This window comes from Quercus lobata, chromosome 8 (assembly GCF_001633185.2).
Source record: "Quercus lobata isolate SW786 chromosome 8, ValleyOak3.0 Primary Assembly, whole genome shotgun sequence".
Taxonomy (NCBI): Eukaryota; Viridiplantae; Streptophyta; class Magnoliopsida; order Fagales; family Fagaceae; genus Quercus; species Quercus lobata.
The window spans coordinates 53,267,037-53,333,042 of record NC_044911.1 but is presented as its reverse complement, the minus strand read 5'-3'; the positions used below and the strand labels follow the sequence as shown (position 1 = coordinate 53,333,042).

Genomic DNA, 66,006 nt, shown 5'->3' with positions numbered 1-66,006 from the left:
TAGGCCCGTCTGGTGAACGAATAGTCAACAAACAAATAGCTAGGCTCATTAGTTGGTTCATTCGAGCATGTTCCACAGCCTAGACAAGTTACATATATGGACTATGGAGGCACACACCCAAGCTTATTAGCTCGTTAAGGTTTATATAAAACAGCTTATTTTGGTTCTGTGCTCTTGTGCCAGTTCATGGCAAAATCTATCATCAATGAATTTGAAAAAGTAAACGTGTAATGTAAGCTGGCGTGAAATACAAAAAATGAGGGATGGATAAGTGAAAATACAATGAAAGATTTGATTTGAAAAAGTAGGAATTTGCTTAAAGATATGGATGCCCTATTGATATATGGATGAGAGAGATTCACACAACCAAGTTATTAGCTCGTTAACGGTTTATATATATAATAAAACAGCTTATTTTGGCTTTGACTTGAATTAGTACGTAGCAAAATCTCATCATGAACTTAAAAAAGGAAACGTGAAGATGGCCTGAAGCACATGAGATGGTTAGATAGGTGGAAATAAAACAAAAGATATTAATTAGAAATTAGAAAAGTGAAAAGTCGCCTATTGATGAAAGGAAAGGATGAAAAACAGTCAATTGAAAGTTTTTAATCATTTGCAAAGGAGGGGATAAGTTGATTCAATTGGAGGAACAAAAACATGTTGAGGAATACTTAAAATGACACTAGTAGAAGAAATGAAAAAAAATGACATGTCAATTAATGGGGGAGTAAAAAGATTAAAATTGACATGTCAATTAGAGATGCAAAACAAAATAGGGTTCAATATGACCCTAAAATTCGGAACTAAGACTTGATTGTTATTATTGTTAAAAAACTAAATATTTTAATCATTACAAAAGCCTTATAGGCTTGTAGCTCAATTAACACATTTTAGTATTTCAAATGGAGACATCTAGGTTCAAATCCCCCACCTCCCAAGTATAGATATATAAAAAAAAGTTTAAGCTATTTGAAAAATATAATTGCCCTTCGATCAAAAAAAAAAAAAAGACTGCTCTAATATATATATATATATATATATATATGTGGGGCCCAATAATCTGTGGGCCAAGCCCATTTACTTGTTGGGGTCCAAAGGCCCAAACCGAGGAAGGTGATGGCCCAGGTTCGGTAATACAAATACGAAGTAGCCTTGGGACACAGTCGAGGACGATTTAGTCCTCGGCATAACCGAGATCTCACAAGAAGAAAGGGTAAAAATGGTATAGAAACAACTTTGGAAAAAATCTAAAATATCGGTGCCAATAGAAAGGGGTATGCTGGAAAGTGTAATGACCAGGGAAAGCTGCCCTTACTGCCATTCAATATTCTACACCTGACAGAGCCATACTCTCCAACTTTTACAACCACCCCCAACCACTCTGAGTATGGGCTGATGGGACAAGTATCAGTCTTGGAATGTCGATCCTATACGTGGACGAAGTATAAAAAATACAGGCTAGTATAAAAGGAAAAGTAAGCAATTCATAGCAGAGGCTGGGAAAAATAGCCAAAAACGAGAGCCTCCCAGCTCGCCTCCAGGAGAAAGACTCTAGGGGCGAAGACGACTTAATCATGTATGGATATCACGAAAAACCCACCGTCTGGTGACTAAGGTCTAGCCTTTCAAACCCATGCTCTACAAATGATATTGTTTGGGCCTTTTACGTGCGAACCCAATACTGTTACGGTTCGTTACAAAATCGTGTCCTTACAGATAGGTATGGACTATATGCTTTCCTCTTTTTCTTTGTATTTGAGATTATAACTTAGCTTTATATGGTTATTTTCATCTATTTTTCAACAAATTACGATGTAAAGGTCTGTATAGGATTTTCTTTCCGGGGTTGTAAATACCATGTTTCTTTTTTTCAATTTTCAATTGTTAGTCTATTTCTTTGTATTCATGTTTTCAATTTTTCTTTACATAATTGCATTTTACCCATTAAAATTTTTTGTGTCTAAAGAATTAGAATGTGTTTTATTGATTTAGTACATGATCATTTGCCTCCCACTTGTTTATTTTATTTTCTGAATGGCTTTGTAATTTTTAAAATTAAATATAGCATAAATTCTTGCTAATTTTCTTTTATCTCATCTAAATCTATGCTAATTTCTAACATCTTAGGATAACTTGGAAGAGGAAACAAAATATTTTGATCGATAGGTATGGACTGTATGATGTTCATCTTTTTCTTTGTATTTGGGATTATAACTTAGCTTTATATGGTTAGTTTCATTAATTTTTCGATAAATTATGATGTAAATTACATTATGGTAAGTTAGACATACTAACGTTTTTTTATTAAAAAAAAAAAAAAATAGATCTAATCTATAATTCTTACCATATGTCTTCTCACCAAAAAAAAAAAAAAAAAAAAAATTCTTACAATTTATAATTTTTAAGGAAATAACTTTGGGATGCTTACAATGTTGCACTATTGCATCCATTTTATGCCTATGGACATGCATATAGTATTGCTTTATGTTTTCCATGGTAATATTAATGTCCATTACTTTGGAATTAAAAAATTCCCTCAATTGAAGCATATACCTCAATGTGATCTCATTCTTAGGAAATTTTGCAACTTAATTCAAATCATGCTAACCAATATATATATATATATATATATATATCCAACATGAATAGAATGATTTTGTATAGTCCAACACAAATTAAATCATATTGCCTTAGTTAGGTTAAATAAACTTATCTAATTCTCAAGAGAGAGAAAGAAAAAAAAAGACCTTGAACTTATATCTTATATCTTATTCTGAGTTCAATTTGGCTATGATATGTTGCGCTTCAATTCATCATACTCTTTAAATATACAAAAATGTGATAGAAATAAAATGAGAAATATAATAGATAAATACAATAGGAAATCAACTAGGCATTTCTTTTGTACTTAAAAAAAATTCTTAATTGCATACTATAAATTCCACTATTAGAATAATTCTTAAATAATATGTACTTAAATATTCATTATTAGCTTTTTTAGATACGCAATCAATTTTTTTTTTAGGGAAGCGTGGGGGGGGGGGGGACGAGAGTAACCTAAAAGGCAAATGTTAAAATAATTAGGGGTTGTTTGGATTTGCTGTTTTCATAACTCATAACTCAAAAATGGTGAGACCCATGATGGAAACAAGTTATGAAGCTTGTTTGGATTTTGTTTCCAGTTATTGTTTCCATCACTCAATTCTCTGATTTTTGAGTGATGAGTTATGGAAACAAAAAAACACATTTTAGCTGTTTTCAGTTTCCATAACTCTGTTTTCAATGGCATTTTTGTAATTAAACACACACTAAGGACCCACCAGCCGCAACTTTTGACTCACTTTTTTTTTTTTTGTTCTTTCTTCTTTCTCTGTTCTTCGGTTTGTTCTTTTTTTCTTTTCTTTTTTTTTTCTCCCTTTTCGCCTTTCTCATCTCAGTTCGTTCTTTTTTTTTTTTTTTTTCTTCTTTTCTTTTCTTTCCACATTGGGTTTCTGGGTTTGGTTGCAAACAATCAGCCACACTTCATCAGTTACAACCACACTTCTCAATCATAAAAAAAAGCATCACCAAACCCAAATTTCTCCAAAAAAAAAAAACCCACACTTCTCAACCAATCTCCCAAAAGAAAAACCCAAATTTCTCAATCATAAAAAAAAAAAAAAAAAAAAAAAAAAGCAAACTCAAATCCATCAGCCACACTTTGTCAGTTACTGCCACACTTCAGCAGCAACACCACAAACCCATCGCACCACCAAACCCACCAATCAACGGCCACCGTGGAAAGCCATCCACCACTGTCAATGAACAAGTCGTCTTGAACCTAGTCCACCGATCTATGCATGAGAGAGAACAAACAGGTGGGGTGTAGGGAGTTAGGGTATTTTAAGTGATGAGTGATGAGTGATGAAACAAAAAATCCAAACAGGGCCTTAATTTGTACAAACAATTTCCCTTTTGGTATAATGAGGGGTGAGAAGTCATTCCCTACCTATATATTTCTTCTATTTAATTGAAAAAAAAAACTATAAAATTCTAATTTATGAAGGAAATTATTTTCTCTGATAAAAAGTTTTGGGGAAAAAAAATAATAATATGGAAAGTCTCAAATTTCTCATAAACCTATATGGTACCCAAAAGTCCTTTATTCATACTTTCTACTTATGTTACCACATTGGATTTGGTGAGTTTTTTTTTTTTTTTTTTAGAATATATATATTTATATATATATATATATATATTAACTATGCAACTTACTAGTTATAAATATATTTTTCAATTACCAAAACATACAAGGTCTCTTCCTCTTCCCCAATACGTGTTTATTTTTTATATCTACTATCAAAGGTACCTCTCTCTCTCTCTTGTTTTGATTTCTATATAATCTTGATCTTCCATTTGTTAAAATTTAGAAATTGTGTTTGGCTTCATCTTGCTAGGTTCTTTTTTCATGATCATTGGTTTATATGTTGTGAGTTGGGCTAAAACTGAAGACCTGGGTGAGATCAAACAAGATATAGTTGCTATATGAATATTTTAGAAAACAAGAGTATTAACATATACAAAAACAAATATGGACATAAATAAACAATTATACCATGAATACATTTGCTTTCCCCTACCCCTTTTATGTTATTTATTGATTGACTAAGATCAACTACACATTTAGCTTCCTTAGTTTTTCACATTTTTTAAATTGTATGGAAAGGAAAAATAGAAATCAGTATATGTTTTGAGAGAAATTTTTTTGTAATAGTTGATTCTCATATATGAGTTTAGTGATTATCAAAATAAAAATTGTTATAACTTTGTTTAATAGTTCTTATGTGATAAAATGGAAACAAAGTTTAGATAAATTGCCCACTAACTTCTCCAAAAATGCAAAGTAATGTTAGCTTTCGTATGAAACCATCAAGATTCATTTTCATGTTCTAATAAAAATGATACATTTTCCATTTTCCAATTCTATTTGCGTTTTGATGTATATCTCACTCTATTATAACGCATGTTATATATAATAATTGAAAGTAAAGTGCAATAAGATTTTTTTTTTTTTTTTTAAAGTGCAGTATGTTTCCTAATATTGAAAGTAAAGTGCAATAAGATTTAAAAAAAAAAAAAAAAGTGCAGTATATGGCGAGTTTTGACCAAAGTTGTGTACAACTATGTGGTTTTAGCATTGCTCATAAGGACCGGGGAAAAACAAAAGATGGGCTTATGACTAAAGTATTATATACACCTTTGCTATATGAAAATGTATTAAGCCTTATTTAACATCTGGGGATTAATTAAATGATAATTTTTTGAGAAAAGGTTAGAATCAAATAATTAATAACTTGATGACTCCATTATTGCATTATTTTAGTATAACTGTGATAACTAATATCAATTATTCAAGTTAGCAGCCTTCTCTATCCCAAAAAAAATCGGTTGCATTATTGAGGGTGTAGTAAATTTGTATTTCTTAATCGGGTTGGGTTCAAGTTACACATAGTGTAACTCTAAGTAATATTACATCACCCAATAACTTATTATAGAATTCATATTTTGAAAATCCCACCATTGAATTACATATTTTATATGTTCTTAACATTCATGCCAATTTTCATGTCAATTGGTTGTTATTTACTATTTAATCCATAAACTCATCTTTTATACATTATGTTAAACTACAAAAACTTGAATTTAAACAATTGATTGATGATATGACTATTAATCTTTGACCACCTTGAAATTTTGCAAATATGAAGAATATACAAAGATAATATAATTTAATGGTGGATTTATCAAAATTCACATCCAGTTAAAAAATATTGAGTGATGTAACATTGCTTAGAATCCAATGTCACTTAATTATATCCAAGCTTAAAAATAATGCATAAGCTCCAAAATGTCAGTGAAAAGTTCTCTTCCAAGGGGTCATGAAAAAATGACACAACAAATGTCGACAATGTTTCTTTGCATTTAATACTATATTATATCATATAAACAGTTTTATCTTATTTGATTTATTTATATTATATAGAGCCTTGGCATAGTCACAAAATTGACTTATATTTTATAGTGATAGTTTTATCCGAAAATCCACATTACATGTCAAATAATGCATCAATCGATCGTTTTCATTCAACAAGCACCAAAAAGAAAAATTGAGGATGAATCTTTTATTGCATAAGATTTAGAAAAAGAAAATATTGAATGCTAAATATTGGAAGATAGATATTTTATCGAGAAATATAACAATAGATAACCTTATCAAGTATATGTTGTCCCTCCAACTTCTATCTAAACAATATTTATTTAGTAAGGTTGGGTATACAAATTTTTCACTTAAAAATAAATAAATTATTAAGATTATAAATAGTTATTAGAAGCTTAGAGCATTCCCACCAGGTGTGTCAAATGCCAAATATTTGGCATTAATGAACAATGCAATCTCAAATTTGAGAATGCATTGTTCACAAATTATAAAACTTATATTATTTTTTCATTCAGGTGGGCCTCGCTTTCTTTTCTTCTTATTTTTTTTTATCTTTCTCATTTCCGTCTTTCTTCCTTGTCTCTCATTCTTGCTCTGAGCCTCCAACCATTTCTCTGCTCTCTCTCTCTCTCCCTTTTCTTGACGTCTTTGCCTCCCTTTCTGACGAAACTCAGGCTGGAGCATCAAGCCAAGTCGATCTCTATCGCAGTGGTTTTTTTTTTTTTTTTTTTTTTTTTTTTTTTTTTATTTTTTATTTTTTTATTCGATGGTAAATTTGGTAGTGGTTGTGTGGGTTATGGATTCGGCATTTTGGATCGGCATTCAATGACATTGTGTGGGTTGTGGGTCGAGGTTTTGGGTCATTGATTGATCAGTTAGGTTAGGCTTTCAGACCACTCTCTAATTTTTTTTTTTAAAAAAAAAAAATTGTGAGAGGATTCCGACAGTGGTGGTTGTGAGTTTGTGGCGTTGGTGGCTATGGGTCTATGCCAGTGGTGGTTATGGGTTTGTGGTGTTAGTGGATGTGGGCTTGTGCCGATGGTGGCTGTGGATTTGTTATGGGTATGAGTTTGGTAATGGGTTTGTGCTGATGGTGGCTGTTGGTGTTGTTGTTGCGATAGTGGTTGTTGTTGATGGCTGTTGTTGTTGGTGGCCGTTGTTGCAGCAGTGTTGGTTGTGTCGTTGTTGTTGTTGAGGAGTTAATATATTATTTTAATGTGTTGTAAATATTATTTTAATGTATAGAATTGAAGAATAAAACATATGATGTAGGGGATATTGTAAAATGATGTGTTAAAATGATAAAGTAAACTTTTGGTGTGTCAAAATGGCATTTTTTATAGAATAGCTAATGGGAATGCTCAATATCATTTGCATAAAGGTCCTTAACAATGCTTTTTCTAAATCAATCACAATAGATTTGTCAAGAGTCTTATAACTCAATTAACACCAATTTTGATATTTTTAATAAAGAAATTTAAGATTTAAATTCCTTCTAACTATTGAAATATTAAAAAAAAAAATCACAACAGATTATTATTATTTTTTGATTAAAAAATATTCACAAGAGAAAGAATTTTTGTATTTTCCATATCCAATATTGGCCCAAACAAAAACTGATCTAGAGAAGCATTCTTACCTCAATTGGGCTTAAATTGGAACACATTTGATGCTCGTATAAGGGCCTGAAGTTGAAAGTGGTTGGAGGGTTGTTTGGGCCTCATATCTATGGTGACTATCAAGCGGAGGGCTTTTTTGATTGAATAACTGAAACAACGAGACAAATCTGTCTCAGAACCCAAACAGTGGGCTTGGTTGTTGCCCGTTGGTGTGATTGGCTTATTCTTAAGGATCTATCACCAAGCAAGCCCATTTAATAGAGTTTTTATTTATTTATTTTTATAGACAATTCAATAGAGTTATTCAGCGCCCACACCCCCCCCCCCCCCTCAACAAAAAAAAAGGGGAATTCAATAGATTTTTTTTAGCTTGGTAAATTTAATAGAGTTGATCACTTCCAATGAGTATGGTTTTTTCTCAAAAAAAAAAATAATAATAATAGAGCTGATCACTAAAAACTATGAATTTCCTATTATGAAGTCTAACAAATAAATATTAATATGATGAAACATAACTATGATATATTAAATTTTATAACTTTGTTTCGTGTCCATATATAAATATATGATGTATTTTATTTAGTATAGGTTGAGAATTTTTTTTTTTTTTATCATCATAAAAATCTGGGCCAGCTCTACCTTTAATAAGAGCCCATCTTTGGGACTCAACATCGCACAACAGCTAAAATCTGATGGGTTAACATGCCAACTTGTGCCTGAATCTCAATGGTATATTAAAGCTCATGAATTTTGTTGGAAAAAAAATTGCAACGGAAAAGGTTTACACTCACCTCTATTAAATCTTTTTTCTCATAAAAAAAAAAGAATAAAGTTGATTACTAAAAACTATGAATTTCCTATCATGGAATCTATACAGATAAATATAACAAATAAATATTAATATGATGAAACATAACTATGAGATATTAAATTTTATAACTTTATTTCGGGTCCATATATAAATATATGATGTATTTTATTTAGTATAGCTTGAGAGTTTTTTTTTTATGGGTGGATTGAGATTATGGTAAAACGATGAGCCTAAAACTTTTTTTTTTTATCATCATAAAAATTTGGTCCAGCTCTAGCTTTAGTAAGAGCCCATCTTTGGGACTCGACATCGCACAACAGCTAAAATATGATGGTTAACATGTCAACTTGTGCCTGAATCTCAATGGTATATTAAAGCTCATGAATTTTGTTGGAAAAAAATTGCAATGGAATCTATTTGTCTTTTATCATTTAATTTGCAACACTAAATGCTTTTAATGAATGGTATTTGATGTTGATCTGAATTGGGGAAAATTCATATTATAATATGTCATATTTTGTGTTGTTGTCAGATTTTAGTTTATTTGAAAAACAACAGGATAATCTGGACAAACTAATGAAGAACAGTTAGTGTAGTTGAAGATAATGGTCTTTGTGCAATTTCTTTTCACTGTTTGTAAATATTATATTTAATATATTAGCGGCAAATTGTTATATCTTTATTATATAATGTTCTTAGATGCGTAAGTAATTGTTTTAAGTGTTTACGAATATTTTATATTGTTTTTCATCTTCTTTATTTCAATAGTGTATTAGTTGAGATTTTTAAGAAAACAAATTCTACTTTGTGTTTAAAATTATTTATTTATCTACTCATTTTTCATATATTGGATTAGATGTTAGATTAGATAATGACAACATTAACACAATATTTCTTTTTTCAAAAAACTTCTCTACTTTTCCCCTTTGGAATTGTACTCTTGGTTTTTATTTTTTTTATGGAAAAAGAGTTGCAATCTTTTATTTTATATATATATTTTAAATTTTATTTTTGTTGAATTTTATTAATTTTTTAGATAAGTTTCTTGGTGTTTTTGATTTTATGGTAGAAAATTTCTGGTTTGAGAAAGGGTTTTTTTATTTTATTTTTTTATTTTTTATTTTTTTATAAATTAAAAGAAAAATTTTCAAATTTTATATAATTTTTAATGATACACAAAATATTATAAATAAATTTTATTAAAAAATTAATATTTTTGCTAACTTACTTTTTGAATTATTGAGAAAAAATGTATTGTTTTTGTGGGCCCGAGAGGTCTGCAACCCAGCCCAAACTCTACCTGGGCCCAGAACCCGTGCCGAGGGGGTATCTTGCCGAGGACAAATGGTCAGTGGCCGACGTGGCGAAGGGAACGGCTGAGGACTTACCCTGTCCTCGGCATTCCGGAGCTGTAATAGAAAGGCCCACACTGCGGTGTAGGCAATCCCCAAACAGCCCCCTCCAGGGGATGTGAACGAAATGGGGCCCATAGGGAAGCAGGGTGTGAAAGTTGGACTAAAGAAAACGCGTCCTTTCTTCAGTAAATGCACCTGCCAATACCCAGAGATGGTTGAAAAGAAAAGACGTTTGGACAGTGTGAACCTTGATCCATGCAACTAATAGAAAGTTAGATGGGACGACTGACGGGACGGATACAGAGATAAGCTCCCGCCTGACCTACAAGTGGAGGGTCAGGATCAACCAGGCCGGACTATATAATAAAAAGGAAGGTGCACCAAAAAAAGAGGGGGCTGGGACAAAGGGCCAAAAACGAGAGCCTCCCAGCCCACCTCCAGGAGAAGTACTCTAGGGGTGACGATCGTTTAACCTTGTATGAACGCCATGAAAAACCCATCGCCTATCGATCAAGGCCTAGCCTTTCAAACCCACGCTCTACAAATGATATTGTTAGGGCCGTTTTACGTGCGAACCCGACACTGTTACGGTCCGCCACGAATCGTGACCCTACAATTGGCGCCGTCTGTGGGAAGGCTTGCGTGTTGGCGCAGGTGGTAGGTTGAAACACTTCCTCTGTTATTTCTAACCGTTGGTTATAGAGTTCAAGTATAAAATCTCACTAGGGGCTACGTTTCTTGACGAGGGGCTTAGCTGAAGAGCTAACTCCCCTAAAAGCTAAAGCTCCTCGTACAGAACAAACTAGGCGCTTGGTAACGTTAACCGTATAGATAAATTCAAGGGGCTTGGCTGAAGAGCTAGCTCCCCTAGAGCTAAAGGCAAGCCAAGGCCCCATACAAAGAGAAAACTAGGTTTTGGACAGAACCAAGGCATTGCATAGTCCTCGGACTCAAGCCTGTGGGAAAACCAACTACCTGGATGTGGAACCAACTATGGCACGTAAACCTCAAAATCCATCCGAGGAGGACTCCTAGTTCACAAATGTGTTAATACCTTGAATGCATAGATTCCACAATCTGCCCTCGGTACGACGCAATTCATTACCCAAAAACACAATCAAAGTCCCTCGCTACTTAGCTACCCTTTCAGACGAATTATTTAGAGATTATCGTTCTCGGACATTGGTCTAGCATGCATCGCGTAGTACTCAGCGCTTATCCCGGTTAGTTCCAAGAATTTAATTTATTGAAAGTTACCATTGTTATACTTGATAATATTTGTGAGTTTAAATTAGTAGGAACCTGTGTTAAAGCATTTTTTCTGCCTGGAATATCCTTAAGGGCAAGCTTGCATTTAATATTCATGCATAAAGTAGTTGTTACAGAGAAGAAAGATATGTATAGAGAAATAGACACATATTTTATTAAGACAAAGGAACAGTACAGTGTACAATGAAAAGCTGAAACAAGCTTACACTAAAGCTGACTACATAAGTAAAGGAAAATACAAGCGAGTGGAGATAAGGCCGTGGGGACAGCTCAGAGGAGAGGTTGGCTACTGCGCCAAGTTGTTGTCTAAGGAAACTATTCCTCGACACTTCTGCATGCCCATAACTCAGGCAGCCAAAGAACCTGACCTCAGGCTAACACCATCTACAGAAAAGGTGCTAGGAGCTTGAGGTTGGGAAGCCCCCACAAAAATTTGTCTGCTACAAGGCAGACGGCGCTGATAGCGGAAACTCCTTCTTCGGACATACCAAAAGTCTGGCATGACCAGAATCTGCTTCGGATTTTGACTAAAAGAGGGAAAAAGATCCTCTCCCCTATGACGAAACGGAATGCTCCCTTGAATTTGCGCCTCCTTGGCCCGTACCTCACTACTCTGAGTGTCAGAGGGACACGGCGCCTCTGTGGCGGAGAGAGTTCTTTTTTCCCAACCCCCGCCTCAAGCATGATGTACTAAGGGAGGAAACTGAAGGATTTGTGTGTGGATAGAGCAACTTTCTCGCCTATTTATGTTAAAAGATAAAGTGGTGGCATTTAATTCACGCAGCGTCCCAAGGAACGCTATGGACAAAATGTCTCTGGCTCGATTTCCAACGTCGTCTGCAACTCTGAGGACAAAGGAGTCTCGAGAAGGCGCGCCTTGAACACTGGGACGCCCAGAAAGTACCGCGTGACCTAAGACTACGGAAATACCCTCTAGTTTTTGGGCCCAATAAATTCGCAGCCCAGGCCCGATTCAGCACAAGGGCCCAGGGACAGAGCCAAGGCATTGCATAGTCCTCGGACTCAAGCCTATGGGAAAACCAAGGACGGCGGGCACTGATCACGTGCTTTGCGTCCCCAAACGACTTCTGAACTGGAGGGTACCCTAGTATTTTGTGAGCTGCACGGACTTGGCCATCACTATCATTCACAAAAACTGCCGATTGTAAAACGGTCTCCAAATCCGCCCGATTGACTAAATGAAAATGCCGTGTATAGGCACGTACATCTACAAAAACAACAAACATATATGTATGGTTAGTTATCGAAAGACATTAGATTAGAATGGATTAAAGGGTTATCCCTCTTCCATTCCTGAAACCCCACCTGGTTCTCCTTCTACTACGGGGCATGGGTCGCCATCATGCCACTCCCCAGAGACAATAAGGAAATCCTTGTTCAGTCCCTTGTTGGAATCAGGAAGGCACTGGATCAACCGAACCCTATCGTCCCTTGACCTCATGTAATAGGTTTTTCCTTTCAATTTCTGGAGGTTATAGCACCAATTTACATCATGGTGGGTCAGTCTTAAACCCATCTTCTCATTTAAAGCGTCCACGCAACCCAAAATCCTAAGAACGTTGCCGGCACACTGGGTAGGGGCTAAACAGAAATGCCTGAGGTAACCCCTTGTCATTGGCCCCATAGGGATTCTCATACCTCCCTCTACAAAGGCAAGGACGGGAATTACAACCGCGCCCGTTCCCCTCTTAATGTGTCATTCCCCCATCTTACAGTGCTCTAGACTTACATTGGGGGGAATATTATAATCAACGATGAACTTATTCATCGCCTCATCAGTGTCGACCAACTTCCTCAACCTCAATTTAGTTGCCTTTGTCATCTACTAGCACAAACCTAACCCGCGACGGAAAAGAAAGGGAGCCAGAGAGAAATAAACCCAGACAAAGAAAAAATGCGAGTTAATGAAGGTAGGAAACTTACATAAGGGGAGAGTTACGCTTCGGATGGGCTATATGTGCTTGAGATAAACTTGAAATTAGGCGGAAGTTCAGATGAACCCTGGATACACGCGCTAAAGCTCTTAAGTATATAACTGGAGAGACGAATCCATCTCCAGAATATCTTTTATACTTTCTAGGGTAAACTGCACGCCCATTTTCCCGCCTGAAGAGGCCAGGAAATCATCACCGTTCGATTTTCATCACACCGTTGAACGTGGGAAGCACCAAGCCGCCCGCATTTAATGAGGCCACGTTTCACCTTCCGAACGGCTCTGGGGACGTGCCTAGGGCAGGTGAAAAACCTCGGGAATCGATATATGACGAGGATTGTTAGGCATTAGCTGATCCCTGGTGTCATCAAAACCCACCTATCCGTCCGAGGGAACGGATAGCAGGATTTTGAGGGGCTATTGTGGGCCCGAGAGGTCTGCAACCCAGCCCAAACTCTACCTGGGCCCAGAACCCGTGCCGAAGGGGTATCCTGCCGAGGACGAATGGTCAATGGCCGACGTGGCGAAGGGAATGGCTGAGGACTTACCCTGTCCTCGGTATTCCGGAGCTGTAATAGAAGGACCCACACTGCGGTGTAGGCAACCCCCAAACAGCCCCCCTCCAGGGGATGTGAACGAAATGGGGCCCATAGGGAAGCAGGGTGTGAAAGTTGGACTAAAGAAAACGCGTCCTTTCTTCAGTAAATGCACCTGCCAATACCCAGAGATGGTTGAAAAGAAAAGACGTTTGGACAGTGTGAACCTTGATCCATGCAACTAATAGAAAGTTAGATGGGACGGCTGACGGGACGGATACAGAGATAAGCTCCCGCCTGACCTACAAGTGGAGGGTCAGGATCAACCAGGCCGGACTATATAATAAAAAGGAAGGTGCACCAAAAAAAGAGGGGGCTGGGACAAAGGGCAAAAAACGAGAGCCTCCCAGCCCACCTCCAGGAGAAGTACTCTAGGGGTGACGATCGTTTAACCTTGTATGAACGCCATGAAAAACCCATCGCCTATCGATCAAGGCCTAGCCTTTCAAACCCACGCTCTACAAATGATATTGTTAGGGCCGTTTTATGTGCGAACCCGACACTGTTACGGTCCGCCACGAATCGTGACCCTACAGTTTTGATTTGGTACAACAAAAATTTATATATATATTACATTTGTGATTGTCCATATAATAAATTAAAATATGATTATAAATTACATTACTATTTATTAAATTAGTCCAAAAAAATGATTTTCCTTAAAAAAAAAAATCTAAAATGAAATAATAAATGAATTTAATGAGACCACTTTAAAAAAAATTATCGCGTGAAACGTGCAGGGTCCACAACTAGTTACTATAATTTGTCACTAGTTTCCTAAGTTATAATCCCTCTGTCCCAATTTGTTTGTTCTGTTTGAAAAGTAAAACTTTTTAAGGGAATATCATTTATTGTCTTGTTTGCTTTATAAAAATGTATAAGTTTACAAAACTATTCTTAAATAAATTTATCAGTTTTTTTTTTTTTAAAGAGTTATTCTTAATAAGGCAACTAAAAAGATGCCCCAAATAGATTATTTTTTAAATATTTGTTAGTTTTCTTTTCAAATAGTTTTGAAAATAAAGTAGGGGTATAATAAGAACATTAGTAAATTAATGACTTTTATTTTTAAAAACATGACAATATTTTGGGATATCTCGAAATAGAATAGAGGACAAACAAAGTGGGATGGAGGAAGTAATAAATTGATGGCAAGCTTGTGCATAATTCTAATTTGAGCAATAAGTCATATTTTCTCTGTATTGAGAAAAATTCTATTGTTTTGATTTGGTACAACAAAAATTTATATATATATATATATATATATATATATTACATTTGTGATTGTCTATATAATAAATTAAAATATGATTATAAATTACATTACTATTTATTAAATTAGTCCAAAATGAAATAATAAATGAATTTAATGAGGTGGGTTCCAACTAGCTCAGCTGATAAAATCTCTGATGGTTGAATAAGAGATCTGGGGTTCAATCCCTGTCTACACCAAAAACTGATTGGTGTCTTGGTCTAATGATAAAGAGCTATCATCAGGAATGAACGCTATAGGTTGAAACTCTCTCTCAAAAAAAAAAAAAAAAAAAAGAATTTAATGAGACCGCCTTAAAAAAAATTATCGCGCGAAATGCGCAGGGTCCATGACTAGTTACTATAATTTGTCACTAGTTTCCTAAGTTATAATAAATTGATGGCAAGCTTGTGCATAATTCTAATTTGAGCAATAAGTCATCTTTTCTCTGTATTGGTCTAGGTTTTACCTTGAGCCTAATTGTATGCGTAAAGTGCTTGTGATGAGTATAGTTGGTTTATAAATTTTTTTTTCTTTTCTAAATTAGTCACTAAACTATATTTCTAATTAGGCAATAAAATATCATGACACGGATAAAAGACTAGTATATATAACTATTAGAATAAGAGAAATGATATGTCTACAATATTTTTACAACAAATCCTAAGTGGCAAGTTGTTACTAGTTGTTATTGTTGGGGCAAAAAAGTAATTTTAGTATTAGTTTGAAATTTGAACCAATAACAACTAACCATTTATGATTTGTTGTAAAAATATTGTAAACGTAGCATCTCTCTTAGAATACATATCGATCAGCTCCTTCACTATTTATCTTGCCTATTCAATCTTTTTTTTTTTTCCTCTCTAATAATTTTGAATTTTCTTAATTCTGTGGGAGCATTATTGTTCAATGGCAATAGCAATAGCAATACTCCACCCGCGAACATTACCGTGCACCCTTGGCGGCTTATGGATATGGATTCGTGTGTACGAATCCTAAATTAAATGATTGGGTTACGGTAACCAAAAAGGCTCCAAAAGTTTCAAACAAACACCTAAACAAAGGTGTATTTCATATTCAGAGGATTCCAACTAGGAATTTATACTCACTCCTAGAGGACATTATCAATTAAAGAGGAAGAAACCGTTGAACACATCTTCATACGCTGCCCCGTCACAGTTCAGGTTTGGGCAAACTCAACTTGGCCTCTAAACAAACATGAGAGCTTTTTAGGATATGAATATTGATCAGTGGATAAAGGTTATAATTGATCCTAGTGAAATTTTGAGAATACAAGGTGGGGAAGCAATGCAGTTTAGCCTTTTTGCAGCTGTTCTTTGTGACCAAATATGGATGAATAGAAATAAAGCAGTGTGGGGACTGGGGAAACCAATCAGTAGATTCAGTCAACCTCTTCAACCAAGTAAATAAGGTGTTTATACAACACAAACAAGCTTGGCAATTGAACCTTGAGAAAAAAGAGAATTCTTCTTCATGGAAGCCTCCTCCTCCTCCTCCTCTAGGATGGATCAAGTATAACTTTGATTCAGCAGTGAAGCCTGATAAAGTGGTGTTAGCAGTGGTTTATAGAGATAGCAATGGTTCTATAATAGCAGCTCAGACTCAAGAAGAATGCCCAGGAGAGCCTATTTGGGCAGAATCAAAAGCTGCTCTACTAGTAGCCAGATTAGCTCGGTGAGAAAGTTTTGATAGAGTTGTGTTAGAAGGAGATGCCCAAGCTACCTGCAACGCTGCATTGGTCCATCGGTGCTATTCTAGAAGAGACTGTGTTATTTTAAATTCCTTTGTATGCTGGAATGCTTGTTTTATATTTAGAGACAAACTTTGTAGCTCATCCCCTAGCCCGATGGGCTTATTTTTGGGGCAGGTTTGGGACTCCACCCTTCTCTGTAGTTTCTGAGTTTGTAGAGGGAGGAGTTGGTTCAGTCCCATCCTTTCTTTGTGGTTTTGTTTGTTTTGTGTTGTTTGTGTCTTTCCTTTCTCTGTTAATGCAATATCTTATTCAGCAAAAAAAAAAAAAAAATGAATGTAATGCCCTTTGGACTTAATATAGCTCCTCTAGTCTTTCAACGATCAATAAACAAAAGAAAAAATAAATTATGATTCATTTTCTTAACAAGGAAAATCTTTCATCCACTTATGAACTCTATTACCTAGGAAATAAAGTTTTTTTTTTTCCCTGAAATTTGAAGATACCTATGGTCTATATTCTATATCTTCACTTTAATCTTCAGTTAAATCAGTTAAAAGATATATAAAATAAATAAATAATTCAGTTTTTTTGTTGATGAAAATTAATAAAAATAAAAAATTCAGTTAAAAAGCCATTCTTTTGGAACTTCACTAACCCACCGCTCCACTCAAAGAAGACAAAGACGCTACTTTGAGACCACCACTTGAAGAGCTATCTACATTATTTGCTTCTCTCTGTTTGAATAATTTTTCTCTCGTTGGATAGAATTATGAAAGGTTTAGTTTATGTGAGAGTCTTCATTTGTGGAAGAATGGGATCAAACAATCTAAATTGGGTTCCTTTTAGAATGATAATAGCTAGGTATAGGCTTGCTAAAGAATCCATTGTGTTTTCTTTGCATAGTACATAGAGTTTCAAAGGTTCATGTGTGTATTACATGTACTTTTGGGCTTTGTAATAGCTAGGCGTGGGCTTGTTAAAGAATCAATTTACACTCCTAGTATGAGTTCAACACGAGTCTAAAATCAAGTTTTTTTTTTTTTTTTTTTTTTTTTTTTTTTTTTTTTTTTGTTTTGTTTTGTTTTGTTTTTGGATAGGCTAAAATTAAGTTCTTGAGAAAGAGAATAAGTGCATTAATATTATTGCAATGAACTGGTGATGGAGGTGAAACAAAACAGCTAAGTAAAGCTAAAAAAAAAATTGTTTCTAAAAAACAAAAGTAAAGCTAAAAATTAAAATTTAAAAAAAAAAATAGAATTTTATTTGCATATTGATTGTCCCAATCCAACAAATTTCTTGAATAACTAATCCCATAAATTTTATCTTGAAATTAATGTATTGATTTGGTCTTTTTTTTTAGGGGGAGGTCTTCTAACAAAAAGACACTCAATTTGCTTACTCCAAACAATCTATCTTCACAGGGTACACCAGTTTCATTCAAAAGAGATAGAAACTAGGTGGGAAGGCTCAACAAAGGATTCAAAAGAAACATGAACCTTCTACTATTTGATTCACTTTATTTAATCCAACAAAATCTCTCCAAATAAAATTCCTCTAACAAACATTGACATATGAACTTAGTGTATTACAGTATTATTTTTCTGCTAAGTATGGTGGGGGATTCAAATCTAAGTTCTCCCCATTGAAAAAAAAAATCAAATTATAAAATCAAATAATGTCATTGAGTTAGACTATTAACTTCTTTACTTTTCTTTTACCAAAGCTTCCAATATAATAAAACCTAATAATTAGTCATTGAAACCCCATTGCATTTCCCATAAACTCAGTTCTCTTCTCCATCCACAAAGAGATGTACCATAAATTGGACTCTCATTGTGGCATTCACACACTAGACTGAGCAAGAACACAATTTTAGGTTGTGGGCTATCAGATTTCAAGGGCATTTTTAATAAGAATAATATCTTTCACTCTAAATATATTCCAATGCATTGAGCTATCTATCCATGGTGTGTACGTAGGACTTCTCAGTGTGGCTATGTTTTGAAAGTGAAGGCATTTTGAGATGTGATTGATAAAAGAAAATTGTGTTTCTAATTTTCTATAACCCAAAAACATAAATAATAACAAGTTATTGGTTCTCAAATTTATCAAAACAAGACTACCGACCCAAATCCAACCAATTGTATATTAGGTGTCCTGGACAAGCTAAGTGCCATAAACATGTTCAATCATAACACGTTATCCTAATCTTAGTTGTCCCAAATATGAAAGCATAAATTGTTGTATTAGGCTTTTATGTTAAACCTATCAAAACAAGTCTGAAAGCTTTGACTCCCTCACCATTCCTTTTTGGACTCTATTCAGTTAATTACAAAATACTTTAATTATAGTTTCTTTGAACATCTCACAATCAAGATCAAAGTAGAGAAGTTAGGGGGGGGGGGGGTTGTGGGGAAAGAAAGGCAAAAGCCAAAAAGTCTTGTGTTTCTCTATGGTCCTATAGAAAGAGGTGTTGTGTTTACAATATTTTCACAACAAATTTTACGTTTTAACTTAAATTCATAACTGAAATTATTTTTTTATCCATCAATAATGATTAATAACAATCTGTCACTTAGAATTTATTACGAAAGAGTAGTAATAATATTGTGAAAATATTATTTTTCGTAAAAAATAAAAAGAATCAAGAGTTTGAGATTCAAATCTCTCCATCCCACCTATAACAAAAGCAAGTTTACCCGTTAATTTTGCCTTATTTTGGTTGACATGATTCCCTTTAATCGCTTTTGGGTTTTGGCATTGTAATTTTAGGTAAAGGAGGCAAATAAGGAAAAGTACCTAAAATTTGATATGACAAGCAATCATTACTCTCAAACAATGCACACATAAAATCTTAAACGATGTCATCACTGAAGACGATTGCTAAGCATATCCTATACCCTGATTCTCTTCCCAAAACCTTTCCATTTTATCCATAAATACAGCTATCCCTTGCACCAATATACACCATCTCATCTTTAAACTTCATTCCTAATTCCAAACCCCACAGAGACAAGAGGAAGAGAAAGAGACATGGAGTCCAAATATTCAATCTTGCTAAGCCTTTTGATGCTACAGTGTCTCTCACTCCTTTGTGTTTCACAGTCACAGGATTTCGATTTCTTCTACTTTGTCCAACAGGTGAGCCATTTTATTTTCTGTCATATCATTCTTTTTATGCATTGTCTTTACTAAATTAATATTGGGTAACTTAAAATTTTTCATTTCTTAATTTTCAAAATTTTTTTTTTATTTTTTTTATTTTTTTATAGTGGCCTGGATCATATTGTGACACAAAGAAAAGTTGTTGCTACCCAAACACTGGCAAGCCTACTGCAGATTTTGGCATTCATGGTCTTTGGCCTAATTACGAGGATGGTTCTTACCCTTCAAATTGTGATCCTAACAATTCCTTCAATCAGGCTAAGGTACTTGAATTTTTATTTTCTCATATATCATAGTCTTTTGGCATCAAAATCATAGCAAATTTTGTTCTTAATGTTTTTGTGAATTGTTTCTATTGGATTAGAAGAAACAAGGTTCTAAGATGACCAGTCACAAGTATAACACAGTGTAATTTAACTATGAAATTCCATCAATTTCTACAAGACTAGCTACTTTTATTTTTATGTATGGAGCATGCATGACAGGATCAAAATAATAATTTTTTTCTTTATCAGAGGCAGAATCAGAACTTGGAGGGGCCAAAATAAAGTTGAGAATAAAATTAAGTTAAGACTTAAGATTCAGAGGTCCATAGAAGAAATTTTTTTTTTTTTTTTTTTTTGGGGGGGGGGGATTTTTAAATTTTCCAAAGTTACACTAATGTTGTATTTAGGTGGAGGAATTGATAGGCAGTAGGCCAAAATGTAAATGTAATAATAGGTTATTTATGAATTTAATTAGCAATAGAAAATAAAAAGGTTATTAATTTATGGTTTTTTTTTGCCAAAAAAAAGAAAGAAAAGAAAAGAAAACCCATTACAAAGAAGCCAAACAAGGATTTCATGTGAAAAAATAGTTGCTTGTTTTATATACCTTTATCTTTTCATTAGCAAACAGAGTTTTAAAATATTGACTGCAGTCTCAGGCTCTCCGCAGTAAAAACCTAAAAACATTTGGAATGAGTTGGCTTTGGTTCTATTGGTTTTTTTAGTAAAAAACCAAGGAGGAACAGCATGCACCAATTAAGAACCTGATTAATAGCAACTTTATTAATTGGACAGGTTTTTGGAAATGACTAGGATTGTGATCCTCTAGAGTTCCTAAGGTACTCTACCATGTAGAGTTCTTTAATATTAACCTTTCATTTATAATAAAAGGTTTAGATTTTGTCATATCATTAATTCACTAACAAATCTACAAAAATAATGATTTTAAAAAATAACTACTCATAAATGATAGTTATTACCTTAAATGTGAATAATGGCTATGACATTGCAGCATTAAATGCAAAAGAAATTTGCTTAGTGGCTATCACATTTCATAGCTGACATTTTGTATCACATTTCATAGCTGACATTTTGAATAGTGGCTATCACATTTCATATCACATTGCATATATATATGCTGACTTTAAGATAATTAAATGTGAGTAGTTATTTTCTTTTGCATTAATTATCTTAGAGTCAGCTATGAAATTTTTTTGCAGCATTAATTATTAGTTATTACCTTAAAGTCAGCATTAATTATCCATATATATATATATATATATATAGGGTTTTTCTAACGAGTGCCCATTAATAATCTACTTTAGGAAATTTTTTATACCACTTTTATAGGAAATGAAAAAAGCCGTCAAAATATTGATTATTTTTTTTTCATTTCCCATAAAAATTTTCTTTATATGGATTATTAACCAGTGCCCTAAGTGCACTCGTTAACATTTCCCATATATATATATATATATATATATATATGTACTTCTTGGCCTATGTGCATAATAATCAATTTTCTAAATAAGCAAATTTCTTTTGCATTTAATGCTGCAATGTCATAGCCACTATTCACATTTAAGGTAATAACTATCATTTATGAGTAGTTATTTTTTAAAATCATTATTTTTGTAGATTTGTTAGTGGATTAATAATATGGCAAAATCTAGATCTTTTATTATAAATGAAAGGTTAAGATTAAAAGAACTCTACATGGTAGCGTACCCAAATGACTAAACTATTAGTTGTATACTACTACTAGACCAACTAAAATAATGCCAACTCTCAAGGAGAAAACTGTCCCTTTACTTTTTATAAATTTTCCCATTTTATATTTTTTTTTCCCTTTTTTAGGTGAATATATATATATATATATTTTTTTTTATTTTTTATTTTTTTTTCCTACCATTTTCATGGAACTATAAAAAACTGTTAAACTAGTGCTAGCATTTCTAAAAATATTTTGATACAATTTCTAAATATATTTTCTTAACTAATGTCAGCATTTCTAAAAATATTTTGATACCATTTCTAAAAAATATTTTTTAAACTAATGCCAACATTCGTTGACTTCCCTCTATTATCATTATAGAGTATTATTTGGTAAAAAAAAAAAAAAAAAACTTATTCAAATTCTATATTTATTACTTAGCTACTTTTTTTTTTTTTTTTTTTTTAATACAAGATAGAAATTCTACTCTAACTTAATCTAAGTGTATATGTATGTGAAACTTCTTCCTGGAGACTTGAACTCTAGCCCTTGTCCTCCTACACCCCATACGCACTTATACTTATGGAGTGACCATCGTGCCAAGGGTGCACGGTGGTATTACTCAGCTACTTGAACCAAAGTCCATATGGATAATTTCCTTGAATGATGGGTGTGCTTATTGTGACGCCTTGAATGAGTTACCATAACATGTGTTTTTGTTTGAAAACGCAAAATAAAAGCTTTCACATCATTTCGTGCTAAAGTGTAAAAACTGCATTGGGCTAAAATACAAAAGGGTAGAAACTGTATAGTTTTTTAATGAGTAATGCTAGAAACACAAATTATTTTACAACATTTTTATAAAGTATTGATGTGGCAAGTGATTACTGGTAAATAAAAAATTGTTGTTAGTGGTGGGCCTGATTGAAAACTAATAAAAAGTTGCTCACAAAACAGTTTGTAAAAATGTTATAAAATAGTTTGTGATGGTAGCATTACTCTTTTAGTATTTTTTTAATTATGACAATTAATAGTACCTTAAAATGATAATTCTTGGGTCGAGTGTTTTGTGCACTGGACCTAATAAATTGCTGCCATGAATCCTTACATGTCATGACTCACTTGTTTATATCATATCGAGTCCAGCACAGAGGATACACCAAACCCAAACCTTGTCCATCTTAAAAACATTTGAATTTTAGGCTTCAATTATTATTATTATTATTTACGCGAAGACTTCAAATTTTTTTTTTTGAGAGAAAGTTTCAACCTATAGCGTTCGCTCCCTATCATTAGACCAAGATACCAATCAGTTTTTGGTGTAGGTGGGGATTGAACCTTAGATCTCTTATACAACTATCATAGACTTTACCAGTTAAACTAACTGGAACCCACAGAAGGCTTCAATTAAATTAGTTAAATATTGTTATAATTTTTTCTAGATTGAACTATGATTCTCAATCTTCCTATTTATCATGGCTACAGGTATCAGACCTCATAAGCAATATGCAAAAAAATTGGCCATCACTAGCTTGCCCCAGTAGCAACAGTATACAATTTTGGACACATGAGTGGGAGAAACATGGGACATGCTCAGAGTCTGTACTTAGCCAACATGGATACTTTGATACAGCTCTCAGTTTGAAAGGGAAAACAAACCTCCTCAAAGCTCTTACAAGTGCAGGTAAATTCAATTTTCAATACTTTAGTGTTTTGTTGTTTAAGTAACACTTAGTTTACAAGATTTTAGGTTTTGATTGCCTATAATGTCCTTAATAATTCATGCTTTATGTGAAAATATACAGGAATAAATCCAGATGGGAACTCTTACAGCTTAGTAAACATAAAAAATGCTATAAAAGGTGCAATTGGCTATACTCCATGGATAGAGTGTAATGTGGATGAATCTGGAAACAGCCAACTTTACCAGATCTACCTCTGTGTGGATAATTCTGGGTCAGACCTAATCGAATGTCCTGTGTTTCCCAAGGGAAAATGTGGTTCAGAGATTGAGTTCCCTTCCTTTTAAAAAATGGTAGTGATAACCATTATGATGCTTTAATTTTCATTTCTACCCTCTTATTATCAATTCAAAGTTATCATTGTTTTGATGACCAATATTGTACGTTCAAGTACTATAAGAATGTTACTAAATTCAAAAGGGGATGGTGTTTATTCATAAATTTTCAAAAGAAATATATATATATTCTATAATTCTATAATTGAGGGGATTTGAACTCTCCATATATCTTATTTGGAAAAAATAGGAAGTTCAACTAGTTGAACTACAAGATTATTTACTTGGTTGGCTTTTGGAAATACCGCAATTTCTTATATTAGTGGACCAAAACGTTGACTAAATATGCTTTCAAAATTCCAACAAAACCAAACAATGTGACTTGAATAGTAAGATAGAGATTCATGGGTAAGGATTGGGTCCAATACATAGGAGCACTAGACCAGGTGAAATTTTGACAAGTGGCAAATATTTGACATGTGTCAGCATTTTAACAAGTTCAGTGCTCCCTATGCATTGGACCTAAGCTGGACTGAAAAAATTAATTTGAACTCATGATACCAGTTTTAAGGTGGAAGAGATTACTAACAACCAAGGCACCGTTTATTATTAACTAGAAATTAAAAAATACAATACAATTAGGCTTACATGAATTCATATTTTTAAAATTATAATTAGCTTTGGGGTTTAAGTGATTGTCCAACAATATTGGTCTCCTTTATGGTGTCTTGTGTCGGTAGTTCAAATCTTACCTTCCTCATTCCTTGCTATCTACCTATTAATAAGAAAAACAAAAAGCATTATAATTAACTTTAACTCTCCATGATGCGTATTTCTCATAACTTAATTTTCATCTCAATAAATTGTGAAAAATTTTGTGAAATTTTTTCTGTTTATGCATTACTCTTTGACTAAAAACAATGTTTATGGGAGGATTACTTATCAACGAATAAATAAATAAATAACAATGTTTATGTAAGGATTACTTATTCAAAAACAAAAACATTGTGAAATTTGTTATTTTATGTGTGACTCTTTGAATAAATCAATGTTTATTAAAGGATTACTTATCCAAAAGAAAAAGAAAAACAGCCTATAGTTTCTAACTTTCAATGATGTTGTGGTCCTTGTGGATCTAATTTTTTATTTTCCTCCTTTCCTTGTTCTTTTCTGTACTTTTGGGCCACGCCAACGACCCAAACTCATTAGTTTATAGAGTTAACCATTGAGATAAAATCCTAGGATATGAGCTAGATGGAAGGGATTTAGGATATTCTATATCCTATGGTCAAAAACAACGACTGTTTTAGTTTTTTTTAAAATGAAATATTCATATTTATTTATTATAAAGGTTAGTGATCAATGTCATTTTAATACTAGCTCTAAACAATAACTTATTTTATACCAAATTTTTTTAAAAGAGAGTTTCAATCTATGACGTCCACTCCTAATAGTAGCTTTTTGTCATTAAACGAAGACACTGGTCAATTTTTAGTGTAAACGGGGATTGAATCCTAGATTTCTTATACAACTATTAGAGATTTTACTAATTAAACTAACTGAAACCCACTTATTTTATACCACTTGGAAAACAAAAACAAGTTTACTGGTTAATTTTGCTTTATTTTAGTTGACATGATTCTCTTTAATGGCTTTTGGCACTGTAATTTTTGGGAAAGGAGGCAAATAAGGAAATAGTAGCCAAAATTTAATATGACAAGCATAAGGGTTAAGCCGACATATACCAATCATTACTATCGACTGTTACACACATAAACTCTGAATGATGGCATAAATGAATATGATTGCTAAAGCCAAGCATATACTATACCCTGATTCTCTACCCAAACCTTTCCATTTTCTCTATAAATACAGCTCTACCCAAAACCTTTCCATTTTCTTTTTAATCATCATTACCAATTCCAAACCCCTCAGAGACGAGGAAGAGAAAGAGACATGGAGTCCAAAAATTCAATCTTGCTAAGCCTTTTGATGCTACAATGTCTCTCACTCCTTTGTGTTTCACAATCACAGGATTTCGATTTCTTCTACTTTGTCCAACAGGTGAGCCAGTTTTTTTTTTTTTTTTTTCCTCTATCATATCATTCTTTTGTCCATTGTTTTTTCCTAAATTAATCTTGTATAACTTTTTTTTTTTTTTTTTTCATTTCTTAATCTTCAATTATTTCTATAGTGGCCTGGATCATACTGTGACACAAAGCAAAGTTGTTGCTACCCAAACACTGGGAAGCCTTCTGCAAATTTTGGCATTCATGGGCTTTGGCCTAATTACAAGGATGGTTCTTACCCTTCAAATTGTGATCCTAACAATTCCTTTAATCAGGCTAAGGTACTTGAAATCCTCTTTTCTTTTTCTTTTTTCTTTTTTTTCTTTTTTTTTTTCATTTATCGTTGTCTTTTGGCATCAAAATCATAGCAAATTTTGTTCTTAATGTTTTTGTGAATCATTTCTATTGTATTAGAAGAAACAAGGTTCTGAGATGACCAGTCACAAGTATAACACACTGTGATTTAGCTATGAAATTCCATCAATTTCTACGAGTCTAGCCACGTAATTAACAACAACTTTATTAATTGGACCTTTTTTTTGGAAATGACTAGACTATTAGGCATTAGCTGTATACTATTACTATAGAGATGTCCTATTTTCCTTCTTTTTTTTTTTTTTTAGTTGAATGCATATCTAAAACATTTTTGCTTATCTCCTTCCTTAATTCCTTAATTCATGGCAAGAGAAATGGCATCCTGTACTTATTATTATGGGTCCTGTCAATGGATGTCCAACCATTTTATGGAAGTTTTGATATTATTTTCATGAAAACTATAAAAAGCAGTTAAAAAATTAATTTTTTTTTTTCCTATTAAAAGTTTCTAAAAATATTTTCTAGACTAATACTGGTATCCGTTAACTTTTTCTTTATTATTTTACATCATTTTTACACAAAGGCTATGTTTGTTTTAAGTGTAAATTTAATTAGAAAAATATTTTACACCCTGATATATGTTTGGTTGCACATGTAAACTAAAGTTAAACTGAAAATAATAAAATTTGACTATAAAATAAGCCCTTTGACCCGTAAAATGGTTTACGCTTCTCATTTACTTTCAAATCATTTTCCAACTCACACACCCAGAGAGAGAGAGAGAGAGAGAGCTTGAACCTGGGACAATCTCATTGTCGCCACTGGCTTATAATCACCATCTGAAACTTGTCGTCACCGCCATCTAGATTGGAGCCTTGTCATCTCGTTCTCGTCACCGCTACCCTTAGCTCATCTTTTCCACCTCTCTTGATCTCATCGTCGCTGCCCTCTAAATTGACCCACCCATGACCGATCTCGTCGTCACCTCCGAAGATTGTCATCACTGCCTCTAGATCGACCCTCCTTGACCCGATCTCTATCTCTTTCTCGATCTACCTCTCTCTTTCCGTCAATCTCTCACGCTTTCTTCCTCCCTCTCTCAGTTTGGCCAAGTTTGAGAGTTTAATGAATGGTTTTATTTTGATTTTTGTTTCTTTAAAAGTTTATATATTGAAATTTTCTATTATAAAATTTGTTTGGAAACTGAAAAAATGTGAGAAACTAGTAGAAAATTTTCATTTTTAAAAAGTTACCAAACACCAGAAAATATTTTCTAGTACAATTTTCAAAACGTAACCAAATACTAGAAAATATTTTCTTTTATCAAAAATATTTTCACTTGAAAATATTTTACATTCGAAAAATAATTTACATATTGTCAAACACAGCAGTGTAAAACATTTTCTAAAGATATCACTTTTAAGTAGAAAGTGCATTGGGCTAAAAAAAAAAAAAAAAAAAAAAAAAAAGTAGAAACTGCATAGTTTTCAATCATGACAATTAAGTGTAGTGTCTTGAAAGGACGTCTCTAGAGTCGAGCGTTTTTTGCACTGGACCAGATATGTTGCTGCCACGAGTCCAGTTTATGTCACGACTCATCTGTCCATATCATATTAGGTTCAGTACTAAGGACAAAATGAACCCAAACCTTTCCCATCTTAAAAACATTTGGAGTTTTGGCTTCAATTATTATTATTTTATGGGATGGCTTCAATTAAATTAGTTAATACTGCTATCATTTATTTACATTTTTCTAGAATGAACTATGATTTTCAGTCAACCTGTTTATCATGGCTATAGATATCAGACCTCATAAGCAATATGCAAAAAAATTGGCCATCACTAGCTTGCCCCAGTAGCAACAGTATACAATTTTGGACACACGAGTGGGAGAAACATGGGACATGTTCAAAGTCTGTACTTAACCAACATGGATACTTTGATACAGCTCTCAGTTTGAAAGGGAAGACAAACCTCCTTAAAGCTCTTAAAAATGCAGGTAAATTCAATTTTCAATACTGTAGTGTTTTGTTTTCTAAGGAACACTTAGTTTACTGGATTTTAGGTTTTGATTGCCTATAATGTCCTCAATATAATAATTCATGCATTATGTGAAAATAAATACAGGAATAAATCCAGATGGGAGCTCTTACAGCTTACAGAACATCAAAAATGCAATAAAAGGTGCAATTGGATATACTCCATGGATAGAGTGCAATGTGGATGCATCTGGAAATAGCCAGCTTTACCAGATTTACCTCTGCGTGGATACTTCTGGGTCAAGCCTAATCGAATGCCCTGTGTTTCCTAAGGGAAAATGTGGTTCAGAGATTGAGTTCCCTTCCTTTTAAAAAATGGTGGTGATAACCATTTTATGATGTTTTAATATCATTTCTACCCTCTTATCATCAATTCAAAGTCATCATTGTTTTGATGACCAATACTGTACGTTCAACTAATATAAGAATGTTAATTAATTCAAAAGGGGGTGGTGTTTCTTCATAAATTTTCAACTGCAAGATTTTATTTTATTTTATTTTATTTTTATTATTATTTTTTTTTTATAACTCTATAATTGAGAAGGATTTGACCCTCACTATATCTTATTTGGAAACACCAGGAAGTTCAAGGCTCTTGGCTCAACAACAAAATATGAAATGTGAATATAAAGTATTACTTGGTTGCTTTTGGAAATACCTCATTTTCTTATTTGAGTGGATCAAAAAGTTGACTAAAGTATATGCCTTTAAAATGCCAAACAAAACCAAAGAGCATGACTTGAATAAGGACTGAGCTTGGGTCGGTTTCATTGCCACCCGAAACCCGATCTGATAGTAATCGGGTTCAACAAGGAAAAACCTGACCCAACCCAAAATATGCGGGTGTATGGTCGGGTCGGGCCTCTTTTTTTATTTATTATATAATTTTCAAACCGTGTGAACCATGAAAAGTCTTATAGAAACATTGAAACTACCGGACTTTAAAGAGCTATTAATAGGGAAAAATTACTTATTGTATAATTCAAACTTTCCTTTAAAAGTTGTCAATTTTTTGTTGTTGCTATTTTACTAATTTATTGATTGACATTAATAAGAAAAACTTAAATCCAATTACCAGCTTTTAAAAATTAATGTTGGAGCTCAAAACTTGGGAATTGCATTAAAAGAGGGGGAAAGAGATAAGGAAAGTAGGAATGATTGACAACGTATCCCATGATTGCGAATGAATGACAACACCCTTGGTACAATAGTCATTTCACAAGTATAAGTGTTTGTGGAGTGTGAGAGGGGGGGGGGGGAATGGGCAAGGGCTAGGGTTCAAGTTTCCAAGAGAAAGCTTTACACACATATGCATCTAAATTATGTTATAGTAGAATTTTTATCTTATATCAAAAAAAGGAACGAATGACAACATATCCCATGACTGTAGGGAATTAATTTCTGATTACAATGCTCCCGCCATTTTTGACAACATATCCCATGACTGTAGGGAATTAATTTCCGATTACAATGCTCCTGCCATTTTTAATATTCTTTGACTAATTACAATGCTTTATACGTTGAAACAAATATCTTATACCCTTAAATACATTAATTGTTTCCATTTAAACAATTTTATTTTATTTTAATCGATTGAAGAATGGTAGACTTAATAAGGAATATTCAAATAATTTTAATTGCTTGAAGAATGGTAGACTTAATAAGGAATACTTCAAATAATTTTAATTGCAAGACCCTAGGACTTAGTTCTGCAGCTGTCATTGAAAATTGAAATTTTAAATTTTAAATTTTGGATTAATGAATTTGTTGGACTAACTAAAATATTGTCCAACATTGAGTTCCATTTGTTGGACTAACTAAAATATTGTCCAACATTGAGTTCCACGACACCAGGAGAAATTATTAAGTCCATTAGGAGGATTGCTGATATGGTCTTCCCTGACTTTTCAACCAATAAAATGCTATTATTTATGCAAATGTGACATCACCTAGTAATTTTTTATTTTTTATTCCTTGTACTGATTAGGAAGCTCACTCATATATTTACATAGATGACATCATCTTTTTGGTTGGGAGGACCACATCAACAGTCCTCCTAGTGTACCGAATGATTTCTCCTTCCAACAGGACTAGGTTGCTAGTTTTTTCTTCTCACAAAAAAAAAAAAAAACGTTGCTAGTTTATTTCCTAATAAATATCAAGATAGGAAAATGAATTTCTGAACTTTTTATCACTTGCTGGATAATGTTAATGCTCATAATTTTTAATGGTTTAATTTTTTTTGAGAAACTTTTTAAAGGTTTAACTTAGTGTTGTATATATGGACAAAGAGTTTTTATAATGCCTGCCATTAGTAGTGGTGTGCATGTTGCTCTTTTTTCAAATTTCCATTTAGGGTTCTCAAAAAAAATAATTTCCATTTAGGAATATATGCGGCTATGGCTACGACCTATGATTCAATTAAAGACTTCTTCAAATTTTCACTTATTTCTATATAAAATTAGTCTATTTTTAATTGTTTGTTTTGGAATTTAAAGAGTTTCATGGTCATAATTAAATTTATTGTCAAACATTTACATATCATGGATCTTTCTCTTTATCTCTTACTCCTTCTTGGGATACATTTGAACCATTCAATCCGAGTTTCATGAGAAAGCAAAGCAAAACACAAGAATTGGAAAAGGAAGAAAAAAGAAGAAGAATAACTTTTTTCGATCGACCTTATGTCTCTCTCTCTCTCTCTCTCTCTCTCTCTCTCTCTCTCTCTCTCTCTCTCTCTCTCTCTCTCTCTCTCTCTCTCTCTCTCTCTCCATGTTTTGTCTAAAGGAAAAAGGCAAAGATTAGTTTCTGTGCATTGTTTATTTATTTATTTAATAATCGGATGGGTCAGGTTGGACCTGAAACCGACCCAAACCCAAAAAAGACCCGACTTTTTGGCCTGGACCCAACCTGAACACCCATCTAACCTGCCCAATACCATTCGTGTCGTGTTGGGTTGAAGGGGTGGTCGGGTTGGCCGGGTTTATGCTCACTTAGCTTATGGGTAAGAATTGAGTCTAATACATAGGAGCACTGGACCTGTTGGGATGTCCACTTAGCTTTAGGGTTCAAGTGATTGTCCAACAATAATGTTATCCTCAATGGTATCTATGGGGCCCAAATGATTTATGGGCCAGGCCCATCTACCCGGGGAGAATCCGAAGGCCCAAGCCGAGGAGAGCTACGGCCCAAGCTCGACAAAATAGCCTATGGATACCGCCGAGGACAGCTCAGTCCTCGGCAGACCCAAAGTCCCCCCTGAAAGAAGGGTAAAAACGGTATAGGACTGAAACTAGGAAGAAAGATCTAAAATATCCAGGGAAAGCTGCCCTTACTGCCATTCAATGCTCTGAACCTGACAGAGTCGCATTCTTTGGCTTTTACAACCACCCCCAACGACTTTGAATATGGGCTGATGGGACAAGTATCAATCTTGGAAAGGTTGACCCTATACGTGGACGAAGGACAATGAACGCAGGCGAATATAAAAGGAAAAAACAAGTAACCTAAGGGGGGGGTTGGGAAAAATGGCCAAAAACCAGAGCCTCCCAGCCCACCTCCAGGAGAAAGACTCCGGGGGTGAAGGAAAATTTAAACTTGTACGAACACCGCGAAAAACCCACCGCTTGTCAACCAGGGCCTAGCCTTCCAAACCCACGCTCTACAAATGATATTGTTAGGGGCCTTTTTACGTGCGAACCCGACACTGTTACGGTCCTCCACGAATCGCGTCCTTACAATTGGCGCCGTCTGTGGGGAAGGCTTGTGTGTTGGTATAGGAGGTGGGTCGATAGAGTCTCTTCGATATATCTAACCGTTGGTTATAGAGTTCTAGTATAAAGTTCTGTTAGGGACTGCGTTTCTTGACTAGGGGCTTGGTTGAGGAGCTAACTCCCTTAAAGCCAAGGTCCCCCGTAAAGAGCAAATTAAGCACTTGGTAACGTTAACTGTATGGATAAACTCTAGGGGCTTGGCTGAGGAGCTAACTCCCCTAAAGCCAAGATCCCACACAAAGAGAAAACTAGGTTTTGGACAGAACCAAGGCATTGCATAGTCCTCGGACTCAAGCCTCTGGGGAAACCAACTATCTGGATGTGGAAAACTAGGTTTTGGACAGAACCAAGGCATTGCATAGTCCACCGGACTCAAGCCTCTGGGGAAACCAACTATCTGGATGTGGAAAACTAGGTTTTGGACAGAACCAAGGCATTGCATAGTCCACCGGACTCAAGCCTCTGGGGAAACCAACTATCTGGATGTGGAAAACTAGGTTTTGGACAGAACCAAGGCATTGCATAGTCCACCGGACTCAAGCCTCTGGGGAAACCAACTATCTGGATGTGGAAAACTAGGTTTTGGACAGAACCAAGGCATTGCATAGTCCTCGGACTCAAGCCTCTGGGGAAACCAACTATCTGGATGTGGAAAACTAGGTTTTGGACAGAACCAGGGCATTGCATAGTCCTCGGACTCAAGCCTATGGGGAAACCAACTACCTGGATGAGGAAAACTAGGTTTTGGACAGAACCAGGGCATTGCATGGTCCTCGGACTCAAGCCTATGGGGAAACCAACTACTTGGATGAGGAAAACTAGGTTTTGGACAGAACCAGGGCATTGCATGGTCCACGGACTTAAGCCTATGGGGAAACCAACTACTTGGATGAGGAAAACTAGGTTTTGGACAGAACCAGGGCATTGCATGGTCCTCGGACTCAAGCCTATGGGGAAACCAACTACCTGGATGAGGAAAACTAGGTTTGACAGAACTAGGCATTGCATGGTCGGACTCAAGCCTATGGGGAAACCAACTACTTGGATGAGGAAAACTAGGTTTTGGACAGAACCAGGGCATTGCATGGTCCACGGACTCAAGCCTATGGGGAAACCAACTACTTGGATGAGGAAAACTAGGTTTTGGACAGAGTCAAGGCATTGCATAGTCCTCGGACTCAAGCCTATGGGGAAACCAACTACCTGGATGAGGAACCAACTATCTAGAAAAAAAAAAAAAAAACTATGGCACATAAATCTCGAAATCCATTCAAAGAGAACTCCACGTTAACAGATGGGTTAATACCTTGATTGCGCGGATTCCTCGGTCTACCCTCAGATCCCCAGTATCAAAGGGGTTGATGCGATACGGCGCAACATATTACCCAAAAGCACAACCAAAGCCCCTCGATACTCGGCTACCCTCTCGGACGAATGATTTAGAATTTATCATTCTTGGACATCGCTCTAGTATGCATCGCGCAGCACTCAGCGGTTATCCCGGTTAGTTTCAAGAGTTTAATTTATTGATGATTAGCCTTGTTATGCTTGATAATATTTGTAAGTTTAAACTAGAAGGAATCTGTGTTAAGACATTTTTCTGCCTAGAATGTCATTAAGGGCAAGCTTATATTTAACATTCATGCACAAAGTAGTGGTTACGGAGAAGAAAGATATGTATAGAGAAATAGACACATATTTTATTAAGACAAAGGAACAGTACAGTGTACAATGAAAAGCCGAAACAAAGCCTATATTGAAGCTAACTACGTAAGTAACGAAAAACACAAGAGAGTGAAGATAAAGCCGTGGAGGTAGCACAGAGGAGAGGTTGGCTGCTGCCTCGAGACCTTATTTCTCCTCAATGCTTTTGCGCGCCCATAACTCAGGCAGCAAAAGAACCCAACTTGGGGCCTGCACCGGTGAAGAAAAGGTGCAGGGAACCTGACCTCAGGCTAACACCATCTACAGGAAAGGTGCAGGGAGCCGGAAGTTGGGGAGCCCCCACAAAAATTTGCCTGCTACAAGGCAGACGGCGCTGATGGCGGAAATTCCTTTTTCTGACATACCAAAAATCTGGCATGACCAGAACCTGCTTCGGATTTTGGCTAAAAGAAGGAGGAATACTATCTTCCTCCTGTCAAGGCGGAGGACTGGCTTGGATCTGTGCCATCCTTGTCCATACCACATCACCTTGAGGATTCGGTGCCTCTGAAGCGGGCGGAGACCTTTCATCCCCATCCACGCCTCAAACATCTTGCTTTGAGGCAGTGGCACTAGAAAGAGAGATCGCGGATATGGAAGAAGTATGGTTCTCAAGGGAATAGGAGAGTTCATGTGCAAGTGAAGTGACCCCCTATCCCATTTATACCCAGAAATAAACCGGTGGCATTTAATTCACGTAGCGTCCCAAGGAACGCTACAGACAAAACGTCTCAGGCTCGATTTCCAACGCCGTCTGCAGCCCTGAGGTTAAAGAAGTCTCGAGAAGGCGCACCTCGAACACTGGGACGCCAAAAAGTACCGCGTGATCAAAGACTATGGAAATACCTCTTAATTTATGGGCCCAGTAAATTCGTGGCCCAGGCCCGTTCAGCATATGGGCCCAGGGACAGAACCAAGGCCTTGCATGGTCCTCGGACTCAAGCCTATGGGGAAACCAAATACAAAAAAGAAAAAATCACAAGTTTTGGACAGAACCAAGGCCTTGCATGGTCCTCGGACTCAAGCCTATGGGGAAACCAAGTACAAAAAAGAAAAAATCACAAGTTTTGGACAGAACCAAGGCCTTGCATGGTCCTCGGACTCAAGCCTATGGGGAAACCAAGTACAAAAAAGAAAAAATCACAAGTTTTGGACAGAACCAAGGCCTTGCATGGTCCTCGGACTCAAGCCTATGGGGAAACCAAGTACAAAAATGAAAAAATCACAAGTTTTGGACAGAACCAAGGCCTTGTATGGTCCTCGGACCCAGGCCAATGGGGAAACCAAATACTTGGACAAGGAAAGGTTTGAATTTTGTAAGATGGGTTACTTGATAAAAATGTCAGGTCACTTCACCCACGGCTTAAACACCATAAAGAGGTTAAGACCAGTAAAGTTGTGAGGAAGGTGGTGAAACGCCCCAGCATTAAGTCGCATAAGAAGGCTGTTCATTTGGTGAGTGAGATATCTTCAAATGGTTATTCCTCACACGGCATCAAACCTTCGTTTTACTCCTCGGCTAGCATGGGGTAAGTATTACTTTTCACTGGTCGGCCTTATTGTGCCAAGCGTTTCTATTAAAGTTATGGCGACATCTTTTTATTATCAAGTATTTTGGTCTTAGTCGTCATTGATTTAGATGCTATATTATTGTGCCGAGCAGCGTTTGTAAATTTAAAAAGAAAAGAAAAGAAAAGCCATAGAGACAAAACATGCGAAATAAAGTAACAACAATTTTTATTAATACGAAAAATTATTACAACGTACAAAGAGGGGCTCAAGCGAGCCTATACAAAATGAGAACTGCCTAAGCAACAATTACATCCGTAGTACAGATAAGTAAACTGTCAGGCGTCTTTTAAACTCGTCTTCAAAGTCTCTCCAATCTCTGCCTCAATACTGCTCATATTACGATAAGAACCTTCTTTGAAAAAAAAATGAATGAAGGAGAAGGAAATAGTAAGGAAGAAATCAATAAAGAAGATGGAGGAGATGAATAAAGAAGATGGAGGACATGAGTAAAGAAGGAGGAGAAGAAGAGAAAAGAGATGAAAAGAAAAAAAAAGGAGCAAAAGAGGGAGAAGTGAAAGCACCAGGATGGAACTGGTGCTGGGAAGACTAAGAGAGGGAGACGGAGGATAGCACCAGTGAAGGAAGAGAGGGAGAAGTAAGGGCATTTAGTCCCTGCCTCGATCCTGACTCCCAACACACTGGAGCCATACTAGGTATGCTCATAGGAGAGCGGTTGGTACTGATGGTAGGTGTTCTCGACTCAGTCACGCCGAAAGTTGGACGTGACAAGCCCCTGCTTCGGATTTTGAATGAAAGAAGGGTGAGGTTGATTTTGAGTCTTCGCCATCCCTGTCCCGATCGAGCCATAATGAGTTTTATTGGAACATGGCGTTTATGGGAGGGGTTTGGCTCCTGCATCACTCGTTGTTATGATAAAGTATACCACGATTTAGTTTGTGAACCAGTGGGTAAAATGAACCCTAGGGGAGACTAAGTATTTCAAATCTCAGAAAGATGAGAAGGAATTCTTTACGAAAACAATAACCTCCTCCTTTCCTTCTTATACAGAGGGTGGAGCGGGGGACATTTAATAGGTTCAGATCTCCAAAGGAATCTGCCAACACCAACATGCCGGCTCCGTTTCTCCACCCCATCAAAACAAACCGCCGAATTAAAGTAGTCTCGTAAATAGTGGTCATTAAAAGCACGTTTTGGGAAACCCAAACGATAAGAGCGCATCAAGCGCGAAATCAAAAACTGTCTCATAGATCGGCGCATTTCTTGGACAGATGAAGAGCCGCCAGTATTATTAATGGGCCAAATTGATTGGGTCGTAGGAAGAGGTTCGGCATCACCAAAACCCCCATTTCCAACCAAGAGGTTGGACAGCCGGGTTTTGAGGGGCTATTGTGGGGCCCAAATGATTTATAGGCCAGGCCCATCTACCCGGGGAGAATCCGAAGGCCCAAGCCGAGGAGGGCTACGGCCCAAGCTTGACAAAATAGCCTATGGATACCGCCGAGGACAGTTCAGTCCTCGGCAGACCCAAAGTCCCCCCTGAAAGAAGGGTAAAAACGGTATAGGACTGAAACTAGGAAGAAAGATCTAAAATATCCAGGGAAAGCTGCCCTTACTGCCATTCAATACTCTGAACCTGACAGAGCCGCATTCTTTGGCTTTTACAACCACCCCCAACGACTTTGAATATGGGCTGATGGGACAAGTATCAATCTTGAAAAGGTTGACCCTATACGTGGACGAAGGACAATGAACGCAGGCGAATATAAAAGGAAAAAACAAGTAACCTAAGGGGGGGGTTGGGAAAAATGGTCAAAAACCAGAGCCTCCCAGCCCACCTCCAGGAGAAAGACTCCGGGGGTGAAGGAAAACTTAAACTTGTACGAACACCGCGAAAAACCCACCGCCTGTCAACCAGGGCCTAGCCTTCCAAACCCACGCTCTACAAATGATATTGTTAGGGGCCTTTTTACGTGCAAACCCGACACTATTACGGTCCGCCACGAATCGCGTCCTTACAGTATCTTATGTCGGTAGTTTGAATCCTACCTTCCCCTCTCACTATCTACCTATTAAAAAGAAAAAAGAAAAAGCATTATAGATAGCTTTATATCTTCTTCTTTTTTGCATTGGTAATTAACTTTATATCTATATGGATAACTCTCCTCTAAATCGATTCAAAGAAAATTATTCCAACTCACCATATGGTGATTTTAATAATTAACCACTTACATATGATTTTAATCACATAACATATACCTAAATCATTTAGGCTAAATAGTTATTAACTCCCCAGTGTATCACTCATAACTTAATTATCATTCCAATAAACTATGAAAAAAATTGAGAATTTTTTTTTATGCCTTACTCTTTGACTAAAAACAATGTTTATGGAAGGATTACTTATCAAAGAATAAATAAATAAATAGCAATGTTTATGTAAGGATTACTTATCCAAAAAAGAAAAAAATTGCGAATTTTTTTTTTTTTTTTTTTACGTGCGACTCTTTGAATAAAAAATGTTTATTTAAGGATTACTTATCCAAAAGAAAAGGCAAAACAGCCTATAGTTTCTAACTTTCAATGATGTTGTGGTCCTTGTAGATCTAATTTTTTTTTTTTTTTTTCCTCCCTTGTTCTTTTCCGTACTTTTTGGGCCACGCCAACTACCCAAACTCAAAGCGACAAAATCCACCTGGAATCTATAACCCTTTAAACTCATTAGTTTATAGAGTTAAATATTGAGATAAAATCCTCGGATATGAACTAGATGGAAGGGATTTAGGATATTCTATAACCTATAGTAAAAAACAACGTCTGTTTTAATTTTTTTTGAAATAAAATGTTCATATATATTTATTTTACATGTTAGTAATCAATGTCATTTTAAAACTAATTCTAAACAATTATTTATATTATGACTTGTCATTTAACTTGGTGTGGTATTTGACTTAAAGTTTCTTTCGGAAGTGTCATTATTCAACCTCGTATGTAAATACCATGCCAATGTTCTCCGCAATTTTAATATCAAGATTAAAAATGTTTATTTATTATTTAATGTTGGTGTCTTTCGAATTTTGATCACCTAATTATTTCTTTGAGTATATATAGAGTCTCTTCATCTCAATTCTCATACATATCAGATAATTATAGAAAAAATATTAATTTAAAATGACTTCAAGATGTTAATTAAGAGTTTTGAATTCAAGACTTCGTGGATTTTGTGAAGCGTTAAAAACCATTAGACCAATAATTGAGGTTGGAAATATCTTTTTTTTTTTCTTTTTTCTTTTTTCTTTTTGAGAAAAAAAAAAAAAAAAGGGGGGACTCGCGTGTAGTAGTTATTATCCCACGCTCCACGATACAGTTGGGTAAGCCCATGGGTACCACCAGCTCAAATTGGAGCTCGGAAACTCCGAACCCACACACACCCCAGACTTTATTAGTTTCTGGGACTTCCAAAAATTGCAATTACAGTTCTCGTGAGAACTCGAACCTGGGACATAGCGAAGCCTTAACAGTCACCTACCAGTTGTACCACATCCGCTGGTGGTGGAAATATCTTTCTTTGAACCACGTGTGGCTTTTTCTTATCCATATATAACTTTCAATGAAAAAGATCCTTATTGTATAAAAAAGGGATGGAAGGGACGCTCTTTTTATTATATCGACATGTGTTGCACACACTACTTGCAGTTTGGTGCTATTGTCAATGTAAGATGTTTGTATCATGCTCCAAAGGTCATAAAAATGGGCCATTTAGGATTTTCTATATAACAAATATTCTTAGAATTTAAAAAAAAAAAAAAAAAAAAAAAAAGCGAGGCACCTCACTCAATATAAAATCATTGATATCAACCCACAGAATATGAATCAGGATTCAGGGGCTTCATTTTTATAATGAAAATTTTATTTTTCTTCAATTTAAAGGTGTACATAATAGATGTGATTATTTTTCCATTAAATTATATTATGCCACAAGAGAATACAAATGATTGGTAACGGTCGAAAGATCCAATACACTTTCAGCAAATGATGTTTAAGAGAGACATTCCACTTTCTTCCTCTATTATATTTAGAAGGTAGGGAAATCAATGTTGGAGGCACATCCCCCTTTTGGTAGCACAGGACATTTGATGAGGTTTGACCCAACGTGTCTACACAAAGATAAATCTGGTAAAGCTGGATATTCCCTGATGCATCAACATTGCATTCTATCCCAGGAGCATACCCAATTGCTCCTTTTATAGAATCGCTTATTCTACTTAAGCTGTAATAACTCCCATCTGGGTGGATCCCTGTAACAATTTTTTCCCCACTCAATGTTAAAATGAAAAAAAAAAAAAAGGAGAAGGTTTATGAAATTAAGCTTGGACAACCAATTTCAAGTTACTATAGAGATGAAGAGTTACCTGCACTTTCAAGAGGAGGTCTACTTTTGTCTTTGAGGTTTAGAGCTACTTGAAAGTATCCATGCTGGTTAAGGATGGACTCGTAGCAAGTACCATGTTTCTCCCATTCATGTGACCAAAATGAGGACCAATGCCGCTTGGGCAGGCCAATGTTGGCCAACTTACTTGCATTCTTCTAATTGGGTCTGAAATCTATAAAATGAATGATATACAATGAACTTTATTAGTGATAAAATTTAAGTACTTATGTTGTTGATGTAGCATCAATTACATTTATTATCAAGTTAGTTTATAAGTTTCATATAGTAAAATTGATAACAACTTTAACATTTTCCTAATAAAACATTGGTACCTTGGATTGAACATAAGGGCTGTTAGGATTGCAGTTGGACGGGTATGAGCCATCGTTGTAATTAGGCCAATGCCCATGAATGCCGAAATCAGTTTTGGGTTTTCCTTAAAATTAGATAAAAAAAGTTCTAACGTTTTGACAACATCAAATAAGAGTAATTAGCGCTCAAAATGATGATTTCTCTCTTAAATAATCCCACTCACCTGTTGTACAAGGTAGAAGAAATCAAAATCTTGTGAAACACAAACAATTGCTAGGCATTGTACTAATAAAAGCTTGATGAAGATTGCACAATTGGGTTTCATCTCTCTCTCTCTCTCTTAGTGAGTTTTGGGTTTGCTTTTGAACTTAGGGTAGTAGTGTCATGGTATGAATGGCAGTACATATAGGCAAAAATGTAAGTGTGTACAGAACATTTGGTGCAGCATATGCTTATTGCTATTAATTTATCACCTGTGATGTGTGAAACAAATGCACCGGATTAGCCTTTCACATTGGGAGTTTGGGACAAAGTTATTGGCTTATTTCCACAATTGGTTGTCTGTATTTTTGTGAAAAATTAAATTAAACTATTATTTACTTATCATATTGAAACAACTAACTTTGACTTCTTTCTTCCTTGCTACATAAAAAGTTAGAGAAATCCAACCACACAAAAAAAAAAAAAAAAAAGACACTCAGACCAGAAAAATGTCCTCACTGAGAGCAGGAACAACTTCTGCCACATCATTTTCCTTTGCTTTGTGTTTAGAAGTTGACTTTAAAAGGAATTGATTTGCCTAAATTACAAAAGGCTTTATTGAACTCTTTGGAACCAATTTATCTGTACAAATCAACAAAAGGCTTTATTCCTCTCTTTGGTACTAATTTATTTGTACAAATAGATTCCAAAGATGGATATGTTTCATCTATTTTTGTACGATGTTGGGCAAGTAGGTGTTTAATGATGATACAATTTGATTTGCTCATCTTACATCAGATATTGGCCTGTTAAATGAAATTGGAATGTTTGTTTCCTCGTTAAGTTTGCGTCTGATATTCTCTCTCTGTTTCCCAGTCTTGGCATGAAAGATTCCCGGGGACCTTTGAAGGCTTTGGGGATGGATATATAAAGGTTGAAGCGTCATGGGCGGCTCTAGGTGCAGCCCAGGGGGTTCAAATGAACCCCCTGAGCTGGGCCCAAAAAAAAAAAAATTGTATATAATTTTTTTTTTAATTTGATCCTCCTAAAATAAATTTTGAACCCCCTAAACTTAAAATATTTTTAAGCCTAGCTTAAATGAATTTGAATATGATCATCTTGACAATATCTTGGTCTTTTTAAACACCAAAAAAAACCCCAATAACAAACCAATATGATCTAAAATATGGGTGAAAAAATAGTAAGCCTAACAACAAAAGTATAAATTTTTTCATTTTAAATCTAAAAAAAATCATTTACATCTTAACAAATTCGAAATAAACTAATACATAAAAGTTTATTGTATTTAGATCTCACTTGGAGTTCACTTAACAACAATAATTCATATGTTGATTGTATTTAAAAACAATAGATGATTTCTAAGATTTAATCTTAGTAACAATAATTATTATCTTAATCATATTAATAAACAATATGCAATGAACTTATAGTTTATTTTATATGAGGAACGCTATGTTCATAATATGCTGATAATAAAGTCTAATTGGCAAATTGTTACTAATAAGAAAAAAAAGTAATTTCAGTAGTGAGTTTAAATTATAACTAATAACAACTTATAACCTAAAATTTGTTGAAAAAGTGTTGTGAAAATATTTTAGATGTAGCACTTCTCATCTTTTATTCTCTTGCTAGTATGTATTATGAAAAATTTTGTAATAAAGAAATCATATAGACCGCAAGATTCACTTTTTTTTAACCCAAAATACATCTTCTTACTAACCCCCCTAAAAAAATATCCTAGAGTCACCACTGTGAAGCGTAACATTTATTATCGTTACACTCCTATTGAGTCACATCAACAGCCACATCATCCACTCATTTTCAACATTCTCTTGCTTATTTTTAATTTTTTTTCTTATTGATTTCCCAACTTATTGTTAATTATACTTTTCTAACTTCCCTCCCTTTTACCTTTTCATCTTCCTACAACTATGTATCTTAATATCACTTTTCTTTTATTCTTTTATTTTTATTTTTTTTCTTATTTCCCTCTTCTTACTATCAATTTACAATTCTCTTTTCCATTCTATTCATAGTTTTTTCACATGCAAAATGTTACTTCTCTCTCTTTCTCTCATTTTCCACACACAAAAGGTTATTTCTCTCTCTCTCTCTCTCTATCTCCTTTTTTTTTTTCATCACTACTTTGGATTGATGAATTTTTGTATTATTTGAAACTCTACTTTGGGTTGATATGATTAAGTTTTGTGTTTCTAAGTTGTTATCTTTTTAATTCTCTTTGATTTCATAGATGTTAATTATCATATTGCATTATAAAAGATAATATATAAGAATATAATATTATTTTATTACGTAATATGACTTGGATAATTTGATGTTTATTACTATATTTTTTATATTTACTTTTTTTCTTCTTATATTATTTTCTATAAATTTCTTATTATTCTCATTCACATTCTTTCTTGAAAAAGTGGTTATTCTCTTTCTCATGATTTTTTATTCTTTCTTGCAACTCATTGTGATTTTTAAAATTCTATTTTGGATTCATACGTTTTGGTGTTGTTTTTTTTAGTTCCCATTACAAGTAGTCTCTCTCTCTACAATAAAATGTAGAGAATAAATTATACATATTCAATATAAGTTTGATATGAGTTTTGATTATCATGATAGTCTCTTTTAAAAGAATGAATAATTTTAATAATAAAAATTATACATACATAGATATATGTATATATTTTTCTTAAATATATAATCAACCTCATGCAATTCATTTAAAAGTAACAACGTTAAAACAAATGAATAACTGCCTTAAAGATTACATTTATATATTCATAACCTTTATGTTTATAAAGACTTTCGCTTAAATTTAGTTGTACCAAAGTTGACTGAAATACTACATTAATGTGACTCAAGAAAAGCGTAGCAATAATAAATATTATGCTTAAGATTTTAGATATTACGAGTTTGAGATAGAAATGACAACATGCCGAGTACGGGGCAGGTTCGAACCTACCCCTGTTACCCGAACCCACCTCTTTTAATAAACGGGTTTTTTTTTAACCCCCAAATTCATAGCAACCTTGCAACCATGCAACCTCATTAGTGTTTTATACAACTAATTGTCTACCATCAGTTTAAATTATTCCTCAAATATCTTTGCTTAGTCTGTGAACACAGAACCCCAAAAAGAAAAAAACAAACAAAAGCATTTTTGCCACCCAATAAGTCTTTTAAACCACTAGTTGTCTATGTTTTCCAATTATCAAAACAAAACAGCAGCGTTTGCACAGTTACAACATTCCTTCCACCCCATTTATCCTCAATTTTCTCAGCTACCAAACAGGGTACAATACAGGAAACTTGTTGTAACATAGAAAATAAGCAAGGAATCGAAATGGGTGTGCCGGAAAATAGAGAAAAATAGCGACTTGAGGAACAAATACCCACTACCAAAAACATGAGAGGTACCCGAACAATGCCACCAATCTGCTGCTCTCTAATCGAAGCAAACTTCTGGAAATGGGGAAGGGCAAGGGACGGCGGCGTGGAGAGTCAGAGAGAACTTGAAGGGAGCTGCTCGGTGGCGGGAAGATCAAGGGACAACGGCGCTATCTTCAGAGTGGGCTATCTCGGCGGCGTGGATCGGCGCTCAGCCGAGAGTGAGAGAAGTTGAGACTTGAGAGAGAGAGACCTAGGTTGAGTATTTAAATATAGTATTCCTTAAAATGGTGGGTTCTATATTTGAATTCATTGTATGGTTTTCAAAAAAACTATATCCTTGTTTAAAATAGGATTTTGAAAACGACTTAGCATGTTTTCAAGATAAAAAAATATTTTTAATATTTTTAATGATATAGTTGTAAATAAATTAAAAATAATGGATCTTACATGTTTGTTCAAACTCTTTTATCTCTTAAATTTAAGAGTTTATTTTTATCACAAAATAAAATTTTCACACTTTAAATTTGAAACTTATCATTAAAAAAAAAAAATTATAAGATTTATTCCCTTATCATTATCCACAAAAAAAAGTAATCTATAGATTCTATACATTACTTTTTGTAAATATATTTTTTTTAAATCTCAAAAATAAAAATGGTCTCACAAAAAATTATTTTTGATTTTAGTATTTTGAAAACTGTTCTTAAAAGTGGAAGCCAAACACGTAAAATATAAAAATTATTATCTGAAAACTAGTTTTAAGTTCAATTTTTTGAAATTATTTTTATACTGTTTTGAAAATAAAAACAAAAATTCTTCTACAATTCTGACCCTCATAATTTTGTTGGTAAACTTTCCTGACTCACCTATAGTCGTGTTTAACAAAAGTGGCTATAGGTAGTCTTTTTTTTTTTTTTTTTTTTTTTTTTTTAATTTAATTCCATATGAACCTATAGCCACTTTTTTTTAATATGGCTATAAGCCTATCCAAAAAAACACAGCTACACACTTAGGTTAGCTATAGTTGCAATTTTTTGTAAACGTGGCTATAGTCCCCAAGGGATTGAAATTGACTAGAATAAAATCGAAGTAGACCTAATTGGACCAATAAAAATTGTGGGGCCCAATAATTTGCGGCCCTGACCCATTTATTCATTGGGGTTTAAAGGCCCGAGCCAAGAAGGGCAATAGCTTAAGATTGGTAATACAAATACAAAATAGCCTTGGGACACAGCCGAGGACGATTCAGTCCTCGGCATGTCCGAGATCTCACAGGAAGGAAGGGCAAAAGTGGTATAGAAAAAAGTTTGGGAAAAAATCTAAAAATATCTGTGTCCATAGAAAATGGTGCGCTGGAAAGTATAACGACCAGGGAAAGCTGCCCTTACTGCCATTCAATACTCTGCACCTGACAGAGCCATACTCTCCAGCCTTTACAACCACCCCCAACCACTTTGGGTATGGGCTGATGGGACAAGTATCAATCTTAGAATGCCGATTCTACACGTGGACGAAGGATAACGAACACACGTTAGTATAAAAGGAAAAATAGGCAGTCCAGAGAGGAGGCTGGGAAAAAGGGCCAGAAAACTAGAGCCTCCCAGCCCGCCTCCAGGAGAGCGACTCCCAGGGCGAATACTACTTAAGCCATGTTTGAACACCACGAAAAACTCACCGTTTGGTGACTAAGGCCTAGCCTTTCAAACCCACGCTCTACAAATCATATTATTTGGGCCTTTTTACGTACGTACCCAACACTGTAACGGGTTGTTACAAATTGTGTCCTTACAATTGGCGCCGTCTGTGGGAAAGGCTTGTGTGTTGGCATAGGCGGTAGGTCGATACAGTTCCCTTGTCATTTCTAGCGGCCGGTTGTTGTATTCTAGCGTAAAGTTCCACTAGGGGTTATGTTTCTTTACTAGGGGCTATGCTTTGTAGCGTCAGCTGCACAGATGGTTCTAGGGGCTCGGCCGAGAAGTTAATTCCCTCAAAACCAAGGTCTCATGCCATAACCGAGGGGTTATCACCCCGCTCGGACTCAAACCTATAGGGAAACCAACCACTTAGATGAGAATAACTCTCGGCTCAAATACCACAAAAGGTTAAAGTTATTAAAGTTGTTAGGAAGATGGTAAAACGCCCTATTACTCAGCAACATGGAGGGGCTGTTCATTTCTGGGTTATATGTCTTCTGATGATTACCTCCTGCACCGCACCTAGCATTCAACTGTCATCTCGGCTATTTTGGGGTAAGTGTTGTTTTCACAAGTCGGCAGTGTTGTGCCAAGCAACTTTGTTAAATTCGTGATATTATCTTTTCCTTAGCAAAAGTTTTTGACCCTAAGTGTCATTAGTTCAAGTATGTAATATTGTGCCGAATAGCACTCGTAAGCTCATAATAGCGTCTTTTTCCTTGATAAGGGATTTCAGCTTTAAGTATTGTGCTCTAAGGTCGGCGGTACTGTGCCAGGCCGACTCAGTAAGCTCATCATAATGTCCTTTCTTTTTCTGCCTAATAGTGGTTTCAGCCCTAAGTATCACTTGTTCGATTCAGTATTATTAAGTCAGATAGTTTCTATAAACACAGAGCAAGATTTTTTTATTAACTAGGATTTTGGTCCTAGACGTCGGTCAAAGTGTAAAAATAAAAAGAATTTACAAGATTGTACGTCTATTCACCGCGTTGTCATTTCGGAAATAAAGAGGTAAAACATGTGAAATAAAGCAACAACAACTTTAATTAATATAAAGAGGTATTACAACGTACAAATAAGGACTTAAATAAGCCTATACAGAAGGTGGATTACAAAAATAATAAAAGGAAAACATCAATGATATAACAAATAAACGGTCCGAGGTCTTTTTAAACTCGTCTCCGAAGTCCTTCCAAACTCTGCCTTAGTAGCGCCCATATTGAGAGGAGGACCTTCTTCAGAAGAAGATGGAGGAGAAGAAGAGAAAGAAGGAGGAGAAGAAGAGGAAGAAGGAAAAACGCCATGATAGATTTAGCGATGGAAAGAAGAAGAAAGAGAGGCAAAAGGAGGCACCAGTGAACAAAGAGAGGAAGAAGCAGGGACACTTAATCCCTACGTCAGTCCTGACTCCTAACACGCTGGTGCCATGTTAGTTATGCTCATGAGAGAGCGGTTGGTACTGATAATGGGTGACCCCAGCTCAGTTACGCTGAAAGTTTGACGTGACGAACCCCTACTTCGGATTTTGGCTGAAAGGAGGGTAAGAGGGATCTTGAGTCTCCACCATCCTTGCCCTGACCGAGCCATTTTGAGCTTCGTAAGAATGTGGTGTTTCTGGGAGGGGTATGGTTCTTTCATTACTTACTCCTATCTCGAGTGTATCACAAGTTAAGATACAACTAGCGGATAAAGTAAAAACTAGAGGGAGCTAAAGGTTTCAGATTTCAGAAGGATTAAAAGGGTCTCTGTACAAGAGAAATAACCTCTTGCCTTCCTTATATGAAGAGTAGAGCGGAGGGTATTTAATCCGTCCAAATTTCTAAGAAAATCTGTGAACGAAAATGTATCCGTTCCACTTCTCCACATCGTCAACAAACCGTCGAATTTAAATGGTCTCGTAAAGGTAAGTCATTAAAGGCGCGTTTCGGATAATCAAACGGCGGGGACGCATTGGGAATGAATTCATAGGAATATCTTGTAGTCTGGTATGTTTCCTGGGTAGATGAAGAGGTACTAGCATTAATGAAAGACAGAGTTAAATGAGCCGTAATAAAGGCTAGGCGTTACCAAAATCCTCATCTCCCAACCAAGAGGTCGGACAGCAGGATTTTGAGGGGCTATTGTGGGGCCCAATAATTTGCAGCCCTGGCCCATTTATTCATTGGGGTTTAAAGGCCCGAACCGAGAAGGGCAATAGCCCAAGATTGGTAATACAAGTACAAAATAGCTTTGGGACACAGCCGAGGACGATTCAGTCCTCGGCATGTCCGAGATCTCACAGGAAGGAAGGGCAAAAGTGGTATAGAAAAAAGTTTGGGAAAAAATCTAAAAATATCTGTGTCCATAAAAAATGGTGCGCTGGAAAGTATAACGACCAGGGAAAGCTGCCCTTACTGCCATTCAATACTCTGCACCTGACAGAGCCATACTCTCCAGCCTTTACAACCACCCCCAACCACTCTGGGTATGGGTTGATGGGACAAGTATCAATCTTAGAATGTCGATCCTACACGTGGACGGAGGATAAGGAACACACGTTAGTATAAAAGGAAAAATAGGCAGTCCAGAGAGGAGGCTGGGAAAAAGGGCTAGAAAACTAGAGCCTCCCAGCCCGCCTCTAGGAGAGCGACTCCCAGGGCGAATACTACTTAAGCCATGTCTGAACACCACAAAAAACCCACCGTCTGGTGACTAAGGCCTAACCTTTCAAACCCATGCTCTACAAATCATATTGTTTGGGCCTTTTTACGTACGTACCCAACACTGTTACGGGTTGTTACGAATCGTGTCCTTACAAAAATGATTTAATATTTAAGAAGAACAAATTATCTTCAAAAAATTTTAAAGAAAAAAATTATACATTATATTATAATACAAAATAATTATTTATTCTCACGTATCACGTGAGTCTGTGACTAATTACTACTAATTCTAAAAACTAAAGTTATTTAGGAATAATGAATTTAATAATTTAAGCGATATTCTAACGCCCCACACCCAAAACCAAGAACATCTAAGAAAATTAAAACTATGGTCGTTGTATATTGATGAATGTGAACCTTGAACCTGAGACAGAAAATGAGAATAGAAAATGAATACAAACCCAGCTCGCACCAAACAGGGCTGTAAACCTTAGAAAACGACTAGTCGTTCTATAGTGAGGAGTTGGGAATCCAGACAAACGACAATAACGTTTTTAAGAAAAGAAAAAAAAAAGCCACGGGTCGTTTAGTTCTTGGAAAAGACCGACCCGTCGTACTACAAAACACGCAAAAGCGACTAGAAGAGACAAAAAGAGAAAAATCCTAAACAGGAAAAAGAGAGAGAAAATTGAAAGATCGAGAAAGCGAGAGAAAGAAAAGAGTGTAGTAGGAAAAGTGAACAGAAAATACTCTTTGTCTTTCTCTGCAATTGCAAGAAATCTAAAAATCCCAAGGAAATCAAAATCCTAATTAACAGTAACAGTAATAACAGTAATGTCTGTTTCATTCTCTCTTCTCTCATCACAAACTCGACCTTTTCCTCCTCCTTTTCCTTTCCCTTCCAAGTCCAAGTCCAAGTCCAACCGTCACTTCCTTCTTCCTCATCGCACTTCTACAACGTCCACGTGTCCATCTTCTCCAATACGACGCCGTCTCCTTCTCGAACCAAACAGTACTCACCTCTCTCTTCGCTGTTCCTCTTCCATGTCTGTTGAGAACTCCACTCCTACTTCCCAGGTTTGTTCATGTTTTTGCCATCAATTTAAAATCACTTTTTAGCCAAAATGACCAAACGATTCCTTCGTTTTGTGATGAAAAAACCATCGAATTACTTAGCTGCTACAAATATCATCAATTCTTAAATTGGAAAAAACCTAGTTACAGTTCTTTAGTACAGTAAATATGGTTCTTATTAGATGAAAAGATCTAGTAGCACGGACTATTTCATAACTTTTTTGCCACTACTGTGATGTGATGTGATGCGATAGAGTGTGAGTGGTGAAGAAAAAATAGTACATTGATGTGGAGCGATAGAAACACTCACTCTCTGCCATGTCAGAGTTGTAACAAAAAAGTTGTGGAATAGTTTGTGGTTCTAGAATCACTCTTATTAGATCCAATTATGTGGCTGAATTGACTAATGAATCACAGATAGTGTTATCCTCCAATTAAATTCAACAATGTTGTTTATTGGTTGATCAATGCAATCACGTGGATGAATTTAGTTGGAAAATGTAGTGTATAATACGTAAGAAGCTGTACCTAAGTTCTGTCGTCTTAAGACATTCGGATGCTTTTTGAGGATTTAGAACTGAGTTAAGAATAATCAACTTCGCTGCATGCCACTAAACCAATGATCTAATTCTTGTAATTGGCAAAAAGCATAAGTATATATATATTTTTTCTTCTTATGAAATTTTAGAAATTTGTTAGGAGAAGAGAATTTTTGCTATTTGTTTTTGGGAGGAGCCACCATCCACACTTGGTGACCATTTTTTTTTTGGGATTTTTTGGGCTCATGTTAATCATGTTGGGGCCTAGATTTCAGTTTTGGAGAGGCCACACAAATATATATATATATATATATATATATATATATTATATAGCTCCATCTCTGGTTGTTACATGCTTAGCAATATATATTATGTCAATTAGTTACTTCTCAATTCTCATCTATTGATAGTTGACAAAATATGAGTTGAGCTCACATTTGAAGTTGTAGATTGGTGATGGGTTATTTATTTTATAATTTATTAAGTTACCCACACACTCAAGTGGGTTTTGCATTTGTGACCTCACCTTTCACCCATTCTTTTGGGAGAAGTGTCATTGGAACTAGAGCTTATTGGCAAATTGGTGATGGTTGGTTATGAATGAAGAACATATCAATTTACATGGATGACTCAATGAGTGAACCTTTGGCATCTAGTGGTTGTGAACCAACCATAGAACCCTGTTTCAAGAAAAAGCATCCAGGCTCCATGAAGTGCTTCTTTAGGAGTTAAACTTCCATTTGTCTGTATTTTGAGAAAAAGTATCTCTTGTTTTTCTTTCCCATTTATAAGGGCAAATAAAGCTTTTGCACATTTTCGTTAATCCATGAATAGGATCTATATAGACACTCTGCTTGGCAAAGGGGTGGATTATTCGGGTTGTTTTGTCATTGTTGTGGGCCCCTCCCTTTGATTTTCCTTTTAATCATTGGGTTAGCATTGGATATATTGGTTAAAGTTACACCATTTATAATTTTACATGAGATTTATATTTTGTTAATCATACCTTTGGATTATGTATTTTTTGATAAGTAACCTTTGGATGATGCATTCACTCCATGCTCATCATTTATGTAAAATTTTATATCAATAAAAAGTTATTTACAATCAAATCCTCAATTCATGCATTTGGAAATTGATAGATGAGATGGCTCTTAATCCTTGATCATCTTGATATTTGATTAGCATAATAGATTTTGGAAAAACATATAACTCAATGTGGGTTTTAGCGAAATACTTAGCTAATGCAACGATATTTGGTGGGGTTATATTAACCAAGTCATATTAGGTGTAACTTAAACCTAACCCCCTCCCAAAACCACACACGTATATGGTTTTGTCTCCTTGATATGGAATATTGGGTATAATTTTGTATAGACTGCCTTTTTCTTGTATTGATATTGTGGTAAAAAATGTTTATCTCAGCTGCAGGATAGTTTGTTGTTTTCAAGAGCATACTGGGTTAGTAAATCGATTATTGCCTGGAATGTGGATGTTGGAGATGGTTCCTGCTTCTTATTCGCTAGTAAAACTGCTGCTTTATCAATTGTGGATGATGGAGTTGAAGGTATAAACTTTACTAATGATTACCTCTTTAGTATGGTTGTTTGATTTTGTGAAAGAATTTTATTTTTTTATTTTTTCTGAGAGCAAATTACTGCAATTCAAATTTGACTGATTTCTGTGCTACAGGCAAGGACATGCAAATTAAGCTTGAAGAAGACAGTTGTGGGCTTCCAGAAAATGTAACATAGTCATTTGTAGAACAAATTATAGTATTTAGACCTAGCTCTGATAGTTACCGCTGATGTTGTAGTTGTTTGCTTGCATGTGCTAGTTTAAGAACTACTAATCCCTAACTTATTCTTCTAAACATAATCTTTTTAGGTGATTAGAAAATTTCCTCATATTCAAGACTACAGAGCTTACAAAGTGCCTTCTACTTTGGATGCCAAAACTCTCCTCAAATGCCAGTTAGCAGTTGCTACTTTCAATTGTAAGCATTTTGTTTTACTTTACTTCTTAACATGTGATATAATAGAATCCTTAGTATGCCTGTTGAGGTTTATATTTATATATTAGTTCTCGTTTTGTGGATCAATCTGTTAACAAATTTACAGGCCTCTCATGTAATATAATAAGAAATATCTCACAGCTTGATGTAGTATGTTATAGCTATGACTTATCACATGATTATGTAAACGATATCTGATTTATTGCATGGTTCGTTAACAGCTATGTAGTTGCATGAACATTAAATGAAGTTGTATATGTGTGTGTGTGTGTGTATGTAAATCTCTTTTGATCTTCTTTTTTGATAAGTATCACATACACCCAGTGGGTCTTGAACCCATAATTTCATACTCCATCTTGTGCTTGCAAGAGGAGGAAGTGCTATTTGGGCCCTGGCTCATTGGCACAAACTCTCTTTTGCTGTGAATCAAAATAAGGCTTCTATTGTGGTCACTTGTATTTTACTGTTGTCTATTGAATCATATCCTTTGTGTCTCTTTCTTACAGCTGTTGGGAAATGCATAAATGTTACTGGTTTGCAATTACCTGGTGTGCTTGACGAGTTATTCTCATACAATGGTCCCCTTGGTGCACTTTACTCAGAAGAATCTGTGTCACTTCACCTCTGGGCTCCTACTGCTCAAGTATATCATATTTTCTAAAAGAATTCTGCCTTCTTTAGTTTTATTTTTGTTATTCTCAAAATCATTTACTTTTTCTTGATTATTAATTTGTCAATACAGGCAGTATTTGCTTGCATTTATAGGGATCCAGTAGGTGGGAATCCTCTGGAAATTGTCCAGCTTGAGGAGGTTAATGGCGTTTGGAGTACCAAAGGACCAAAAAGATGGGAAGGCTGCTATTATGTCTATGAAGTATCTGTGTATCATCCTAGCACCCTGCGAATTGATAAATGTCATGTAAATGATCCATATGCTAGAGGGTATGCTGGTTGTCTCAATTAGCCAACAATTACTGAATATGGCTAAGGTGTCTCTACATTCTAAAGTTAAACTGGACTACCATCTGCCAATACATGTTTACATATGGTGTATTGTATTTACAGGCATACACATGGGCACATCCCGTGATGTTTTTATTAATTGTTTTCTTGTTGAAGCAGGTTCTCATCAGATGGCAGGCGGACATTTTTGGTCAACCTTGATTCTGATACATTGAAACCTGAAGAGTGGGATAATTTGGCAAATGAGAAACCTGATATACTCTCTTTCTCTGACATAAGTATATATGAATTGCATATAAGGGATTTCAGGTGCAAACTCAATCTATTGTGCTTATTACTTTATGGAGATCAGCAGATAATAGACTTCCTCATTCTTGTTTCAATAGTTCATGGAACTCTTAAATGAGAAGTTTGGCCTCCAAGGGTTTTTATGTTCAAACTCACTAGTGGAGCCTGCTTTTTCTACATTTATATTGTGTTCTAACTACAACATAATTGACTGGTCTTTAGTTTTGCGGCTTTTGCCCTTGCATTTCTTTTGATGTTGCACCTTAGTTAGAGACATATTTCATGCTACCTTTATACAAATAATAACTAAGAATTTTAAGTCTGGCTTACCTGCTAGAGGTAGGTTTCAATTGATAGGTGTTGTTACTGCTTGCTTGATTTCACCATTTGTTTTCTTTTTGCTGAGTTCTTTAGGTTTGTGTTCCTCTAATATTCAGTGTTGCTATTGCAGTGCCAATGACTACACTGTGCATCCTGAATTTCGTGGTGGTTATCTGGCCTTCACTTTGCAGGTTTTATGTTCTTTCAATCCTGATTACTGACAAAGTTGTTCTTAGAAGAATAAAAATATTTTTCCACCTTTCTATGCCATAACAGATATTGTCTCTGCACTTAAACATAGATTTTCAGACCTGAGATTGCTTTGTTATCATTGTTTTTGCTTTCCTCGATAGTCTCTCTCTCTGTCTCTCTTTCCCTTCCTGGCTGGTCTTCTTGGTTGATATAATAAAAAAGGTTTTGGAAAATTCCATAGTTATGGTGCCAGAAACAATCTTTGAGGTGGTTCTCTTCCAGGGAGAATATTTGTAAAATTGCTGATATTTGAAAAACTTTATGCTTTTGGCACAATGGCCATGGTCTTTACCAATAAGGTTTTCACTATGTTATTTATCAAAATATATTGATTTGAGATTTCGATATCTTATATTAATAATTCATAAAGATGGAGAGATTGAAGAGGATGTGAACCATAAGATAAGAGTAGGGTGGATCAAGTGGAGAAGTGCATCAAGGGTATTGTGTGATCGTCGAATACCTATTATGTTAAAGGAAAAGTTTTCTAAGACTGTTATAAGACTAGCCATGCTCTATAGTACTGAATTTTGGGTTGTTAAGAAGCAAAATGTTCATAAAATGAGTGTAGTAGATAGGATTAGAAATGAGGAAATTTGCTAATAATAGGGGTGACCCATACTTATGAAAAGATGAGTTAGAGTTGCTTGAGACAATTTGGGCATGTGTAGAGGAGAGTGATTGCACTAGTGAGAAAAAGTGAGTTGATTTATGTTGAGGGAACGAAAGGAGGTAGAGACAGATGGTAGGCCTAAAAAAAGACAACATTAATAGAAGAAGTGAAAAAAGATATGACAATTAAGGAGGTAACAAAAAGTATGACTTAAGATAAAATAGAATGGTGGAAAAGAATACATGTGGTCGACTCTCACTAATCTATTCAATATCTAAAGCCAACCCCAAAATTTTTGGGCCGAGACTTGGTTGTTGTTGTTGCTGTTGTATTGATTTAAGTCTAAGAAGCTGAATTGCTGTATTGATTTAAGCCTAAGAAGCTGAAGAAGAGTAACAATAAGTTTGAGAAAATATTGATTATACATAAGCATACTCATTTAGTTATGTTGCTTTTAAACAGTCATGTGGAAAGACTGCTATAACAATTTGTTATCTAATAGTAAGCATATTGCTTGAAGGATTCATCAGGTGTGCTCCATCTAAAAAAATTATCAAATGCTGGTCTCACTCATGTCCATCTATTGCCAACCTTCCAATTTGCTGGTGTTGATGATGAGAAGGAGAACTGGAAGTGTGTGGGTAAGATTGTTTTTCATCTGCTGATTCTTAAACATTTCTCCATTCTCTCCTCCCCCCCCCCACCAAAAAAAAAAAACTTTATTATGGTGATGAGCAAATGCTTTGACCTAATGATGTAGTTTTTGAAAATGTTAATTGTCACAGCTTTAATTGGTATAATAGTTCAGTTTTGGCCAAGTCAATCTTTGGCACCATATAAAGAGTTAATTGTCCATTCTGGACATGTTGATAACTGAACATTTTGATTGGGCTCAATTTTTTATAATTGTTTATCTAGTGGAATCATTCATCTCGATACCATTAGGGGTTTTGCAGATACCAATATGCTGGAAAAATTACCACCTGATTCAGTTCAGCAACAAGATCTAATTACGGCAATCCAAGACAATGATGGGTATAACTGGGGGTAAGCTTCTGGGGCTGAATTGGATGCCATTATCAAGTTTCTTTATATTGTGTTTGCTTGATTGGGTTGTCTGCTCTGTCTTACGTAGGTACAATCCTGTGCTCTGGGGGGTTCCTAAAGGAAGTTATGCAAGTAACCCAAATGGTCCATACCGTATAATTGAGTTTAGAAAGATGATTCAGGTGCGGATTGTTTGTATTCTTTTCATTTTGATCTTTGTGTTGTGCAGAATAGATATTTGGGTTTTACATATGTCTGCAATCAGCTTAAGTAGTTTTTTGTTGCTTTGTTCCTCATCATGATCTACATTCATTATAGGCACTTAACCGTATTGGCCTTCGCGTTGTATTGGATGTTGTCTACAATCATGTGCATGGAAGTGGGCCCTTTGATGAAAATTCCGTCCTTGATAAGGTGATGATCTGTTGTTAATATTTGGGAAAATTACATTTTAAACCCTATCATTTAGGGTATAACAAATTAAATCCTGTTGTTTCAAAAAGTGACAACTTAAACCTTGAAGTTTTACAAAGTAACAAATTAAACCTTGTAGTTTCAAAAGTAACAACTTTAACCCTGAAGTTTTGAAAAGTAACAAATTAATCATTGGGTTTTCAAAAAGTAACAAACTAAAACCCCCAGCCTATATTAAACCCCAAACATAATGTTGTTTCACTTAAATGGGTTGAGGTTTAATGTTTACCTTTTGAAAACTCAGGGTTTGATTTGTGACTTTTGAAACAATAGGGTTTAATTTATTACTTTTTAAAACTTTATGGTTTAAGTTTTTACTTTTGAAACTACAGGGTTTAATTTGTTACATCCCTAACTATAGAGTTTAAAATGAAAATTTCCCTTAATATTTTATGTCCACTTATGGTTTTTGGATACATGTTTTAAGTCATGATTGTAACATTCCATTGTGTATATAAGTGATATCCTGTATAATGTAATTAATTTTCCTGGAAGGTTTGTCTGCTCTTTGTTGTGACATAAGGTTTCTCTCTAGATTGTTCCAGGTTACTATCTGAGAAAGAACACTGATGGTCTTATTGAGAATAGTACATGCGTGAATAACACTGCCAGTGAGCATGTTATGGTTGAGCGTCTGATTCTTGATGATCTTCTTCACTGGGCAGTTCATTATAAGGTGATTGCATAGTGTTATGGTGTCTTCTTAAGTACCTCAATTTTGGCTCTGTTACTCTGATATAGTTAGAAAGCTTATGCCTTTTCTTTCTATAGTACATTGGTGTATTGTTGGCTTAAGGCAGGTTTATCATTTCAACTCTTTTTTTGTTTTGGTTGTTTTTTGTTTTTTGTTTTTTTTGTTTGTTTGTTTTTTGTTTTTTTTTTTTTTTTTTTCAGTTACGCTTTAAGATTTTAACCCAGAAATATGTAAATAGTTGATAATGAGTCATGATTTTTCAGGTTGATGGGTTTCGGTTTGACCTCATGGGTCATATAATGAAAAGTACAATGGTACGTGCCTCTCTGACTTCTGGTTCTGTTACTGCACAAAACTATAGAGAGATCTATGTTCATTTCTCTCTGGTGACTTGTGAGAACCATAAAAAATCCTGTGAATTGAAATACTAGCCACCTATGTTCTAGTTACTTATGTCACATTTAAGGGCTTCATGAAGTTGCTTGGTTCAAGATGATGCAACTGCATCAATCCATCCATCCATGGATATAAGTTTGCTATGTAGATGTCTTGGTAGTTGAAAGTGTATTCAATATGTTCTTTTATACGATGGATCCTCTGAAATGCTAGTAAGATAAAAGATTATAGTTAACATGTTTTGGGATTCTCAACCAATTTAGGGTGGTGCAATGAGCTACTGTACAAGAGCCATGCAACTACAAGATAATATTATGACCCATGTATAGGTGAAAGCCAAGGATGCTCTCCACAGCCTAACAAAGGAAAGTGATGGGATTGATGGTTCAAGTATCTATATGTACGTTTAAAATCATAAACTGATTTATCTTCTTTTAGGTTTCATCATTACTGCACTGGAGTTGGTGCTTGGCTTTTCATTGTGAACCATTTTTTTTCTCTTTAATACTTGTACCCATGGTGTGTTTTTTCATTTTTGCTATGTACTGTTCCTTTTCTCAGATATGGTGAAGGATGGGACTTTGGTGAAGTTGCCAAAAATGGACGTGGGGTAAATGCTTCTCAGTTCAATCTTAGTGGAACTCAAATTGGGAGGTAAGATTTTTTTTTTCATTTCATATCATTCTTTCCATACTGTGTCAAAGCAAATCTGATGCAGGATTTAACTATAAAATGGGTATACTATTGTACTCAACTTTACATGCTCGACTTGTTGACCACTCAAAGGATACTATCAACGTCTGTTTTTCAAGTTTGATTTGTAATAATTGGCAATCTCGACACTGAAAATTTAGATGCATTTTGCTTTGGACCTGAAGTCTGGCTGCAATGGCTTCCATTCAAATTTCAATATAATGGAAACTACGTACTCTTTGATCACTGGCTAGCACTCTTTATTCATTCTGCATGAAGCATTTAGTTTATATGAGTTATTTTGGAATTTATTCTCCTCTCAAAAAAAAAAAAAAAAAAAATTTTTGGAATTTATTCAGCTTTAATGATCGAATTCGGGATGCAATGCTTGGTGGATCTCCATTTGGCCATCCTCTTCAGCAAGGATTTGTTACTGGTCTATTTTTGCAGGTATTCAATAATTTCTTCTTTGCAAAGGTTTTATGTTTGATTTCCTTTATGGATGAATTTTTTTTTGTAATATTGTTCCTCCGTTAGAGAAAAATTTGCATCAGTAGAGAAATTGTGATAGCCTTTTGAACTAAATTTTCAAATGACTACTACATTCTACATAGTATGAATTGAGAAGATTTATTGAATGAGCTGAAGAAATATGTTTATTATGCAATTATCAGTGAACATAATGCAGTGATGGTCTGCTTCTTGCCCGCATTTTCTTGGCCTATGACTAACGATTCTATTTGTGGTCAGTGAAATAGTGATTTCTGTTACTAGAAGTTGACTATTGCTAGAGGAAAAAAATTTCCTTGCACAATTTCTTTATAATAATTGGTTATTTTCAACTAGTTTGAATAGTTAATTAGTTGTTCTTCTGCAGCCAAATGGTCATGATCATGGTACAGAAGCTAATGCAGGATGCATGCTTGCTGTGGCAAAGGATCACATCCAGGTAAGTTGCTTGACAAAATCATTGTATTTGATAGTGTTGAATTGGATGATTTTTGAAGTAAAATTTCAGGTCTAGCATCATGGCTTGTCTAGTTTTCTTAGTCCATGTTCATTAATCATGGAATCATGTAAGTAGTGGTGCACATTTACTTATCTTTGCAAGCATTATTCAAGTCACCCTAAGTTTTATATATATATATATATATATATATTTCTTGGATTAACTATAAACTAAAGTATGTTCACATTATTTAGGTTGGCATGGCTGCAAACTTGAGGGATTTTGTGCTAACTAATTTTGAAGGAAAAGAGGTATGTGATGGTTTGATGCAGTTTTCATCTAAATTTCTGCTTTAGAGCAGCTTTTGTTTACTTACCACATAAATTGGGAAAATACTGTTTTTCATTGCTGTATATATTGTGATATGTGTTTATCTGCTTAGAAAGTTTACTTGCAGAAAATGAGTCTTATGATTTGAGTGAGTTGCCTGAGGTTGTTGAAGATCAGTTGCTATTTGCAACTAAATGATACAGCAATCCTTTGCTTTTTGGGGATTAATGTTTATGTATATACAAAGACATGTCATATGTGTGAATGTTATCACAAATTCACATTGTTTTGAATGGTGGAGAACTAAATGCATGATCAACTATGCAAAACATGGGCCCCTACAACCTTTGTGATATTTTGGGAAAAGAACAATCAACTTTCTTATCGCAACTTCACCTGGTCTTCTTAGCATATAAATGTGCACAGACAACACACACACACATATTGTAAAGGCTTATTCTGACTTATTATGAAACAACACGCACACACATGCTCACACGCACATTTGAAAGGCTTATCCTGACTTATCAGTTACATTTCCTGCCTTGCGATACACACACAAACCTGATAGTATAAACTTGCTCTTTTAATAAAATTGATCCTAGTACAATCATGTTATAACTAGGGTATACATTACTTTGACATTTAACGATAGTTATCTGCTCAGGTAAAAGGATCAGAGGTATTAACTTATGGCGGGGCCCCTGTTGCATATGCTTTATCTCCCACAGAAACGGTAAGAATCCTTATTTTGTATGCATATTTTGTTATTGTTTAAATGGTAATCAATACCCTTTTTCTACTCTACCTTTCATTTAAAAAGTTAAAAATCTTATGTTTTGGGCCCCATCTTATTAAAGGAGAGCGGGGGTGGAGGGCTCAGCCCAAACGTAAGGGAGAGTTTTAGAATGATGATTAAATGCTTAAATTCACAATTTCCTAGCCTTTTGGACAATTTGTAGTTTATTAGTTTTTATTTATTTATTTTATAGGTAAAAATAATTTTATTGAAATGAGACTACCTCGTGAAAATAGGCACAAAGTAACCTAAAGAATTACAAATGGAGAACTATCTACATATGGATTGAATCTATGAAAGAATGAATAGAGTTACTATCTGTGAGACCCAACACAAAAGACCACTCATAAAGAGAACTAATGACGAATGCTTGCAATTGTGTTGATGTGCACTCCATGTCTTCAAATTGATCTTGGGTATAATGTGGGAGTACATGCTTATGAAGCATACACTTCTTTTTGGCCAAGTAACAATGGGTAGGAGCGGTTGGTGGCACCCCTTCCCATGGCCTCAAAAAGGCATCCCTAAGAAGGGTATACTTGCCTGACCCCATAGATCTAGATACCTCCCACCATAACTCTAGTGGACTGGGATTCAAGCCCGACCATTGAGTGAGGAGAACAAGTGCAGTTACCACCATCCGCTTGCTGCAGTGGTGCTTAAAAGCATACACATTTTGTTGGTGTCAAATTTTTTCTGTCAGACTTTCTAAAATATTGTTGATCTTACATCTCTCTTTCTAAAGTATTGTTGATCTTACATACCATGGGTTATGAGAAAAACACCAAAGGTTTTTCTTACTCTTAAAAATATTTTGTTAGATGGAGTGGTGTTGTGTTAAAAATATCGAGCTAAGATCTCAGATACATTAAGATTTTGATAGAAATGACCATAAAGCAGTCAATTATTGATTACATAACTGATGCTTCTGCAAGAGATTGCAAGGTTTCATTCTTAGTCCTAAACCATTGGGTTGATTGACACTTTAACTGTTCTATTTTCAAGGTTAATTATGTTTCTGCTCATGACAATGAGACCCTGTTTGACATAGTGAGTTTGAAGGTATGCTCAACATTTTCTTGCAATTGCTTTTATATTATTATGTTTAATTCTGATCTAACTTGGTCCTTTACTTTTAGACTCCAACGGAAATCTCTGTAGACAAGAGATGCAGGATAAATCATTTGGCAACAAGTGTAATAGCGCTATCACAGGTTCCAACCGTTCCAAAATGTTAAATAGTGATAAAATCTTGTAATTTACTTTCTTGCTGTTTGCTTTATACAATTGCATTCATCATAGCATTTAAAGTTAATGTAATTCATAGCTTATTGAGACTTATGAATTAACTAATAAATTTTACAATGTGTTTGGTTGGAGGTGTTTTAGGGAGGATGGAAAATAGGGGAGCGAAAAGAGGAGAGAATGCCACTTTCTTTTGTTTGGTAAGAGGATAAAAAAAGGTGGAAGGAAGATAGGGGTTGGGGAATTTTCTCTCAAAAATAGAGAGAAAACATGGGAGAAAACTTGAGGGAGGCAAAATGTCAAAATTACTCCCCACTTTTCCATATTTCTACTTTTTATAATAAGGCATAATTGTAATTAACTCTCTATCCTTTCACATTTCCATCCTCTCTACTAAACACACATGATGGAAAACACAAATATTTTCTATCCTCCTACTTCTCAATTCTCCCAACCAAATAAAGCGTCTTTTCTCATTTTGACAAAAATATTTGTGTTAAGTAATAAGCTAATTTCAATGAGAGCATAAGTAGGTTATTTTGGAAAACATGAGTTTTATGGACAACGAGTTGATTGATTGTGCACCATCTTTTGCAAATTCTGATCTTCTCTTAATGCATTTATATCCATTATGTGTTCAGAAGTGGTACAGGTTCTCATGATGTTGAGTGAATGAAGGGACAATTCATTAAATAGATTGGTTCAGGAACTATCTTGCTTAAGCATGACCTGTTTATAATTTGATTAACAACTTCAATGGATTAACCTTGATTTATTGAATTTGTTAGGGGTCATGTCAAACTGATTAGCCACCCCAATTAACTTAGTTTATTGGACAATAACACTAAATTAAATAACATTACCATTTACCACAAAATTTATTTTAAAAAATAAATTAGTTGAAAATGATCATGGTCTTTAGATGTAGGGTCATTGAGTGCATAAGACTAAGTCGAATTCAACCTATTCATGAGAATGTTGTCCTGGATTATTTCTGCTCTGGATTCTTTGGAGTAGTTCATGCTAGAAAGGATCAAAGCAGAGTACAGTCAGGGAAGGAGGTGAGGGAAAGTAGAGGATAGAGAGAATGGGAGTGCCCTTAATATGCACATTTTCCCTTGAGTCCTCCTATGTGGTCTTGTCCTAGTGGTCCACCAATCAGAGCCTTTTGAATGCCCCCAAACATGAACACACTAGTATAACAAGGCATCTGTTTTTGTGGTGCCCTTGTGTCAGAGCTAGGAGCCATGTATAGTTAGTTGATTGTCAGGGTATAAATTGGTTAATTTTATTAGTTTAGAACTGGGTCCTGGGGATTTTTCCAGCTCTAACCTTAGCATCCTGGACAAGATACTCAGTGAAATTGTTTGCCTTCAATTGTCACTTGCTTCCAAGATGCTGTCATGTCTATACCTTCTGTGCAAGGATGTCTTTCTTCTTATGGACAGCTGCTAGGGGTAGCATTCTCACCATCGATAACCTTGTTTTAAGGGATCAGTCCCTTGTTGATTAGTGTTGCTTATGCCATTGTAATGGGGAAACTGTAGATCATCTTTTGCTTCATTGTAAGTTTGCTCATGTTTTATGAAGTGAAGTTTTTTTGATGTTTAGGGTTCAATGGGTGATGCCGGATACAATTGTTTCTCTTTTCTTTGCATGGAGGATTGTTTTGGGGAAAAGTTCTTCAAATGTTTGGAATATGGTACCAGCCTGCCTTATGTGGTTAATTTGGTGGGAACGCAACACCCATATTTGTGAAGATATTGAGAGACTTGTAGATCTCTTGAGGTCTATGCTAGCTAGAACTTTGTTTGGATGGTCTCGTACTTGGGGGTTCAAGCAGTGTATTTCCATTTTTTATTTTCTATTAGTTCTTCTCTTTGATTTGTTACAAGTGCAGTGATTCACCATCGTGAACACATTGTTTCTTTTTTCTTCATTAATAAACTTCTTTTCTTTTCTTTTTTTGATAAGAATAAACTTCTATTATCTATCAAAAAAAAAAGAAAAAAAAAGAATATGAGTTTGATCCTTTAGATAATTCATTATTTCTGAAATACTTATAACCCCCATTAATCATTTTTTCTTAGGGAATACCATTTTTCCACTCTGGTGATGAGATGCTTCGCTCAAAATCTCTTGATCGTGATTCATACAACTCTGGGGATTGGTTCAACAGGTCCACCATTTTTGTTGTGCTCAAGTTACTTTCCTAATAATAATTTTCATCAAACATATTGGACAACCATTATCACTTTTGACTTTGACTTCTAAAAGGAGCATCTGATATTCTTCATGTTAATATAACAATAGAGTTATAAATTGGGATCTTTCTGTGAGCATAAGTAGACATTCACATTCTTTCTTCTTGGCACTGGTTGTGGATTCAGTGCAAAAGGTAACATGTTTCAGTTTTATCTCATATTTGATTTTTGCTTTTCATACTGTTCAGGCTTGACTTTACTTACAATTCTAACAATTGGGGTGTTGGCCTTCCTCCAAAAGAGAAAAATGAAAAGAACTGGCCACTGTAAGCAGTCGCTTATCTCCAATTATTACTTGATAATTTTGCATGTTTTAGTCTGAGGCCACAATTGAAGTAGTTTGTCTGATTTTTTTCCCTATAAGTTTTGGCCCCAAGGGGAGGGAAAATAGGAGATTCGAACTAATGACCTCCACTTTATGAGGCATGAGGATTGTTGTATCCCTTGAGGTTCACAATATGAGTAGCTTCCTGTGATGAGTTGCTGACTATTTTTTGAAGCAAACATTATTATTATGTATTGGCTATTGTTCTGCCTTTATAACATCCGGTATAATATTTCATATTTTTTACCGATAATCTTGGATCTATTTTTCCGTTACAGAATTAAACCAAGATTGGCAGATCCATCCTTCAAGCCTCAGAAAATTCACATTCTTGCTGCTGTGGATAATTTTTTAAACCTGTTGCGTATAAGGTACTCTTCACCGCTCTTCCGTTTGAAGACAGCAAATGCTATCCAGGTGATATGTCATGTCTTTTCAGAAAAGTATACGTTTTCACAAACCTATGTAACTCCCAAGTTCTAAAACTGTAACATGTTATATCTTCTCAGGAAAGGGTACGCTTCCACAATACTGGACCGTCATGGATCCCTGGTACAATAGTGATGAGCATTGAAGATGGTTATGAAGGTGTCCCAGGGTTCTCTCAACTGGATCCCATGTGCGTAAAAATAAATTTTAACTTTCTTTTCTTGTGCATGATATAATTAATGAAAGAGCTGATATCCTTTGTTCTTCACAGCTATTCATACATTGTGGTTATTGTCAATGCAAGTCCAACTGAAGTCTCATTTGCTTGCCCTGCATTACGGGCAAGAACTCTTAAATTGCATCCTATTCAGGTAATCTGATATTTCGATATATAATTGTAAGGTTAGGTCTGTTAAATGCTTCAAGTTCCTTGAAGTTTCCAAATGCACCTTTCATGATTTGGTTCATCCAGAGCTTCTAATATTTGTTGGCATACCTTCTTGGGTATCCTATATTGAACTTCATGCAGGTGATGTCAACAGATGAACTAGTTAAGAGCTCAACATATGAAGGATCCTCTGGGTGCTTCACTGTGCCCCCAAGGACAACATCTGTGTTTGTTGAGCCCCGATAGATTTGAGATTTGAGTGTCTGTGATATCAATTGTGGTATTTCACCGTTCATTTCACTTTAAAAGTGGTTGGGAGCCATCATTAGCTAGTAATCTGGTGACTTCCCAGCTAAAGGTACAGTTCTCATCTATCAGGAGTTAGTTATGACTTCAACAGCGCCAAACGTGTGATAATAAAAAAAAAAAAAAAAAAATTGCACTCTTTTTAAAGCCTGTTCTCAAAGGAGTGAAGCTTCCAGGGCTTTTATTTTTTGGTTGCATTCATGAAATGTTTGTGTAATATTTAGCCAAAATATTTTGAAGATCGAATTGTAGATAAGCAATGTAGATGACCTTGAAACTGGAGATGAATGAATAAAGACTAAGACTTCAACCTTTCATATTGCCTTATAGCATATGAATGGTTAATATAACATAGTTAGACCCAAATTCATAGGCATCCACGTAAGAATTAGAAGAGGCCAATAGAGCGGGTTGTTTGGGATGGGCTATTACTCATTATGTAACCCAAACTTCCAATGGGGCATATGATGAATAGAATGAATTTAAAAAGCAAAAAGAAGAGGGAAGTCTAACAAACCTCTCCATAAGTATTTATTGGTGGGTTTTCTATGGTACTTCTAAGGTATGGTTATGATTATAATTACAATTTTTTATTTCTGAGTATTTTATTCTCAGAATTTTATTTGTATTCACGAAGAAATGGTGAAAATTGAAACATTTAAAGATACATGGCTATGATCTTCGTTGGTAACATAGAGGTACAAAATCTTCCTTTATATGAATGTAAGTTATTACACGTTAAACAACATCTATATTTCGATAAAATGGTAAAATTATAGTCTTTAGTCAACGATTTTATGCACTTGTAAAATAGATAAATAGGGATTGCTTTCTCTACTTATAATAATCACTCTTTAATGATTCCACTTTATTGTTAGGTTAAAACATTAATGAGTTTTAATTTGGTGTAAATGGGATTCGATCTCAGGTTTTTTATTTAAAGTTAGTGAATTTTATCAGGTGATTAAACCAAAGCACAATGTTGGTGTGTGTGTGTATATTGTTTGCACAATGTTATTCACAAAGTTTCAACTTTTTTTTCTTGGTAGTCAGGTTAGATAGGTCAGCTTGATAATTTACTTCGCAAAGTATGTGAAGTTTTGAGCATCAATTTTTTGTGTGACACAGGTGCAAAAGGTAACATGATCTTGGTGTCCCACATTGCTTGGGGAAGGAAAGGGGAAAGACCATACATGTGGGCTTGTATTTAAAATGGTATGACGTGTTTTAAAACCGTGAAGGGTAACCCAAATAGTCTACCAAATAAGTAAAACTCTCCAATGTATGAGACTTCGCATTTAAAGGTCCACAATTCTTTCCAAAGAGATTCAAAAACACCAAGCCACCTTTAAATCAAACTCAAATTCATTAAATCAACAAATTCGTTCTCAATTATAAATTACAAATTTATAGAGAAAATCCTAACCTCCTTTTATCTTTGAGTAAACATTAATATAGGTGCTTTAAAAAAAATCATTTTAGTAATTAATTAATTATCTAATCTATAGCCAGCCACTTGATCAAGTGGAAGTATTTGAACATCTTAGATATCATTGTTATTTTTTTTTTTTCAATTTTTTCTTTTTATAAATTAATTATTATATTATTACAATTTAAATTCTATTAAAATCTTGTTTTTTCGACCTCAAAACCTTAAACCTCTCGCTTTTTCGATTCTTATAATGGTTTGGTTTTAGATTTTAGATTTAGAACAACGAATGTATTTTCAATTCTTATAATGGTTTGATTTTAGTTTT

At 35.0% G+C, this 66,006-nt stretch overlaps 3 protein-coding genes and 1 pseudogene across 6 annotated transcripts; 3 read left to right on the top strand and 1 right to left on the bottom strand.

The window, feature by feature from the left end:
• The first annotated feature begins 19,363 nt into the window (after positions 1 to 19,363).
• Positions 19,364 to 23,854, top strand: LOC115957604 (extracellular ribonuclease LE-like). Its single transcript, XM_031075894.1, has 4 exons — positions 19,364 to 19,691; positions 19,823 to 19,978; positions 23,181 to 23,379; positions 23,501 to 23,854. The coding sequence occupies exons 1-4, from the start codon at positions 19,584 to 19,586 to the stop codon at positions 23,722 to 23,724; spliced, it is 687 nt and encodes a 228-aa protein (XP_030931754.1). The 5' UTR covers positions 19,364 to 19,583; the 3' UTR covers positions 23,725 to 23,854.
• Positions 23,855 to 25,598: 1,744 nt separating this feature from the next.
• On the top strand, positions 25,599 to 28,544 carry LOC115957605 (extracellular ribonuclease LE-like). Its single transcript, XM_031075895.1, has 4 exons — positions 25,599 to 25,776; positions 25,907 to 26,062; positions 27,897 to 28,095; positions 28,224 to 28,544. The coding sequence occupies exons 1-4, from the start codon at positions 25,669 to 25,671 to the stop codon at positions 28,445 to 28,447; spliced, it is 687 nt and encodes a 228-aa protein (XP_030931755.1). The 5' UTR covers positions 25,599 to 25,668; the 3' UTR covers positions 28,448 to 28,544.
• Positions 28,545 to 39,107: 10,563 nt separating this feature from the next.
• On the bottom strand, positions 39,108 to 40,211 carry LOC115957058 (annotated as a pseudogene).
• Positions 40,212 to 48,534: 8,323 nt separating this feature from the next.
• LOC115955942 (pullulanase 1, chloroplastic) lies at positions 48,535 to 64,566 on the top strand. 4 transcript variants are annotated; one of them, XM_031074358.1, is made up of 28 exons: positions 48,535 to 48,923; positions 50,891 to 51,026; positions 51,152 to 51,204; positions 51,347 to 51,455; positions 51,980 to 52,116; positions 52,216 to 52,415; positions 52,596 to 52,745; positions 53,176 to 53,236; positions 54,431 to 54,551; positions 54,867 to 54,957; positions 55,046 to 55,139; positions 55,276 to 55,371; positions 55,967 to 56,107; positions 56,389 to 56,439; positions 56,851 to 56,921; positions 57,083 to 57,175; positions 57,574 to 57,664; positions 58,092 to 58,163; positions 58,418 to 58,474; positions 59,161 to 59,229; positions 60,298 to 60,354; positions 60,432 to 60,506; positions 62,628 to 62,716; positions 62,990 to 63,067; positions 63,405 to 63,543; positions 63,636 to 63,745; positions 63,827 to 63,926; positions 64,085 to 64,566. In XM_031074358.1, the coding sequence occupies exons 1-28, from the start codon at positions 48,681 to 48,683 to the stop codon at positions 64,187 to 64,189; spliced, it is 2,889 nt and encodes a 962-aa protein (XP_030930218.1). In that variant the 5' UTR covers positions 48,535 to 48,680; the 3' UTR covers positions 64,190 to 64,566. The 4 variants fall into 4 exon arrangements, with proteins under 4 accessions (XP_030930218.1, XP_030930217.1, XP_030930220.1 ...); XM_031074357.1 differs by having other exon boundaries at positions 50,885 to 51,026; XM_031074359.1 differs by having other exon boundaries at positions 48,845 to 48,923; positions 50,891 to 51,023; positions 51,150 to 51,204.
• Positions 64,567 to 66,006: the final 1,440 nt, after the last annotated feature.

Excerpts from the sequence above, each read along its gene's own strand:
- LOC115957604 (XM_031075894.1), top strand. The coding sequence starts at position 19,584 with ATGGAGTCCAAATATTCAATCTTGCTAAGCCTTTTGATGCTACAGTGT. Across the intron at positions 19,692-19,822 it reads TCTTCTACTTTGTCCAACAG|TGGCCTGGATCATATTGTGA; the intron begins GTGAGCCATTTT and ends ATTTTTTTATAG. Across the intron at positions 19,979-23,180 it reads ATTCCTTCAATCAGGCTAAG|GTATCAGACCTCATAAGCAA; the intron begins GTACTTGAATTT and ends TCATGGCTACAG.
- LOC115957605 (XM_031075895.1), top strand. The coding sequence starts at position 25,669 with ATGGAGTCCAAAAATTCAATCTTGCTAAGCCTTTTGATGCTACAATGT. Across the intron at positions 26,063-27,896 it reads ATTCCTTTAATCAGGCTAAG|ATATCAGACCTCATAAGCAA; the intron begins GTACTTGAAATC and ends TCATGGCTATAG. Across the intron at positions 28,096-28,223 it reads TAAAGCTCTTAAAAATGCAG|GAATAAATCCAGATGGGAGC; the intron begins GTAAATTCAATT and ends AAATAAATACAG.
- LOC115955942 (XM_031074357.1), top strand. The coding sequence starts at position 48,681 with ATGTCTGTTTCATTCTCTCTTCTCTCATCACAAACTCGACCTTTTCCT. Across the intron at positions 52,746-53,175 it reads TTGCATATAAGGGATTTCAG|TGCCAATGACTACACTGTGC; the intron begins GTGCAAACTCAA and ends TTGCTATTGCAG. Across the intron at positions 57,176-57,573 it reads AGTGGAACTCAAATTGGGAG|CTTTAATGATCGAATTCGGG; the intron begins GTAAGATTTTTT and ends GAATTTATTCAG.